At 28.0% G+C, this 60948-nt stretch overlaps 5 protein-coding genes across 5 annotated transcripts; 3 read left to right on the plus strand and 2 right to left on the minus strand.

Moving 5' to 3' along the window:
- The first annotated feature begins 5045 nt into the window (after window positions 1-5045).
- On the plus strand, window positions 5046-9386 carry LOC119662014 (sodium channel protein Nach). The gene is made up of 8 exons (XM_038071552.1): window positions 5046-5343; window positions 5704-5830; window positions 6356-6640; window positions 6713-6800; window positions 7744-7829; window positions 7886-8254; window positions 8325-8431; window positions 9228-9386. The coding sequence occupies exons 1-8, from the start codon at window positions 5178-5180 to the stop codon at window positions 9368-9370; spliced, it is 1371 nt and encodes a 456-aa protein (XP_037927480.1). The 5' UTR covers window positions 5046-5177; the 3' UTR covers window positions 9371-9386.
- A 311-nt stretch (window positions 9387-9697) lies between these two features.
- Window positions 9698-22730, plus strand: LOC119662013. Its single transcript, XM_038071551.1, has 3 exons — window positions 9698-10123; window positions 10203-10332; window positions 21692-22730. The coding sequence occupies exons 1-3, from the start codon at window positions 9911-9913 to the stop codon at window positions 22582-22584; spliced, it is 1236 nt and encodes a 411-aa protein (XP_037927479.1). The 5' UTR covers window positions 9698-9910; the 3' UTR covers window positions 22585-22730.
- Window positions 22731-22813: 83 nt separating this feature from the next.
- Window positions 22814-25582, plus strand: LOC119662012. The gene is made up of 4 exons (XM_038071550.1): window positions 22814-23223; window positions 23291-23417; window positions 24539-24813; window positions 24878-25582. The coding sequence occupies exons 1-4, from the start codon at window positions 23023-23025 to the stop codon at window positions 25523-25525; spliced, it is 1251 nt and encodes a 416-aa protein (XP_037927478.1). The 5' UTR covers window positions 22814-23022; the 3' UTR covers window positions 25526-25582.
- Window positions 25583-25586: 4 nt separating this feature from the next.
- Window positions 25587-32202, minus strand: LOC119688296. Its single transcript, XM_038102975.1, has 5 exons — window positions 32175-32202; window positions 29810-29955; window positions 29582-29732; window positions 26429-26706; window positions 25587-26286 (listed from the first exon to the last, which is right to left on the minus strand). The coding sequence occupies exons 1-5, from the start codon at window positions 32200-32202 to the stop codon at window positions 25627-25629; spliced, it is 1263 nt and encodes a 420-aa protein (XP_037958903.1). The 3' UTR covers window positions 25587-25626.
- Window positions 32203-35609: 3407 nt separating this feature from the next.
- Window positions 35610-59226, minus strand: LOC119662015. The gene is made up of 12 exons (XM_038071553.1): window positions 59058-59226; window positions 41590-41735; window positions 41271-41465; window positions 41070-41161; window positions 40778-40912; window positions 38772-38929; window positions 38454-38698; window positions 38256-38396; window positions 37924-38192; window positions 37767-37865; window positions 36178-36337; window positions 35610-36121 (listed from the first exon to the last, which is right to left on the minus strand). Exons 1-12 carry the CDS (start codon window positions 59084-59086, stop codon window positions 35784-35786), a joined length of 2007 nt encoding a protein of 668 aa, XP_037927481.1. The 5' UTR covers window positions 59087-59226; the 3' UTR covers window positions 35610-35783.
- Window positions 59227-60948: the final 1722 nt, after the last annotated feature.

Raw genomic sequence — 60948 nt, forward strand, 5'->3', positions numbered from 1 at the left:
AAATATATTTTAAATACAAATGACAGTTCTACTGAGTAACAGTATCTATCTGTAAATAAATAGAAGTATTCGATCTTTCATTTCAAAGTTTTCTCCACTTGCAGAACCAATAGTTCATAAGTTTACAGTTTATATCTAATCATTCATCCGGGCTTAGATTGTAAGCACATTAATTTCATTCCAAGCCTCTGGAAGTTACAAACTAATCCGCCGTGTGCACATTAATGTACTAGTATATAGATATTAATTGCTTTCTGATCGGAATAAAGCAAAAGTTGATGGAAACATGTTTTATATAAAATATGCTATTTTATAATTGATAATATAATATTATGAAGCAATTATTTTTAAATTGTTTAATAAATTATTATTTTAATAATGTAATGTATTTACCAGCAAATTTAGAAGTAATCACTGAAGTAATTCTCCAAGTAGTAGTTAAACATATATAAATCAAAAAGTAAAATTAATAATAAAATAATTTTATAGAATATAATCTTTACTTACATTTTCAACTGTTAAGTACTACAGCTTCCGCTCACAAATATTAAATAAATTTTTAGTCCCAAGGAAAGGATCCTAAAAAAGGATTAATTGCTGTGAATTGAAATGTACAATTTGAGAGTGATTGGTAAATTTGAAAATTACTACGTTTTCGGTAGAGGAATTGTTAGTAGAAAAATAATTAATAATTAATTCTTAAAATTTTAATGGAACTAGGAAAATTTAAAAATTAATTTCAATTCGAATTTTACCATGTTTAATATCTTTTCATAGGTATACTACAGCTTTAGACTTGCTTGGTTTTTAGGAAGAGTTTGTGCTTTAAGGTTGCCTTTCTTTTTATTTTTAAATATTTTACAGATCTTTCTATTAGTGATTCCAATGTTGATTTGGGCCCATTGCACACTTACGTAATTTCTAAATTAAGATTTTTTATTGCTCATTAGAGCAATACAAGGCATTCATAAACTTCACATTTTATTGCATATATAATATATAATTCAGAATAAATATTTTCAATAATTTATTTTAAAATCCTGTTCATTCGTGAGGATTTAGTTGATTCGTCTCTTTCTAGAGGATCTTGATCATTTACAAGACCTGACACTAAAGAGCATTTTAAACTTCGCCAAAGATTTTAGGTGGTTTTAAACCCTAAGTTTTTTTATAGTTTTCTATATACGGTAAGACAATGGGCCAATAGGCCTAAGTGGATCCTCACTTAACCTAGCATTTCAGAATAAAGTCCCCTTGTGTATAAACACGATACGTGAGATATGTATATATTTATAAGAAATACATAATATATATACACATGTATTATATATTATATATCATATATTATATAGTATATATTATTTATATATGCTCTCCATATAAATATATATATATATTATATATTATTATTACATAATATATATATATGTGTGTATATATAAATATTTATTGTAACTATAAATTGAGTATTGAAGGAGGGATAAAGGATGATCCGACAAATTTTTATTAAACTAATAAATTGTTCTTCTTTATATTTAAAAATAATTATTTATAAACTATGTTAATATTATACTTTTATTATAAAAACTCTGTACTCTTTTTGTCTATGTTTTTGATCGGTTTGTATATTCTCATTTCAATACCTTTACTTTCATTTGTTAACCTTTAAAAAAATATAAATTGATTATACCCTGAAAGGTATATAATAAAAACTAAGCGTTACAGTTATAAGGTTTAACATAGAAAGTAAAACAGTTAAAATACTTTATTATATAGAAAACCTCTCCCATCTATCATTGAAAGTATTCCTTAAAAGGTTAATACTAAATATATGATTTCAGAGAGCATAAAAATATGTGATCCAATTAATAAACGATTATTTCAGTTTGCTTGCTTTATTATAATTCGTATTAAAAAATAAATTTATTATATTGAAAATACCGACTCTTTCTGAAATAGCTCCACGCATGACGTTTGAGTTTTATTTGCTCTGATAAAGTTTATACGTATTCCCATAATGATAAACTTAAACTTGTGATATGTATCTTCTCTTATTCGTCGTTAAAGTACTTGAACTTGCTAGGTGTTAAAATTTATTATTACAATAAAACTATAAATTTGTAAACTATTTAAAATAAAATAAAGTCAAAAGAATATATATATAAGTGTTAATACAGATGCAAGAATCTACAATTTCATCATGAAGTAAGAGCATAAACTAGAGATAACTGATTTAATATTTAGAATCAAAATTTATAAAATAATGCATTTGATTATTAACATAACTCAACATTTTAAGTCTTAATAGCGATAATAATTTCTTTATTAGTAATAACATACAATTAATTATAATTAATCTATATTAAATGTAATTGAGATAATGAGAAATAACATGATACTATTGTTCAGCATAAATACTCTCAAACTTATCTTTAAAAACTTAATTTTATAGATCTATAACCGATATAGTACAGATAAATATATAATACAGGGTTGTAAGCAGTTTCGGTTCAGAACTGGAGTAACCTTTAGTTGGATTGATATAAATCAAGAATTATTTTAACGGCTTGGCCTTCAAAAAACGACATACTGAACCACTGGTTCACTGATTCTCAAGCTATAAAACTAAATGACTTTATTAATTGATGTGACCCAAAGCCGGGGTGTAAAATGATGAGTTGAATAGTAGGATTTTTGTCGTTAATGTCACAAAAGACGTTTGTATAATCAAAAATATGATTGCATTGGTTAAAAACTATGTAGATTAAAAAAAGGATATATTATTAATTATGGGTAATAATATAAGAGATATAGTTGAATAACGATTATAGCGATCAATAATTTTTGTATAATGTTTTTAGTAAATTTCTAGTATAACTCAAGCATTCACATAATGATAGTGTATGTCGTTATGTGTGTGCCAGTTATTCAATGTTATTCGATGTTCTTATATTTTGATTCCTTAGATGTTTAACAATGTGTTTTTGGTGGTATTATATATAAATTCCATGTCCGTGTCTCAAGTTATCTCTGACTAACTTAACGGGAATTGTGATAACAGTTGATACCAAATCCAGGGCGTGATTTCTTTATCCCACTTTGGGCTTGTTGATTGGAAATAGAATGGCTTGACATGAATTGGCAATTTTTATGATTTATTCGTGATCGCCCATTATACTGTCCAAGTATATGTGTTTATGATTGAGCTAAACAAATGTTTTTAAAAAGTCAGTAAAAATCAAGTACAGCTGTGTTAGTTGTTGATTAAGTCAAGACCGGATCTCTCCGATCGCTTTCTACACTTATTATTATATATAAAAAATGCCAAAAACTTTTTAAATATTTTTTTTACATCGATTATAATTTTGTAGTTAATGTAAAGAAATATTTGGAGAAATCTTTAGGAAATCATTATTGCAAAAGCGTATTAGACGGTTTCGAGTGTTTATTTGCTTTTATTACCCATTTTTTTCCATTATTTACTCAAATTAAAAAAAAAATAGCACAAAAATAATTTATATTAAATAAATCCATAAAGTGATGCTGATCTTAGAGACTATAAATCTTTTTTATATTTGGTAATAGAATTAGTGTGGGAAAGATAAAGTACGAGTATATTTGAAGACTATTGGGAAAGTTTTGTGCATTCATTCATTTCATAATCGAGCGTGCTTCGTTCTGAATTTTTAATACTAAATACAATTTAATTGCAGATCATAAACAGTTCGTTTATAATTATTTACACATATCATATTCAAGTAATTACTCAAGTATATAGGTAAGCGAATGTCACTTCAAATGTGAAAAAAGTATATATAAAAAATGGTTGCTAAATAATATAAAAACAACTAATAGTTAATATAAACAAAATATTTGATATTAAAAATCTATAAAGAAATTAATTTTTTTTGAAAGAATTTTCAATAAATATGCCACAAATATTCTTATATAATATTTTTGATATCGATTAATAATAAAAGTCTACATAAAACCCAAAAATTTCAGGACGTACTTTTAAAAATTTATTTATCCTTCATATCACACCAAACACATACACACGATTTTTCAGTAAAAAAAAAAGGAATATGCCACACAAATTCTTTTTTTATATTTGATTCAATTTAATATATAAATTCTACTTAAAAAATAAATATTTCCACTGTGATATACCCTTCAGAAGTAATTACAAAAAATTTATTAATCAGGTGTCCTTCACGCTACTCATACGCACCGTAGTACCATGAAATTAATGAAAATTTAGGTATGAGTTTTGAGAAAATTATTTTTTTGAAATTTAACGGTTAATATTAGTACTTAAATATAAACAATTTCAATTTTAAAAACAATTTCATAAAAGTTCAATCAATTATCTTTGAAACGCTGTAAATTTCAAGTTTCTACCTTTTATAGAACTTGAGATATAGCCATTTGAAAATGTGTCTACTATGTCAATTCTCAAAATCCCATGGGTTCATATCTCCTTGGAAAAAAATCACAACATTTTTTCCCGAGATACGGGTCTTCTTATTTTATGAAAGGAGCTCATTTCAGTCAAATCGGAGATCATGAGGTCATTTTTTGCCAAAATTCGTTCGGTTTGTAAAAGAATGACACATAGCTTAGGCAGAATTGTGCCCAGTGGTACGGGTAGAGAAAAAGGGTGGTCTAGAAAGAGTAAGAGTTGTCTTATATATTATATTGTCAAAGGGAGGAAGAGAATCAACCACTCATACCCTCTGAAACACAACATTGAGTATATTTGTATTTCTTTTTAATTAATAATAAATTTAAAATTAAATGTTTGGTTTTGTTAAATGTGCCTAAATAATTTTTTTATAAAAAATAAAATAATTAATAATAAATCAATGTCCATGCTTGGAAATTTAGCACAATATATTGAAGGATACTAAACATTATTAAGTCCCCTCAAAATTAAGCGCTTTAAGCACAAATATAATATAATTGTGTGAATACTAGCAGTTGTAGTTTACGCATATTACCTTCATGAACTTAGATTAGAGATTAAAATGATAATTATCCTTACATATGACCTTTCCATAGATTGAAATGACAAATTTTGTCATTTGAGTTCAAGTACTGACAGACTTTAGTTGCTTTCAGTTCTGTTAAAATTTGACTTTACTTAGTATTTATTTGGTATATTTAAATCTAATCGGATGTTGCGCTTAAGAGATGTTGTTGGAGAGTATTTGCAGAACTCAACTTTGCATGGAGCTAAATTTATTGTAGACAAAGATGCTTCGTGGTTGGAACGTCTATTTTGGATATTTTGTCTAGTGGCTTCTTGGTTTGCTTCTTGGCAGTTAATAAAAGCCTCATTGGGTGAGTTGTATTACATGCAATAGTTTATGTGGAAGGTGTTTAAGTACATAATAAAAAAATTTATGTTTAATACTATTACTTAAAATTTATCTTTTGAAAAAAATCTCATTAAAATTGCAAAAATATTATAAAATATTATAATACTGAAATATATTAAAAAAAAGTTTTTTAATATTTATGTTACATAAAATTAATATAAGCTATATAAGACAATATGCTTGCTTCATGGAAGATCTGTTTGTTTTTTTTTCTTTATTTTCTCTAAAAAAAAGTAAACTCTAGCTTATTACTTGCAATATCAAATACATTATTATATTAAAACAATCTGATTCATTATTTATTCTCATCAATTTTCTATAGAGGCTTTCGAAAACAATGCTATCAGTTTCGTGGTTGAGTCATCATATCGTGATTGGGACACTAATTTTCCAGCTATTGTGGTTTGTGAATCAAAAAATATGGATCGTATACAAGAAGTTGCAGAACAGTGAGTTATAAAATTAAACGATGTGATTTAAAATAGCAATAAATAAAATAAGAATACAAATATAAATTTGTATGTACACATATATATATATATATATATATATTAGAGTGGGTCGATATGTTACTAAAGAAAAATTTCAATAAAAATGTGTAATTAGATACGATTCTATGGACCATTGGAAGTAAAACTTACCAACAAACTACATGTCTAAAGTGAATTTTGTGTATACGCATTTTATAAAATAGATTGCATCGACTATGGGTCATTAATTTTAATTTAAAAAACCTAACCCAATTACACCGATAATATATCCTAAATAGTGGTTAAACCATATAGTTTCGTGGTAACTTTTACTCACAATGAAAAATGGAATCGTGTTAAACTATATGGAATCGTGTTAAACTATATACTTTAAAGGAATGAAAATTTGTCCCTTCCCATCCTAATGGTATATATTTGTAAAATTCTAAAAGAAATTAAAATATTTCAATATGAATAAATCACATTAATTATTATATCCAATAGACTTTGGGGTGCCGATCATGATTTTACACTTGAAGAGGTCTTGAGCGAGATAGCATTTTTTCGTGGTGAATCTTATCACACTGTACATGAATGTGGTGGTGAAGAACCAGCAGAGAATTGCTTTTATTCCAATTTTTCCTATTATGCTCAGTTGGTACGCAGCAGTTGTCCAGATTCCATACAAAACTGCCTGTGGAATGGTAAATCTTTTGATTGTTGCAAATATTTTCGACGTATGGAAACGGAATTGGGTATCTGCTATGCAATTAACTCCCTACAGGCTGGGTAAGGTTTTAATACATTTTTTGTTAATCTTAAAAATTATTTTTTAATTACTAAAATTTGTAATAATTTTAGGTTAAATAAGGGTCCGAAACTTAATATGTATTCGAATAGGTATACGGGAGCAGGATCGCTACAAATGGAGTTATTAACTGAAGCAACTGTTAGTATTGAAATTGTTGGAGGATGTTGTTACTTGTTTACATTGATAATAGCTTATTTTATTAATATATTCAACTCAAGCTTCATAGAAACTATTAATCTTAATTTTGAATCTATCCTTAATAGTCGAGAGAATGCTTCATCTTTAAAATTCAAGTTTTCTATAACTTTTTCAAATATTGACGACTCTATTGGCGCACTTGCGATTTTGTTTCCAAAGCCGGAATGATTATTGATTTGTCCATGTAGACCAATGATTTCCAGTAATAGATCACATGATCTAGGAAGCCTCTCCACTGCGAAATTATATAGTTTATAGAAGCATATAGTATATAGTATTTATTATATAGTCAATAAGCACTTGAGTTATTACCTTGTTAATTCATCTGACAATATAACATGGATCCAAATCTCGTTCAATCCTAAATCAACAACCAATGAATTTTTTAGGTCGCATCGGTGGTTGATGGAATGCACTTGGACTTTGTTTACTTCTTATATGAACATTTTTTTAATTGAAGAGATTTTTGCATTAAACTTGAGTCGAATCGTGAAACTTTTTATTCCTGTTGTGTATGTAGTTACTTCAGTTGACTTTAATTAATTGAAATATTCTTAAACGCAACGTAAATTCATCTCCTGAATGCAGAGATGAAGTCATGCTCTGTGCATAATAAAATCCTTCTTAAAAGATAAGATATAAAAAAACTGATTACTTCTTATTTTCGCAAGTGCGATTGAAAAAACATTGCTTTACTTACCAAATTTTTAATATTTATTTCAAATCGACACTAAAGCATTAGCATTATAACTAGTTAAGATATATTGACAGATATTAATAGATCTTGTGACATCATTTTATCGATGTCGTATTTATATATATATATATATTATTAAAGTAAAAAATTTATATATTATTATTATATACTATATATACTTTTAAGGTCTTTATACTTGGTGAAGAAGAAGTGCCAACATTGGTAACACCTAAAACCGATTATTTGATAGTGGGTCCATATGTGTCATTTGTGTAAGTTATTAATAAAATAATCTTTGTACTGAAAAAACTTAACAAAATTCTATTAGGCGTCATATAGCAAAACGTGATATTCAAAACGATGATCAAATTCGTGATACAAGCGTAGCACAACGAAATTGTAGATTCAGTGATGAGAATACATTGGATGTTCATCGTTATTACAGCTATAGCGCCTGCACTGTACAATGCCGTAAAGATCGACAAATGGAGTTGTGCAATTGCTCTAGTCATTTGACACCAAATACACCAGATTGGCAGCTTTGCAATATGGATGGTCTGGAATGTCTTAATCGTAACTATGAAGATCTGTCTGTTATAATAGCAAAATGGTCTCGAGGACGGAAAGGATTGGTGTGTGATTGCTTACCGTCATGCACCGAAGTTGATATATCCACGGTGCATGATAGTAAAGAGAAGTGAGTGTGAACATTTTAGGCTATAGTAGAGTAAAATTAAAGATTTTTACATTCTTTACTACCCTTAAAGTATATACGGTCATCAGAATCCCATATCTAAAATAGAAATTTCACTTATCGAATTACCAACGGAGCGTTATAAACGCAATGTAGTGCGTGGCAAATTGGATTTGGTCGGTAAGTGAAAGAAATAATTTCTTAAGTTAAATGAATTCAATAATTATATTGAAAATAATGCAAAAAAAAAAAACAATATAGTAGCTTCTATTTGATATATTATTTTTAATTTTATTTTATACAAAGTTCCTCATTTTTAAAAATATTAGGACTATATATTCTGAGCAGTATATATTAAAAATATATTTCAGCTACAGTTTTAATTAGTGAAACCATAACATTCATATGCAAAGATAAACTGAATGCAAAGTGGCACTAAAGTGCCTCATTGAACTATTATTATTATTATTCAGTAGTTTATCTGAGGTTTTTTCGCTTATCGAATAAGATTGTGTAGGTAGAGGTTTTGCAATTTCTTGATGCGATCGCTTAGTCGGGTGAGAGATATCGGTACTGAATATCTATTCGGATAAGGTTGCGTGTGTGTGACTGTTTATTTTGATAATAATAGTTAATTTGAACTTTTTAACTTAACGAAAAAGAAGTTTTCGGTAAAGATTTGGCACATTTTTGAGGCGAATTTATTTAAGTAAATGGAATGAAGAAAAAAATTAAAAACAAAAATATTTTTAATATAATTATTAAGTTAATTAATGTTAATTTTTGTTATGAATCTTATCTTTAAGCTTTTGTTAAGTAGTTTAAAAGTTGTGTTAGAAAAATCTATGCTAATAAACGTATAAAAATGTTTCAAAAAATGTTGTTAACGTTAATTAAAATTTGAAATGTACTCTACATATGAATTAATATTTAAAACAATAACAAATTGTATCAAAACTACTTTGATTTTTTGCAGTGTCTATTGGTGGCACAACGGGCCTATTTGTCGGTGCCAGCTTGCTTAGCTTCGTGGAGATTGTGTACTATATCACCATCCGACCATACGGCACAATGCTATTCGAGAAGCATCGATTGCGTCAAGAGCTACAAACGAACTGAACAATACGAAGACACAAATTTTATAAGATACAATTCTGTTCAGATACAATTTAAAATAGCATTCCTTGATCTTTATATAAGTTGGCACTTTCTACATAAGTAAAAAAGTAAAATGAGCTTTAAAATATTTAAATTAAAGTGAATAATTAGAAAACGTAATTTACCGCAAATCCACTGGAAATTTGATATCTCAGAAACACATTGTCATTTTTTTCGCAATTATAAATGCAATTGCACCGTTGCAAGTAAGCTGATAATTAAATTAAATGATTACATAAAAACGAAAAACATCTGAGAATGAAATAAGTAAATAAAGATAAAAATAAGTACAAATATCGGAACAGAATTTTTTTCTGTGACTATAGAAAAGATAAAATACTTTAATTCGCAGCAGTGCAACAAATTTTGTTTGGGGAAACGCATACGTGTAAGGCGGATTTTTCTCAGTCTAGAGAATAGAGAATAAAATAGAGAAGATTATTGGAAAGCAGCCAACAATTGGTATTCTTTGCAAAAATAGAACAACACGGCGTGAAAATTATGTCGGACGATGTACATAAAACGTCTCCCAGTGGATCTCTACTAACGCACGCAGAATGTGAACTTATACTGCTGAAAGCCGTTACCACCAACACTGGTTCATTGCTGAAATTAAAGGGTTTTGAAGTGATCAATGCGACCGAGGCTGTTGGCTTTTTGGGTGAATATAAACGACTCGTACTCAACTATGCTGTGGTAGATAAGCAAGACAATGTATGTTTTGAGAACGAGATGGCATACTTTTAGGCTGAAATGTTGTACTAATAATCTTTTATATTTTTAAATATTATAGTCCAATGATCACCAACTGGTACTGTTTATTAAATCATTGCCACTGGAGAATAATGAACCTGCTAAGGAGGCTATTTTTAAAAAGGAAACAAGACTATACAATTCATTGCTGAAAGAGTTGCAAGCCTTAAGTGAGTACATATTCTGCTATGCTAATTAATTAGTAGCATAGTCAAGAATTAAGAATTAAAGTTGAATATATATATATATAAAATTAACATACTATATATATTAACATGCATAAAATAAACAAAATATATAATGTTCCTAATTGCCATTTTAAAAAGTTATTAATATATATTACTATAAAAACCAAGCTTTGTCAAAAGTTAAAGGTAATTCCTAAACCACTGAGTTTTCCAAACAGTATTATATTGCGCAAGTAGGCCTAAGTAGATTCTTAGAATCGCCGGTATAACTTAATCTAACCTAATATATTATGTTGAGAGTAATTGAGTCAGTGCACTTCAGCACATTCACTTTCTATTAACTGCGAGGTTTCTACATAACCTCTCTCTACGCCTTGACTGGATTATTGTTTAGCACTTCATCAGACCATTCTGAGATTCGATAACGCGGTTTTGGTAAGCCTGTTAGTTTTCGTAAATAATTTCAGGGCTCTATCCTGTATGTATTTTTTGATCGATTCAATCTTGAGGTCCCTGAGGATGTCATTCGTTCTAATATACCAATGTACCTTGAAAAGTCTTCTCAGAGCTTGGTTTTGTGCAATTTTTATCTGTAGTGTTTGCTTCATTAATTCTTTTTCACAACTTATGTAAACATGGTACTAATTAGCAGAGGGGTATACATTTTGTGGTTCCGATAGTGAATGTTCTCGTGCGAATGTTCTCGACCATATATCTTAGAGTACTGAATTCTTTTTGATGTAATTTATTATGATTGTTAAAAGTACGGTAACAATATGATGGATATTGGTCTGAGTTTCAGACTTGTATGCATAATCACAACCATATACGTAGAAATTTTTAATTCGAAGTTCAAATTTCAAATCTTTGGTTGGAAAACATAAAAAATTGATTGCAAAATAATTATTTGGAAATATTCTAAAGATAATAATGCAACGATGTGCAAATACTTAAAAAATAATCCGTACAAAAATCATGAATGTGGGAGTGTTTCTCAATTATTTTTGAATTCTAAATCAACTGAGATATATATATATATGTATATATAATATAGCATTATATTATTATATCACTTTATTATTTTATATTATTTATTTTTTATTATTATTTTAATAATATATAATAATATTATATATTTTTATTATATTATTTTCGCTATGAGTTTAAAGCGATAATTACTTTAATAATAAATGATATATGTATATGAGCTTCATTGGAACCTAGGTTTAGAAACATATAAGGTAAGTTCAAAACGAACTAAAGTACGGTAGGTTAAATGTTTCGTGGCTGGTAGTAGCCTTTATATATACAGTTCTCCGATTCCTTCAATGGCTTCATTTTGAATGTATTATTATACTTGTATTCCATTTGATTTATTCCTTCATAAGAGACTGGTACCGGTTCTTCACTTTAATTCTTAATTTTTTATGCCTAGAAGTGATACTTATAATGTAGTGTATAACAATATACCTATTATAGTTTTATATAAACAAAAGTTATGTAGAGCTTTAATACTCATATTAAGATTTTATATTAATTTAAAATAATATGAAATAATATAATATATATATATAGATAATATATATCTATAAATCATATGTTTAAATAATATGATATAAAATATTTTCCGTCTGTCCGTCCAAGGTTTCAAATTAAATAAGTCCTCTAGGGCATTTCTTAAAGCACGTCTATAAGATTGAAATGTGAATGTTAAAGCAATTGAATTATTGAAAGGATTATCACTGCGAGAAATGTAGGAAGACTTTGATAAAAAATTTAAAAATTTGAAATCGAAAAAAATATAGAATTTTAAAAGTATAAATTATAAACAACAACAATAATAGAAACCTACCTATTTCTGCAAAACGCTCTTCATTACTGTAACGACAACTATAATGAAGTATTAATTTAGAAAATTATAATTAAATGAATGAGCAGTATATTTACCTGTGGTCTTTGTTAATTTAGTTGTAAATTTAAAGAAGTTAAAATTTGTACTTATTTTAAAATATATTTTTATCACAATTTATTATGAAGATCTATAAAGTTGCTATAAGGGTATTTCGATTCTAACGGACTCTTCCATGTGTTGTGCATTTCATTTGATTAAAACATCTATTCAGGATATTTTAAGAATATCCTGTTTTTTAAATTAACACCTGTTTATAGAAATTAAAAATATGGGATCGAATTCGGCAAAAACAATGGATCCGCTAGCATCTCTAATGAAAATCGACCAAATTTGGTGCTGACTAGTACGTTGTTTTTTAAATTTAATAGTAAGTTAAACATTTAGTTACTTTTTTTCACTAATTCGAGGGTTCTGATAAACAGTTTTCTCTCTCTCTTTCTCTTGTTAATCTCGTTATACAATATATATTTAATGGCATTAGTTAGTGAAATATATGAATAGAAAAAAATGTATACTTAGCTGTGTTAAATTATTTATTAAGCTTCACTACATTATTTGAATAAAAATAAAAAATTCTTGAGATTTTATAGTAGTTGATCTTGCTCAGGAGTGGTAACTACTGTCTCTTCCCAACCAATGTCTAACTCTATATATTCGGTTTCTGTTTCCTCCTCTTCGATTGGCTCATTTTTTATTTCAATATAAGGAAGCAAATCTTCCATATCCTGAGGTTCAGGTTCAAATTCAGGTTCAAATTCAGTTTCAGGTTCAGGATCCAGTTCTGGATCAGGTTCAAGAAACAAATCCTCCATAACCTCAGTTTCCTCTTTCAATAAAAATTCAGGTTCCTCCTTAATTATAAACTCTGGTTCCGGATTTAATAGAGATTCCGATTCTTCCTTAATTACAATTTCTTCTTCTTCTTCTTTAACTATAACTGTTGGTAGATTTTCGGTGAAACTAATGTTTTTTCGTTTATTCTTCCTCTTTCTTCGCTTTTTGCACTTTGGCATTGAGTAATCAATTGGTAATACTTGATCCACGGGTTGATCAAACAAATATACTCTTTCGCTTAGTGAAGCAAGTGTCATTGCAGCTTCCATTTCTTCTTCCAAGTATTGACCTACGCTATATTCACAAAAGAAAACCAAAAAAAATTAATTTTATTTTTATATGAAATATGTGTACAGGATTCAATATCAAAGTTGCTTGGTTTCTTAGGTTCTGATTCCTTGGTTCTGATTCCTAAAAAATCGTACGAAAGTTGGCGAGGCGTTTATTTTTAATACAAACTAGGAAATTGGGAGTCAAAGAAAATCCTCTATATCTTATCTAAATACGACTTAAATATATAGGTTTAATCATACATCATTATTTACTTTATTTAATAACTTTAAATTATTTTTCTTTTAAATTGGAAGTTTTTTCAAAAATTACGTTGACGCAAATCGTACTTTTTTAAGAAAATTTTGGATTATTTTCTGAAAACCCCATTGATATTATAGTTTTTAAAATATTTTTTATGGATTTAAAACTATCACATAAATTAAACTTCATAATTTTATTGAGTTATTAAGGTACTATCTTGGGAACATTAGGATTCAGAGTGTTATTAACAAATAATCAAGTTTCTTATGTATATATTCATACATGGTTTTTTTATTTAACATATTATATTAAATTAAAAACTATTACATTTTTTTTATACTTACACATATTTACGTTCCATTTTATTTTGAAAGGCGTATCCCTCTTAACCACTTTACACAAAAGAGCTGCGTCAGTACGAATGCTTATGGAAATCGTTTAAATATTTGTAAATAATTGGAAATAATAGTTCGATGCGTTTAGTAAAAGATTTTTTCTTTTAAATTTATTATATATATATAATGCACAAATACATATTTATTTATGTAAAATATATGTATTAAATAAAATTCACTCATTGCTCAATAAGTTCGCAAAGCGCCATCTAATCTTCAAGAATAGAACTAAAATTTCAAAGCAAGTTTGTTATGCATAATAAAAGAATATTAGTAATATTTCAGTCCATCAAAGCTGACATATCAATGTATTTATATTTAATAATGGAAAAAATTTGACATCAAGCGATGAATAAATTTTTTGTAGAAACTGATTTCTAGAGAATAGAAGTTCATTTTGAAATGGTTAAGATAGTGTGTGAATCTACTCTTCCAAAACTAATAGTTTGTAAGTGGTGTAGTTTCTTTAAAAGTGGTCGTACAAGCCTTGCAGACTATCCATCAATTTTAAAAATGTTCGCAAAATTTATAGGTTTTGGTTTCAGACTTTCCACGAACTCATTGAACAACATATGGTAATCTATTCAGATTTTTTTATAAATTAGAAACTTATAACATATATAACACATGTTCATATAACAGATTTTTATATATAGTTTATTATTAATGTAATAATTTTTAATGTTATATATGTAATATTAAAACATTTTAGTTTATTATAATTTATTTTATTGTTTTAATGTCAGAGGTTGTAGTTTGTTTAGAAGTAATATTTTATTATTCAGATATATAATAAATATTTATAAGAAATCACACAAATCCTAACACAATATATTATAGTAAATTTATTTTTCATATAAAAAGTCGGAGAACTTGAAATTATTATATATAATATATTATTTCATTATCATTTACATTCATCTTTATTCTTTATTACTTTATTATTTATGTTTACATTAATAATAATGTAGTTAATATTAGTTATAATAATATATATAAATTATATTTTTAACATTAATATTTATATCTTTATAGAAGCTCCCGCACTCACTTTAAAACACGTCTTCAAGGCGACGTTTATAAAAAACTATTGACACTCTCATAAAACATTTGTTATTACAAACGAACTCATATAGCCAGCTAATCCTAAACATTTTATTTTCTATCTAGTTTATATCAAATCAAGTAATAAAATATGTTAGCAATTAAAGAAATTATTAGTTCTTCGAAGTCATGTGCAACCTGCGCTTCATATTCCATATGTAAACTTTAAACAAATCATATGTGGCTTACAATATATCCGAGTATTGCTGACTTAGAGCAAATAATAAAAATATATAAACCTATATAAATGAGTAGATCAAGTGTCTTTATTTATTGTACTTACTATATTTCATGACATAATATTATTCACGACTTAAGGACTAAATAATAATAAAGTTGTTGTTATAAATCAATCACGTACTTTTCGGCTATTTTTGTCAATATAATCTTGAATATAATTTATAATATATTTTTACTGAAGTTATAATTCACTACTATTTATATGTATTATAATTTCCATAAATCTATTTAATAACATATTTCCACTTCAGCTAAAACTAATTTTACTTTATTAATGACATTAAGATTTAGACGTTTCCATTGACATAAACTGATTTATGAATGTAAATAGTTTGTTTGCTCACATTTCACATATAAAACATTTGACAAATTTTTCAAATTTTGATAATTTCCTTTGTGGAAAATTTATTATTAAGGGTTGCATTCGACATTTTTCGCCTTAAATTAGTTAATTTATTTATAATGAGGTGATATATATAAAAACTAAATTATCCTCATTATCGGCTTTAATGAACAAAAATACCTCAATGAGATAGCGGATACATGATGTTAGAAATAAGGTTTAACACTTTTCTAATTAGCATATATATAGCATAGAATAATTGTGTTTTGGGATAGAAAGTTGTTACTTACATTATTGGTATAAAAGTTTTAATGTACACCTCTATATTTTATAGTTTCATACATGATTTTAGGACCAATGAGATATATATTATATAAATAATCTATTTATAATGTGATAATGCAGTGTGATAATATGGACCATTCGTGGACGAGTATTTTTTATAAATGCATTAAATATGTATGTACAAAAATCTATAGAAATATAGTTATTTTAATGCCCAAAAAATTATTTTAGACTTGATGTTTTTTTTAAAGTTAATTATTTTTGTCAAAAGTTGTGCTTCTTATGAAGACAAAGAAACTATTCTTTAAATGTTAGAAGGAATCGAATAGCAAAGGAAAAACAACAACAAAAACTTAGTTCATTTATTGAAATCCTGGCTCACCATACAACGCTGTTTCGAGTATTGCCAATTAGTTTATAGTTCCTATATAATTTGTTTGGACTGCAAGTGCCAGGCTTAGAACTCGTGCCTGTCAAATTAAAAGCGATAACTAATCAAGTTTTTCCATAAGTATCCAAAGTAGCTAATGTTTTTTCGTATTTTAATAGGTTAATAATATTTTTTTTTAAAAAAAAAGAAATATTTTATTTAAAATTGTCAACAAGTTCCATATTTTGACTGTTTTCCATTAGGGACTCTTTCTCATAGCTCACAAAAAAAAAACATTACAATTTATAGGAATAAATACTTAGTTTTATTTTTTTATATATATCTTAAGGTTAGTTAATGCTGGCGATCCTAAGGATCCACTGAGACCCATTGATTATATTATGCTAATATACCAAGCTCTTTATAATGTATAAAGTTTGAAAAACTTCTTGAGACTTTAGCAGAACCTGATAGGTTCTTTATAGAAAGGTTTTGAAACTGGCTACAAAAGTTAAAAGTTAATGCTTGTCATGGCAAATTCTCGTTGCGCATACACTGCACGTGCCCAAAAAATTTAGAAAAAAATCATTTAGACCATTATAGTCTTCATATTGCAAACTTAAGATGTCTTGTCTTAACAAATGACACCCCGCACCTTGTAGGAAGTGTACAAAAATAAAAACTGATCGACTTTTTCGTGGTTAGAAATTTAATACTTTGGTCAGTTAATAAAAAGTGTTTTGAGTAGTGAAACAAATAATTCGTTATTGCCAGTAAACAGACTTCGTGCCATAATCCAGTTGCATCGATTTATTTATACAATTGGTTCTGTTTGATACATAAAATCACTACACAATAATAAATAATAAAACTGCTCATTTGATATCTAGTACTTAAAACTGTTTGAATAAACGCATAAAAAAGATAATAGTAAGCATTTGGTTGGAGAGTACAAAGTTTCTAAATCGTACTTCACACTAAGCCTCTCTTATAATGTTGTTGTTATAGATGTGTTTATTATTCTCTTGTTACTCTCTAAAAATTCTCTTTCGCGGGAAGGATAGAAAAACTCTTTCATATTTTAATCCAATCATTTCTATTTTTTCTCTTTTTGTTAACTGCTTTAGTTACCTCTAATTTGCTTTAGTTGGCTCTAATTATTCCTAAATTTTATTCAGTTCTTTGATTGCATCAGCTCTCAGATCAAAAATGTGAGTTGACCATACACTTAAGACTTCTTTCGTAAGAAAGCCTAATTTTGTAGCATGAAGAGCATAAAAGAACGGTCAATTTTAGCAAAGCACTAAAGAAGAAACTTATTAGAAACTGCTTGGTATTTCCACTTTCCTTATCCTCATGTTTACCACATATAAAACAAAAAAAAATTTATATAATATATTTATGGATGCTTTAAAGTTCACTATTTACTTATCTATATTGGTTGAGGCTTATATGAACAATTGAAAAATATATAAAAATGAAAGTAGATTCTTCTTTATATTAATCATATGCATTTATTGCCTCTGCAGTGTATGGTGAATCTAGCAACATTTCTCTTGTTCTTATCATTGTTTTCTTTCTTCCTCTCATTATCTTCGAAATATTGTTCTTTAAATAATATTTTAACTAATATTTTATTAGAGTGCATAACACACCTTCTTTCTTTAGGTTTTTCTTCTAGTATGCGCTTGGATCGTTGCGTTTTTGAGACATCTCAGAATTATTTCATTCTACCTTTTAAATATCTTTCGAAAAACTTTTAACTATCTTTGCTAGAATTGCTCTCTAAGTCTTTGAGTTAATTTTAGAAATTTGACAAGTAATTTAAGTGTTTAGCACTTTGACAGAGGTATTAATTGAATGAGCAATAGTTTAACCTCTACTAGATCGTGAAGTGAGATATTGGACTCTAAATCACTAATAATCTCTAAAGGATCATTTGGAAGAAAATTTTTCAATCCTTAACTAGGGGCTTAAATATTGTTGTTCGCATTTAACTTCACACTTAAGCGTGAATCAATCCTTATAATTATTCACCCAAGTGATTGTAAAAATGGTATGGTATTTCTATGTAATTATTTCAATATTTAGGATAGAAATACTTATGCTTTGCTTAAATACTAAAAACTTGACTAAGCTATATCAAAAGTGGATGCGAGGGCTTCATTCATTATGTTAACGATTCGTTAATCACATCTTAAAAAACCATTCAATAGCTACTCATTTAATTATTTCCCAATACACTGATTCAGTATAAAATAATAATAACTTAAAATAGATCAAAGTGCTTCATGCAATCACTTAAATATGGCTATATGAAGAGGAGTATAAATTTTGAAGCTATTCATCTATTAGATTGATAACATTCTTTTAATATCCTGAAATTAGCATTTTATGGAATAGTATTTCCTTGCATTAAGCCGTCATTATTTTAAAAATATTCGAAGTTGATAAGTTTATAAGTGTTATAGATATTATAAACTTTATAAATTTCATAAATTTTATAAATGTTATAAGAGTCTTATCAGTTATAAAACTTAAACTGAATTTTATTAGAAATAGGGAGATATATGTTTCACTAAAAAATACTTTATATGTATATCTCTGTACTCAAAACTTATATGACGGCTGGTAAGTATTGGTAAAGTGAAAATGTTCTGTAGGTTCAATATTTGAAGAAAGTTCATGAATTAAATTTCTCTCCAAGCTGCAGGCCTGTTATTCTAAGGCTTTTTTTAGTTTATTTGTAATTTTATTCTGCATTTTAATTTACACTAAGTAAATGGGTAAATAAATAAATAAATAAATAACTTTTTCTTACAATCCATTAAAATAAATTTAAGCTTAAACTTTTGATTAATATTTTTCTGAATAAAAAAAATATTATTCTGTCTAGTCCTAAGTGTGGGTATCTTTCTTAGAACAATGATGATTAATATATTCTTATAATATGATTATTATTTTTATAAATTATTCTTAGCTTATATGACCAATATATGTTCAATAAAACAGTTTGAGAATTAACAAGTTATAAATTTATATCGGTATCAATATTCGATGACTTCTGATTTCTCCTTAATATTCGATATGTATATATATTTGCCTTAAGAAACACAGTAGCGAAATTGACTGAATTATATATAATTACATCTGGAATACTTCTTTAATAACTATTTCTTTTCGAATGTTATAAAAATTGAGCAAATTTAGTCATTTATGTTAGATTTTAGGAAAATTTCTTGTTTTCTTGATATTTTTAATGACTAACAACCTTATCATTCCATAAGGTTATCGCTTTTTGTTCTAAAAACTAAGTTAGTTTTTACCGTCCACACAATACTATATATCAAACATATATCTGTTCTTTAAACAATCATCAAATCCTGCACTACAGAAACTTAGCATTTGAAACATAAGTACATTTTTTTGAGAAATTTATTTTACCACGTTTTTCTAAAAACATTGACTTATTGGTCTCGCATATTACTTTCATCCAATACAAAGCCAACTTACCCACTGACAGGATCTAGACTGTTTGTATATATTTATATTATCTTAACTATGATAAAAAGAAGTGAACTAGTTGCATTGAATTATTTGTTATTAAGAGTTTCTGTACGACTTGATACGGAATCAGAACAATATTCATAGTCTAGAACTAATGAAATCAATATTAGATATAATTGAAGTTAAAGTTACTTAACTAGTTAATTTATAAAAAGATTTCTTAGGTTCAATAACTGTTCTAAATTATATTTAACTATAAATAATAGTTATAATATGGCATAATATTGTGGTTTCATCAACTTCTTTTTTCGAGTGCAAGATATTTTTAATTCTCACATACTTTACTTCTGTTGACAAGTGCTCCAGCAAAAAATTTGAAAACATGTTCCAGTAAGTTTAATATGAGAGTGCTATCTTAATTCAAAATTACAAATATATCTTCACTTTTTTATTGTGTATTATTTATTTTATTTTATTGTGTAGGATTATAATATTAATCTTATTAACTGTAATCGCTTATGGATGTTATTTATGTGAAGGCGAAGCCGCTGAATTTTAAAATGTTTAACTATGTTATAATTTCAATAAATTCGATACTGGTTACCTTTGAGTATGGGACCATAAACCTCCCGAATAAATTTTTACCCAAACAATATGATTATGAATTCATTGATTCATTATTGTGGTGATGTTGTCTTACATCACTGGATCAGGAATTTCTGCAGTAGTTATTCTTTTTTAACCGATTGATATGAATAAAAAAGATATCTTATGGTCCTAGTTTTAAACTTTCTTCTCAACACCGAAGTTTCTGTTGTAGTTATTAGATATATATGTTCATAAAGCATGTCGACTGATACGAAAGTGTCCAATGATAATGAACATTACAAGAATCAAGATTATATTGCCTCGCATTGAATGAAGCCTCTATAGTTTTTTAAGGTTTTGTTTTTTTTTTGTCAGATGAGTCATATGTGTGGACAAGATATTTGGCAATTCTACTGTTTATCGTTTAGAAATAAATGTCTGACGTTATATTCTGGCGTTATATCTTTCAGCTGACCAAAGTTAAAAATCTTTCATAAGATGTTTTGATAGATGTTTTGTTTTTCTGTCTTTCAAAAGACGAAATCAAAGTTGTGCTACTGAGCACATTTTTATTTATATTTGCAGTGTGTTATTATTTATTTATTTATTTTTTTTCTTTATGAAGTTACAAAGAACTCTATTATATCGTCAATTTAGTGCTGTTAGGTATCAAATTTACTTTAATATAAGTATCTGAACTAAATATCTGAATGAGAGATCTGAGAGATTTACTTCGTAATTTATTATTGGTAGTGGTAGCATTTGCAACGTCTGGATCAATTAATCCATTTAATGATGTTTAAGGCTTTGTTTTCATACACCCTTTTTATGTTTGCCGATCACAATCATATACTATATATTGGAATAACTATATAATAAGAATATTTAATATACATAAATTTGTATATATGTTTATATTCAGTTATATGTTATGTAGGTAGATCATTAATTTATGTAAAGCCTTGAGTTGAAGACCTCTATGGCTAAAACTCTGATATAAATATTTAGATTTTATATTGTACATCGCATATTTGAGAGAATTGAATATATAATAGTTAACATTAAATTTAACCGGTCTTAAGGTCAGTTATTTGTGAACTTAATTTATGTTTCAATAAATTAAATTCATTTTTTTTTAAATAATTCGAATATAAATTATATCATTAATCACTATACTATATTATACATTATTAAAATCAATGTTAACATCTTATTCAATTTATTTTTAGCGACGAAAATGTGGAAACCCAAAACTTTTTACACACGAAACGATCTATTTGTAATGGAAGATCTTGAAAAACTAGGTTACACTGTACGCAAAAACCCTAGAGAAAGTCTTAGTGATGTAGAAATAAAAAATGTTCTAAATACCTTAGCGATATTGCATGCAACTAGCATTGCCTATGAAGCTAAAAACGATATCAGTATTGGTGAAGTATATAAGGATATTTTGCAGGAGATAACTATTTCGCCCGATATCGCCTGGTACACAACAGGCTTAAAGGCAGTAATGGCAGTAGTACAAAAATATTCTAAAGAAAAATATATACCAGACATATCAAACAAATTGGCTGCAATTTATGGTATGATTGATGTGTCGGAAAAGTATCAAAATGTTATATGCCACCGTGACGCTTGGCTTGGCAATATATTTTTCCATAATTCTGCACTGGAAACAAATGATGTCAATAATTCAGCAGTTTTAGTGGATTTTCAAACTTGTCGTTACTGCGCCGCGAGCATTGATGTAGTATTTGTTTTATATATGAATTTGCAAAAAAAAGAACGACAACTTAAAGAATCAACATACTTGGAATGGTACTATCATAAGTTCTGGGAGCAGTTAGAAAGTTATAACCTTGTTGTTGGAAAGTATATGACATGGCAAGATTTACTAAGATCATATCATGAATTTCGTTTAATGGGAAGTGTCTACAAGGCCATTGCCATGACAATACTACAAGTACCGAAAAATTTCGTAACCAATGAGTACAAACATGTGGAACGAACGCAACCTGTGCTGGACTACATGGCAGAGAATGTCAACTTTCGTACCAGTATGCTGGAGACTGTAGCGGAAATAGTGGAACTACTGTTGATCGATGAGAAGCAACAACAATAAATAATCGCTGTTAATGGGAAGACATTAATACAAAAGCCATACATTCCGTACAGAGAAACATACATACATATATTATTTACTAATGAAAACATATGCCAATTGAGTAACTTGTAACTTAACACAAATTTGTTTGGTTTCTACTTGAGTTCTGCTTTCTTTTTTTTTCTATGAATATTTAATAAAATATTATCTTATCACTTAGAAAAACATATATAGATTTGATTCGTTTGTATTTTGTTCTATTCTGTTTAGATTAAAATTATTATGTGTTCACAAAACTCAATAGTTTGATTCATGGAATATCCGAAGTAATAAGCAACTACCGACAGTAGTACTGTGTGATTTGAGCACAACGTAACTCCAAGAATTTAATTATAATAAATTAATTTTAATTTTTAAATTTTTTTTTGATTTTTTGAAAATAAAATTTATTTAAATATGAGTGAGACGATTTCGGCGCGGCATAATCGGAATGATCTGTTCACACGCGAGGAATGCGAAAAAATTTTAAGTAATTTTCTCGGAGATGATTTAGCAGAAAATGGAAAACTATTACAATTTGAAATTGTGCCGGAATTAGGGAGTGTGGGCTATTTGGGTCAATATTTTCATCTAAATCTGAGTTATCAACTTAAAAATGTAATTGTGATTATAAATTGTATATAAAAATATAAATTTGCAATGTGCTAACAGAGATTTATTTCAGGCTGAAACAATACACAGAACTCGTCTCTTTGTAAAAGTCACGCTTCATGAGAGCGCTGAAATGTCCTCTATTTTTAAAAAGGAAACCATGCTCTATGAGACTTTGTTGAATGAACTCAGAAAATTCAGTAAGTATGCTTGGAAAAGATTTTAGAACTAATTAGAATAATAGAATAATAAAACTAATAGAACTAATAAAATAATAATAAAACTTTCTGTGGTATTATAACGGTTCATTATTTCCGCTTAGGGTACTACATGTGACATCATGAGGCCTATTGTCACGACCTCATTTATTGTCATTAAGTATAAGTTCATAAGAAATTTAATGGAATTACTTACTGGATACCAATTAAAAGCACCAATTGAAATATTAAGCGAAAAGTAGTATATTTAAATCAAAAAGTAATAAACTATTTTCAATATTAAACAAAATATTAGTTGTAAAAATATCTCTATATCTAAAAATCGCTTATTACATGAAACCATCGTTGTGATTATAACCATTAAATAATCTTTTAATTTATAGCCTGATTGGGTTTAAAACCTTTAGAAAACGTCTTCAACCAAAACAATTCACAGACTCACTTATACAGTTTTCGTGGCTTGAACTTACAAGAAGTAATGAGTTGCCAATCTGTTTTTTCCAGTTGGGTCCATTGAATGACTATTTTTATTCCAAAATTAAAGTTGAAATTTTCTTGAAATAAATAGATTATATTATTTGGAAGACTTCCATCTAATGCAACCTTCACAATGTTAATGAATGTGGAGTATAGTTAAGCAAAATATATCAATTAGGTATGACACATTTTCGAAAATAAGCTGAAAGTTTTGAGAACTTCTGACTACCACATCTGGAGTATCTTTTTCCTTTTATTTTCACTTTATGCAGATAGTCTTTGGTTTTCTATAAAAAAAATTACATTATTACATTATTACATATACATATATACATATACATATATGTTAATATTTGCACAAATCACAATCGGAATAAAAAGAAGATATGCTTGAAGTATTATGTTTATAGCTAATAAATTTAAATTTATCAACCAAAAAGATAGTAGAAGCATTTCGTTGCCATGTGCTATATTATCTCAACCTAAAATGCTAGATAGCAACGTAAAGTGATCATAAATTAATTTAAGTAATAAAAATTATAATAGATTTAAAAAAGTTATTAAAAATTTATTTTATTTAAAATAAAATAAATAAATTTTTATTTCTGTCTTCATATATTCCATAGGCAAAACAATTTGGTGTGCTCAATGCTACTACACACGAAAGGACCTCGTTGTTATGCAGAACGTTGTTGATTTGGGTTACGAACCCTTTAAGCAACCCACTAAATTTTTAACCGAACAACAGATAAAACCACTGCTGAAAGGATTAGCTACACTGCATGCATGTAGTATTGGGTATGAACTAAAAAATAAAATCAATATCGGTGAGCAACTAAAAGATGTACTCTATGAAGTAACGGTCAGTCCAACAGTGACATGGTACACCACAGGTATAAAGGTACTTAATCAATACTTATATACTTATTAAAATTATATATTAAACATTATTTTTTTATTTTAAGGCTGTGATAGCAGTAATTAAACAACACCCTGGGTACCAAAAGCCTGAAATGCGCGAATTCCTAGACAATAAATTACCAGCGCTTATAGAATCCGTCTATGCCATGGTTAACCCATCTACAAAGTATCGAAATGTGTTTTGTCATCGTGATCCATGGGGTGGAAATATATGTTACAGCAAAACAGACACATCTGAGACCCCCGCAGTGTTTGTTGACTTTCAATTATGTCGCTATAGCCCAGCGGCGATAGATGTGCTAATGGCGTTGTATCTTAATTTGAAACCGAAAGAACGGCGAGAGTTAATGGCACAAAGCTGCACATTGTATTATGAACATTTTGAAGCTGAGCTTAGCAGCATGGGTATAAGAGCAGATGAACATATGAGTCGAACAGAGTTTGAAAATTCAATGAAAGATTTAGAATTGTATGGTGCGCTCTACAACTGTATGACGGCTACTATATTGAGAGTTCCCGATGGCTATTTAAAGAATATGAAGCTAAATAATCCCGATGCGTTTCATCGATATGCGAATATTGAACGCACGGAGCAGGTGCTAGACCTGCTACATGAACATCAAAGTTTTCGGGAATATATGTTTGAGTGTATTAGAGATTTTATGGATTTGATATTAAGTAGTGAAAATTAAAAATGAAGCTATTATGTATTTAATTTATATTTATATAATTTTTTTTTTATAGTATACCTGTAGGCATATTACCTATTAAGAATTTACATAGAATATGTATATTAACTTAAAAATAAATCATCATTTTTTAATAAATAATTGAGCAATTCTTCCACTGGTTGAAGAATAGTTTTTCTATACGTTGGTTCCATTTCTATGACTCGCAAAAACAGTTCGTCTCTTTTTGTATTCATATAATAATCAAATTTTTCTTGTTCCTCGGCACGCATTTTATTTGAAACTCCTTTTGGCATTTTTATTAGTGGCTCGGAAATGGAGTGCAGTATTAGGACGGGAAAACGTGCGCGTTTGCAGTCTTGCTGAAATTCTTCCATAGTTATTAGGTCTTCGGAAAGATTGAGGTTTCGTAGAGATGCTCTAAGTGATTCGTGATAGTATTCTAAGTAAGTATTGCATGTTTTCTCTCGCTCCTCAAATGTTGTAGTCGCATATATAAAGAATAGAACATCAATAGCAGGTGGACTGTACCGAGTCAGTTGAAAGTCCACTATACGGCAATCGATTGGCTCTTTTTGCTCATTATATGTATAAAATATATTGTGTTCCCATGAATCACGATGGCAGAGTACATTATGGAACTTTTTCGAGGGTTCAGTGAGTAATTCTGCCTTACAAAGTACTTCATAAAGTTCTTCATCAACATATTTCTTCACTCTCGGTTCTTGGTAACTTGGAAGCATTTTGCTTAGGAAAACAATGCTCTAGAGAAGTAAAAAAATATATATATATTAAATAATAGGTTCAAGAGAATAAAAATTGTTTTAGTTTTTAAAACATTATTCTAAACTTTAAAATGAGAAGATATTAAACATTTTTACGGAATGCTTGTTTTTTTGTACTTACTTTAACTCCCGTGATGTACCACTCATTTTCGGTAGATAAAAACATTTCCTTGAGCTGGTGTTGAAATTTTTCACCAATATTGATATTTTCATACGATTCCCAAGCAATGCTGGCTGCATGCAGTTTGGCCAAGTGCTTCAACATGACTTTGTGATGCAATGGCGTATGAGAATGAAAGTTATCAATGTGATGAAAGCCTTTGGGTGAAGCTGAGAGATCTTCTAATACCAATAAATCGGGACGATTATAATAACACTCTGGATATAATTGAGTAGGTGCTGGAATTAAATAAAAAATTTGACATCTAATTAAAGTAAACAATTATTGGCTCAATTTATGATTTTTAATTGCTCACCAATTCAAAAAAAAATTCTAAGAGTATAGGAGTATATGAAGCACCGATGCAGTGATACTTCATGAGACAATGTAGAGTGAACTCTACAACAGTTTAGTACTATAATTCTTACGATCTGTAGGAGATATATGCTTCAATCTTTATAAAAGCAACTCTTTATAACATTGCTTGAAGTTTCGCCCGTAAGCCTATGTTGGTTTATACCAACTTGAGGCATCAAAAATAGCTTCTTCGCTAGATGTGAGGACATCTATGAGTACTGCTTCACCCACTATGTTATATCGTTCTCAAGGGTTTTATTGCAAACAATGGAAGGGTACGGATTGTACGGAAAAAATACATTCGGTTGATTGTTCGGTCGAATTTATTAGGTTCAGTGTGACAATTCACTTCAGATAAGTATAATGAAATTGTATAAATAAACCCATATATATTGTATCTAGATGTATTTATAAATATCAAATAAATATACGGTATGTTGAACCGAAGATTCAAAAAAAAAATGTGGTTGTTGTTGTAACTTGCAGGGATTTGATTATGTAGTCTCCTTTGGATGTCGCGCACTACACTTGGTCGTCGAACTCCGGTACTTAGATTCGGCCGTTCTTGGAATCATCAAAAAACAATACTAATAACTGCTGGCAAAGTACTTGGAAGATGATTATTATATTTTTTGGTTCATTCCAGATAAAATTAACTAATATTTTTGTTTTTTTCTTGCAAAGCACATGCAGTATAAGGGTTGGTGCTAGATAATAGCTATAAGATACGCATGGCTAACGGTGATGCAAGATGTATCATCGTAACATATCCGGGAAACTGGAACATTCTCGTATGTCTTGAATGTGTACTATTTCGTTCAATTAGTTAAACCAAGAAAAAAGGAAATATTTTTTTTTATAGTTTTATTGAAAAGAAATCCTTTTTATTTTTAGGTAAAATGATTATGTTAAACATTATATTAAAATGTTGCATTAGATATGCATAACCCTACTGAATTGTATTATATTGATTTCAAAGTAAACTCTTTCACTCCACTTTCGCAAGCATTCTATGCTCAAGTTAGCATATGCTTATATAGTAAAATAAGCAAAATTAAACATTTCAAATTTCGTCATTTCCCAATATTCTAAGACTCCATAATAATGATTGTAATGAACAAAAGCATAGTTAATGACATAAACTTTTCATAGAAACTGTTTCTGAGATAGTGATGTCGTTTCTAAAAACTTTCTTTAGGTAGTACATATACGACATTCTGTTCCGCAGCTGATTTGTCACAGGGGTTACTTTTTCTATATAGAATTTTCCGCTCTTCGTTTAAAGTAGAGTACTATATTTGTACTGTTATAAGAAAAACCTCTATACAATTTTTTATTATGTAGTTGAAAATATTGGGTTTGTTAAGTTTTTGTTGTGGTCTTGCAATGCATTCAAGGTGGAATCGGTAACTATATAACTTACGTTGTATGTACCTAATGACATATTTTCTGAAAGACAAATGAAAGTCTATTTATTTTTCTGTTTGCCAACAAAATTATTTTTCAAATTTTAAACCCATAAAATGAAATTTTGAATAGGGTCGATCTAACCTCCAACCTCTCTATATAAGGTTCATTATTATATAAAATTGGATGTTTTGTTCAGTCTTCAATTGTTGTATATATAAAACAACAGATTTGGGTATATGTATACATACTTGTAGGATATATACATTGTGACCGAAAAGTTTCCGGAAATAAATAAATAAAACGCAAAATTCTTAATCTTCATCAATATTTATTTTATCTCCTTCAAAATATTGCTCCATTAGAAGCGATACACAAATGCCAACGTTTCTTCCAATCATCAAAACATTTTTTATAGGCGCTTTCCGGTATGGCTTTGAGTTCCCTCTGCGAATTCTGTTTTACGTCTTCTATGGATTCAAAACGCGTTCCTCTGAGTGGTAATTTGAGGTTGGGAAACAGGAAAAAGTCACACGGTGCAAGATCAGGTGAATACGGTGGCTGTTCGATGGTATTTATTGAATGTTTGGCCTTAAAATCGTTGATAATGTTGAACAAATTGAGGTGAATCGGAACAAGCCGGGCGTTGACACGTCGCATACACAAATTGTCCACCAAAATCAAACGAGCCATCTCACGACCGATGCCTAGCTCTCGTGCTATCTCTCTAACACTCACATGAGGATTTTTGAACACGATTTCCTTTGCCTTTTCAATGTTTTCGTCGGTGGTAGAGGTCGAAGGTCGTCCAGAACGCGGCATGTCTTCGACGGTCGTACGACAGTCCTGAAAGGCTTTGTACCACTCATAAACTTGAGTTTTCGATAAAACTGATTCCCCATAAGCCTTTTGTAGCATTCGCAACGATTCTGCACACGAAATTTCGTTCGAAAAACAAAATTTGATGCAAACTCTTTGTTCAATATTTTTTTCCATTGTTTTTTTCGCAACGCACTACTGAGGTGAACTGGTTTCAACAGCTGCCGTAAACGAACTGTCCGACAGATCGCGCTCATTTTTGGCATAGTAATTAAGGACAGTGCTGCCAAACTACATAAACTTAAAATATCGAAAAATATACAGCGCGCGAATTTTAAATGAGAATTTCCGAAAGCTTTTCGGTCACAATGTATATACCATAATGATATGTGTGACACGTAACTGAAATATTTGAACCACCAAATACTTAGCAAAGTATGTTTTCCTTTTTTGATAATTAATATAATTATAAAGGGTTTAGAAAAACCCTTTATAATTTTAAAAAGATATTTGTAATATATATATATTTACCATATCTTTGTATATTTGGTAATATTTCAGTGTAAATGCAGCCTTCTTTTTCAAAAAACCCTTTGCGTTCGCATTCATCTCGATGATATTCATTGGTCAGCGGCACAGTTTTTATAAAATAACGAAACTTTTTCTCGCCATCTACGGAATCCTATTAATTTATAAAAATAATTTTTTTTTATTGCCTATATGTACTTATGGTAATTATATTAAATATAAAAGCTTCACCTCATCAACAATGCAAATATTCAATTTATAATATTCGCCCATAAAACCGACGAGCTCATCCGAGCAGCGATTGACACTGTAACGTAATATCTTAATGTTCTCATCACTTGTTAGTCTTAAAGACTTTTTTAAGATTTTAAAACATTCTGCTTTATCAAATAATTTTATGTCACCAACATCCATGATTTTTATTTTAAGAAAATCTTGAGAAGAAATGTTCGAACTTCCACGTATAAACTATATCTGTACCGAAAGAACGCTTAATGTCAACTAAACATGAACGTAGAATCTATTAGTAATACAAGTGTAGATGTCAAATGTTCGTTTGCTCTTCCAAATAAAATGATAAAATAAAACATAGTTAATTTGAAATTAATTAAAGCAATTGAAATTGCAAATAGAAGTATGAGAATGGAAGAGGTATCTCCACGATGTGTTGAATAGCGCTATATTCATTCATCTTTCCATTTATTATCGCTAATAGCAACTACACTTGGGTTTGCTTTCAATCTATGGAAAACATTTCGGGGGCTTGTGCCTTCCCGCTGTTATCACTCTCATTCATTTCTTTCTTTATTTCACTTTCTGTTTAGCTTGATAAGCTTCAAATAGTGTGTTTATTTTATTTTAATTAATTTACGGTCTTATCACGTTCTACAACTAATTACCCCTAACATTGAGCCATTAGAGATAAGATTAGCATGGGTAAACGTTATTGCAAACTTCGAGAGAACAAATCTCTTTAATAAAAAGTTTGCGGTTAAGCCATTTACTATACTCCCCTCAAGCAAAAGAATAAATTGTTTTGTAACAATTTAATTCTTATTTATTTATTCGTTATTATTGTATTTTAGTATATTTTTTGGCATAAATAGTATTTTTGTGAACATCTGATATAGTGATTTGCATACAGCATGAAATTTGAAAAGTTTGTCATTATAAAACGCTTAGAAGATAAACAAGGTGCTGAAGATTGATTAGAGAAAAAGACGTAAAAATATCGCTATGAATACTAAGATTAATTGAATATTTTATAAAGATTAATTACAAATTGATTACTAATTTCTGATAGGAATATAGTTACAAATTATATTGATCTATTGATACTATGAGCCGGAGTTGATTTTAGCTCATATACGTTCTGTTCAAAAAGTATTTGAATTTTGTTGTTTGTTAACTACTCCTTAAGTAATAGACCTTTTTCAAAAATTTTATGTTATATTGGTACACTCTTTCTTGATATATGGTACAAATTTGAGCGCCATCTGTCAATTAGTTTGTTTACAGCAGCTGTTAATGTGAGACTACCTCAAGTGCATTTAGCGATTTTTACTATGAAAAGTTCTTGTTGTATGTACACCATTTTTTGACTAAACATGGCACCACTGTCATCGCTCAGGCACCATATTCGCCAGATCTGGATCCGTGCGACTTTTTCCTGTTCCCGAAACTCAAATTGCCCCTTCGTTGTAAGCGTTTTGAGACGATTGAATCGGTAAAAGAGAATTCGCTGAAGGAACTAAAAGCCATACCTTCACGGGCCTACGAAAAGTGTATGGAAGATTGGGTTAAGCGTTGTCATATGTGTATCGCTTCAGAAGGAGCATATTTTGAAGGAGATAAAATAAATATTTATTTACAAAATCCGAGTACTTTTTGAGCAGAAGGTATACTTGTATAAAATGAAGCCAGTGGATATAAAGAGTGAAATAAAATCACATTAAACAGCTTGAGTCAGGTTTTGCTTTATTCACCAACATACTCTATCATTACTTTTATACACATCAAAGTATAAGTTATATACCAATCCGAAGTTAGAGGTATTTCCTAACTTAGTTTAATACTATGAATAAGAAATCTACTACGTACACAACTAACCATAAGAGATTGGAAACAAATGAAATAATTCCTATATGATCAGTAAGCTACTCTATAGTGTTAATAATTTTATATAATAAAATAATTCTAATAATAATTCTAATAATAATTCTAATAATTTTTTCAAGTGTAATAATTGAAAATATTAGGAGAAGATTAAATCTGATTAATTCGCTGGACAGGAAAATACAGAAGATATTGTATTACAACACTAAATAAATATAAACTAAAAAAATTTTTTATAATTTTTATTATCCGTTAAATATCTTTCATTAATGACTTTATGATTTGTGGGTATTATATTAATTCAGTCATTCCACAACAACACTTTTTTTATTGATTGTTTATATTTATTGTTTTTGTATCGCAATAATGATTCACAACATAAAAACTTCGCTTAGCTCTTCTTTAGAATACATTTTTGTTTTTTATAATATTACATTATGACATACTGACTATAGATATATCTATAAGAACATAAAATAACTTGCATAGTAAGCCAATGTCATGTCCATGTTATCTCTGTTCAGCCTGAGATCGCAATTTTTATGCCTCTGTATGACCATTTGAAAGAATCTAATTACGTGATGAAAAGACTCATTATAAGCAAATCATATATAAAAACAGTGCCTGGAACTATATCATAAACCATTTTAGGATCCAATTAAAAAATGTGGACTTTTTTCCATACGTTATCCAGCATTTTAGATAAGGTTTAGTTTTATAATTCTTTATTCCCTTGGGTAGCAGTTTATATAGGACATAAACACAGTGCTTGTTAAATAACTCCATTAGAATTTATATCGCTGTATTCATGTAATGCAAAAGAAACTTAATATCTCTTCTTCTGCATATTCAATAGACTGGACTATAGTGTGGTTAAAACATATTTTATATATAATACATAATATATAACATTGTTATGAGAGTTGTAGCACTGCAATTCAAAAATCCAATGGGTTATATATGTGTACTTAGAGCGATTCTGAGGCTCTACTACGAGGATGAATTCTGTGATCTTATATATTCATAAAAGTGCTTTTTCTATCTAGATGTCTAGCATTAGTATAGAGCATATTTCCAATACGAGCTTTTTGGTTTACGTTACTCTTTTTACGAATGTCACTGGTCCCACTAAAAACACTTAAGAAGACAACTCCAATGTCTTTATAAAATTCTTGTTATAATTTTTGTAATGGTTTCGGTTTTAGCTTTCTATCAATGACTAAAAGTATGAAAAGTCCGGTAAAGAGATGTAGTTAAATCTGACCAATTATTTAAACCATAATAGAAATGTCTGACGAATTTTGGGTTTTCATATATAAGTATATCAACACATACTAACATCTTCTGAGAGCAGATTGCCTTATCTTAACATTTAAGCTAATAAACACGGAGCTCATGGAGATCGTTCCCGTTCATTAAGTTGGTGGTAACAAAAGTTACTGCAAAGCCCACGAAATCGCTAAAAGTAGTTCCTGGGTTTGGACTGTGTTTCAATACTCATTTCTGTTGATAATAGGTGACTATAATATTTAGTTCTGATCACTTAAAAATCAGATTTTTAGTTCAAGTTTTGCTGGATTAAATGAATTTTTATTTAATTACTTACCATTACTTAATTATATTATTTATTGCTGGATCTGTTATCATTTATATGAGTTTTCAATAGTCAAAAGTCGTAGAATTTTACTTGTGAAGTCAAATTTTACTGTTCAGTAATAAAAAAGACTAATCCAATTTTGTAACAATATGTCAATATATGTCAATCGAATTGATTATTGAACAATATTATATACAGTTATTATAAAAATATAGTTTTTTAATTCATTATTATCTATTTGAATGTCTTTGGATTTGATTAATTAATTCACAACTCTTTTTGAAACTGACTGAAGATAAGATATCTGAATACCTAAAGCTGTGTCTCGACTTCTTTTCGATTTAAACATATATTATATTTATTTCTTTAACTCATTAAAGTTTTATAAAATGCATTTCCGAATTGAAAGCCTTTTAAATATAAGTTTTATAGATTTTTAAGTTGTATTAACTTGAAGTGTCTTCATTTAATTTTTAAGAGGTTCAGTGATTTTAATTTTTGAGTCTTTAACTCTAAAATAGATATTAAAAATAATTGTAATAAAAATATTAAACTAACTTTGAGTCCAATTATATCACCAAAATTTAATAAGCTGATATAATATATGTAAAAACAAAGTGGAGTACTCGCCTATATAATAGAGATGGTGGTACCCTTCTTATTAAAGTCTGAAGTCTCAAGTCTTAAGCTTTATAGTCTTAAGCTTTAAGTAGAAATTTTTCCTTTGGTATCAAAATTTTTAAAATGATTATAAGAAACATAACCCTTTTTTTCAGTGGTTATAGTCCTGATGACAGATTTGCTTCTTTGGGATTTTACATAAATCAAATCATTTTTTAAAATTAAGAAAAAATTAAATCTTTTGTATTTATATAATAGAAATGAGACATTCTTATTTTTAGAAACTTCCATACTCTGATAAATAGATCAGAATCAACTGACATACGAGAGGACTTGAAAATGTAGGTCATATCAAAGATAGTTTCTTAAAATATTATATACACTAGGTCCGGTATATATACTATAGATGAAGAAATATCTGTTTCTAATAAAACTAAGGTTAATTTCTGAAAGTTATATTTAAATAAATAATAAAATTTTTATAAAGTTTTTTAATCATTTTTATTAAATTTTAATACTTTAATGGTATCTTTGGTTTTTCGTATATAATTTAGCTCAATGTTAACAAAAGCTCTTTTATAAGCTTTAAATTTTAATACATCCTTAAGTTGATTAACAGGGCGATTCCTAACTAAATCACATAAATATTGGAAATGAGTCCATGATTCAAGAAATAAAAAACAAACATTTTGGAGAGAACGCTTTTTTAGTATTAACCGAATATGGGCTATGAGAAGTAAGCCTATTCGGAAAAAAAGTGTTCGTCAATATCTCAAAAATGGTTATATCAAATAGTTCAAACATTTTAGTTTATGAATTATCATTCAATTCGGTAAATGTGTTTGTATCGAAATGAGAGAAAATGGGACCGAAATGAAATACAGCGGTGAGTATCTTATAATGGATAAACAGATTAGACATTATAAAGTTGGTTCAACACTATATTCTGTTGAAAAAATTGGACTTGAAGTAATAGTTTAAATCCATTAAAGGGACACAATAGATCTATAGGTTGATGTAAAAATTGCCCGAATTTAATAGTAATATAAAATGAGTTTGAAAATATATTGTTTCAAAGTCATGTTTTTGAAAAAGTTTCAGTCCAGTCCATAATCTATTTATTTTTTGTAAAAAAAGTTCGTATCTGCCGCATATCGTTTTTCTACAATCGGCCTCTGCAGTTAATACAAATTTTTTCATTAATTTTTATATGTTGTAGAAAAATTGTGATGGTATGCGACTATTCCGAAAAGCTATTCGGATTGTTATTGATCATGTACGTGCTATCATCCTTATCTCAGAGGCGGGCTTGAGATTCAGTATCCCCTCAGATATTTCGAATCATTTTACATAAAAGTTAATGTAATGTTAAGACATCATCACTTGCTTTATGTCATTCAGTTAGGAAATACCCTGTATATTTGTTAGTAATTATTGCATTATATAGGTTTTAGGCATTTTGCTTAAAAAATGTTTTCAAAAAGTTTTATTTTAATAAATAGCCTAGAAATTTTATTCAATTATCTAATAATTCACTTTTCTCAATATAAGTTAACAATATTAAATATATTATAATAATTCATTTGTATAGTAAAAATACTTTGCATTCATTTGAGGCAGCTTTAAGCTAACTACATTTGTTTAAAATTTTAATTAATTATTTTGTTTCATGAGAATGACGCGTCTAAATGAAAAATATATTTTCAAAAACTTTTTCAAAAATTTGTCGGTTTGTTTTTTATTTTTATTTTTATTTATTTTTAATTTTTATTCAGTCCAACAATCCTCATCAGCACCGTCGTCATCTTCGTCGAAATCTCTAACATTAAAATCCTCATTGAACAGGTCCTCGCCTTCGGAGGACTCCGATTGTCATCTGTTTGCATTAATGCGCGTGGGTATTGTAACAATGCTTTTAGGAGGACGTGGCATACGTATCGTCGTGGTCTTGGCTGAGACACTTGGTATGAGCTGATCTTTAATTGTGGTTGTATAATTAAAGCAATTGCAGCACCAATTATCGCAGCGCAATAGCATTATCAAGCCAGCCAATAACCAGAAAAGCAATGCATGCCATGAATAATCCATACATGCCGAGAAGAGTACGACACAGAGCATAATGGCCATACAGCAGAGTACTGGACTGACATCTATAACACTGCCTGTATATTTTGGTATCAGTGTCATCATAATACTTATAATGAAGACACCTAGAAATTTATAAAGGCTTTAATATAAATAAGATTATCATTTGGAATTTTCTTACCAATGATGCCTGTTAATGTAGCAGGAGCCCAAGACATTTTTATGCCAGCCACTGTTAATGAAATGCCAAATCCCACAACAACAATGGCGAATATCATCACACGCCAAGAAGTAACCGAAGGTACACGTATTGTGCGTTCCATGGGTCCAGCTGTGGTAACCTTAAAAAGAGTGTATGTATATATATAAAATTATTGAAATAAAGTTAAAAAGGTTTAAGTAGTTAAACTTCAAGTGAAGTTAAATAAAACCCAAACTGACACAAAATTATACAATATATATAATAAAAACAAAAATAAAATCAATATAATTAAATACAAAATAAAATAAAACCAAATTAAATAATACAAAATATGTTTTAGTTTCTAGTTATTATAAAAAAAAATAAGCTACAATAAAATGAATGTGCATGATATAAAATGAATAAAATGATATATACTATTAGTATATAAAAAACAGTCAACAACAAAAAAAAAAATATAATAAAATAAAATTTGATGTAATAAAATAAAGATTTAATTAAAAAATAATAATTATAAAATACAGTAATATGTAATAAAACAAAATAAAATATAATAAAGCAATATAAGAAGAAACCGAATAAAATGAATGAAAAAATAAGATATAACAAGATAAAAAAGAATATATCATATAATAAAAAAAAGCCAGAATTTTCAAAATAAAATTAAATTTAATAAAATAAAATTCATATAAATAAAATTAATTAATTTTATTGCATTTGATTAACATAAATATAAAATACAATAGAATAAAAAAAGGTAAAATAAAATACAGTAAAATAAAATGAAATCAAATAAAATAAAATAATGAACATAAAATATTAAATAAAATAATACACTACAATAAAATCATATAGAATAAAATAAAATAAAAAAAATAAAATAAAAAAAAGTGAAATAATATGCAATATGTTAATATAAAACAAATTTTTACAAAATAATATATAATATAATATAATATAATGTAATAAAATAAAATAAAATAAAATAAAATAAAATAAAATAAAATAAAATAAAATAAAATAAAATAAAATAAAATAAAATAAAATAAAATAAAATAAAATAAAATAAAATAAAATAAAATAAAATAAAATAAAATAAAATAAAATAAAATAAAATAAAATAAAATAAAATAGGGCATAATACAATAAAAAACAAAATATAATAAAATAAAATAAAATTTAATAAATTAAAATGCAATAAAATAAATCACAATAAAATAATATATAATGAAATAAAATGAAAAAAAATATACAAAATTAAAATAAAATGTAATATCGTTAATAAAATAAAAAAATTAAATAAAGTTAAATAAAATATAACAAAACTGAGTAAGACAAAATAAAAAAAATTGACAAATAAAACTGATTTTAAGAAATATTAAAAATATGAAATATTTATTAATAATTAATATGAATGTAAGTAAATAATATAAAACTCAATACATATGTGTATATACAATATATATTGTATTCATATATATAGCACGTGTAAGATTGAACAATTGAAATATGTAAAGTTTAGCTTGAAAATAATGATTGAGTTCAAGTGGAAAAGAGTAAACTTATACCTTTATTTTTTGTCTGTACTCATCGACTATTGCATCAATATCTGTCGAAGTATCCGAATCTGAATTGTCAAACTTCTCTGGATATTCAAAATCCGATGGCTATAATTAAAGAAAATTTTATTGCGAAAAGTAAGTAATGTAATATATAGTAATGTACCGGTGGTTCACCATCAGATAATATAGTTGATTCTATATCTCTAGTTTCGCGTTGTGGGCATGGCGATGTTGGCTCACCCAACAGTAACCATTCCTTTTCAACTTCTTGTTTATTTTTCGTTTTCGATTTTGGCTTTCTTGGAACTGCAGTCTGCTTGGGTAGGCTTATGTTCCACAAGCTACGTTTCGGTTTATTGTTGACCATTGAACTGCTGCTCTTTACCATTGGCGCTGTTGATAAGCGACTATACGATAAAGATGAATCGGAATCTGTATTGATTTCATTAAATTAGAGAATATTTTTTAAAATAAATTTAATTGTATGTATTGTACTTTGTTGCATAAATTTTGGCCGAAACGGAGTATAAAGCAAGTAAAAGGCACGAAAGAATCCAGCACTTAAATGACCAGCAGCCAACATATAAGTCAGATTTTGTAAGGGACAAGCAAAAGCCAACATAGCACATAGACTGCCTGTGAATCAAATAAAAATAAATAAATAGAAATAAATAAAACAATTTTAAAACTAACCTGCCACAAATACAGCCAAGACAGGATTACCGCTGTCACTGCTCTCATAGCTAATCTGCTTCGATAATACTTTCCATTCGGACGTAGCGAAACGCACGATAATCCCATATAATTCCGGAAATAATTCCAGAAAAGCACCGCAACAAGTCAGCATGAGCAAACACGCAGCAGCGGGTACCAATTTGTGGAAATTGTTTTCATCCAATATTGTGAAAAGTGGGACTGCAATAAACTCAGGCACGATTCTGTGGAAAATGCAGAGGAGTGGGGGAGGTAGATATTTTCAAAATGAAATTTAAAATTAATTTATTTTCTTACTTGTAGTGTACAATTGTGGACAAGCAACCGGAAGCCAACATCAATGAAATGCAAGCAATAAATGTTAGTATGAGTCCAGTAAATCTCTGAAAACCCACTCGCTGCGTTGGGTACTCACTTGGGTAGGAGTAAGTCAATATTGCTGCCGCAGTAAGTACCTACAATTATATATGTTGTAATAAAATTTAAAATCAATCATTAAACTTTGTTTATTCTACAAAGTATCTGAACATCAATTAATGACATTTGCAGTTCAAGTGCACATCTTAAAGTCTTCAAATTAAATAAACATAAAAATAATTTGAGTAAAGGCATTGAATGTTTTTTGTGCAATATATTACTTTCTGACATTAAAGATGAAAAACGTTTAAATTTAAATTTTTCTCAACTTTTTCGAAAAATCAAATCAGTATCGGATGAATGGGGTGCTTGAGATTTGCTTCACATACTGAAATTGTAGCTGATTTGTCCGCATAATCAATTGCTTTAAAATATTTCAAAAATTCCATACCGGCGGAAAATAGAATGATCTATGTCACCCACCACCCCATACATCCATTTTTGAAGAAAATACGAAACTTGCTATAATAACTCGTAGTGGAGATATTAAGAGCGCCTTATATTTGTTTTTTATTTACGATTCATTGAAATCTTCTTTGACTCGTTTATATATAGCCACCTTTATATAAACCACCTTTTGTATTCATTCCGGAAAACGTACAGAATAAATCGTTTTTAACGATCTTAAAACTAAAATGCATTTCTGAAGCAATTAAATAAGTAGTGAAAACGTGTAGGGATGAAATAAGATCGTCAAAATCTACCCTAAAAAGTTAATGGCTTTTTTCAATGTGAAGAAATAAAATCTTAGTCCCACTAGATGTTATCACCGGACACTCTGTTATAAGTTAATAAGGCCATATGACCCATATATGATAAATAAAAATGTAATGACATTCGATTATTATTAGGTGGAATATATCTAAAGCGTTTCCAACATAGTAAGCATAGTTCGCAAAATTGACAAAATAATTTAATGAAAGATATATTACTTTAATGACTTTTTTGCACTGTATTGCATTTAAAGGGACTTTTTTTTAATTTAAGCTATACGAGTTAAGGATGTGGCATCTTCAAAAGATACTAATAGCCCGTGTTACCAGTATGTACGGTTCGAAACCAAGACTTACTCTTTGACTTGGTATTTGAGCTTACGTTCTAAACCTCATCCTAACACCATGCCTCCGGAACCAAATTTAAGCATCACTTCGGAGGGTGCTGATTCAGCGAGTTCTAACTCTCTCTGCTGTTCTTTGTATTTCTATGGTTTTTTTTTGCAAATACACAGACCAGGTTCCAATTTTCTGTTGATTTCAACATCAGGTGGATAATGTTATCAGGTGTGACCTGTCCTCTGGGTACTCCTGCCAAGGAGCTGCGATGCTTCACATATCTCGGACTGAAGTAAAGGGACTGTGTTGGTTTAAGCGTGTTTTGATCAAATGGAAGTGAACAATTATGATTACCTACCCTCAACACCTAATTAAAAAATTTTATAATTTCGAATTTGCATTGATTTTAATATAAAAATACACATAATTTGTTCTTTGTATAATTTATTTTTAGTTTGAGCAGAAAAAGTCTTATAAACAAATTTCCGTTACCCATGATTACTCAAGTTAAATAGCGAATTCTAGTATTTTGCACACGAATGGTTGCGTGCTAATAAGGAAAATCACATAAAAATCATAAACAAGCACCATAGCTCATTAACTTTAATTTATGAAATTTTTATCTGAGAACAAAAGTTAATCGATAATTGTGCTAGAAAAAAAAACAATGTCAATGCACGCTTTACAAGTTTAGTGACCTATAAAATCCACCCATCAAAAGCAAGAACTTAAAGCTTTAGTATTTTAAGTAGAAAATGAATCATTTTAAATTGGATTGAAATAAAACAAATCCAAATTAAATTTTAAGTCTTTAAATACTTAATCGGTACTTACACTTCTTAAGCCATTCGGTTGAAAGAAGCTATGGGTCCACTCCATGAAGTCACCATTCCACCAACCGACAGCACTTAGAACAGCATTCAAGCCCAACATGCCTAGTGACATAATAAGACTAAAAGCTTTTGAATGCTTTTGCATGTATAGAATTCGAAAAATATGGGCCAAAGGAAATATGCAAAAAAAAATATTAAAAATATTAAAAATATTAAAAATATTAAAAATATTTATTTAAATATTTGTTGTAAAAAAAAACAATAAAAAATTTCAACAAAATATTTTCATTCACCTCCAGACCCAGCATGAACATGCCAGTCACAATAAATACAACGGCTACACCCAAAACATCTGGCCATGGCTCGTTCGCTGGTGAGTTTCGCCCTAAAAGTATGCAAAAAATAAAATTGCTTAAGCGTTTTTCAAATTCTTTGGCGATGTGGGATGTGCATTATGCCATCTTATCTGTCTGAGGAAAAACTATTTCACTTACCCAGTATTAAAATACGTGCTAAACCACCAGTCATGGCATCCAAGCAGGTGCTAAGTGTACGTGCCAACGTGCCGCAGGCACATAAAATAGCTAGAACATCCATCCAACTGGCCAGGAAGAGGCATGTGAAGTCGAATTTATTGCTGGCGCGTATGTAAGGCATTTGCAAGGAACGCAAACTTGTTTTGCAACGTGCTGCATAAGTTCACGAAAAGATACATTTTAATAGAAGAAAAAAAAATTGAATGAATACGTATAACGACAACGGACGTGCAACTGATGAATTCGTAGTCTTTCAAAGATTAAAACAAATATTTACCTGCAATGCTGCCATAAATTGTGGCCAAAACTGTGGCGAAGAGAACACTTGGCGCTGACGCTTCATTGTAGATTAGCAAATAGACGAGCACTGACGAACCCAGCACAAGCCGGCCACCACTGCCATTGCAAAGTGAATCAAAAAGACTGAAATTTGTATAAAAGTAGATAAAATGTTAATTAAATAAATTAAAATTAATTAATTAAAATTAATTTAAATTAGTTCAAATAAATTGACGTCAATTTTTTTTTATTAAAGATTCTAGTTTTGCCCAAAATTGCTATCTATAAAGCGTTAAGGACTTTGATATTACGATTTTCGAGTTGATCTATTATTTCTTTTATCGTTTCTAGTGAAATTCAGTTAAAAATTCTTAAAACCATGCAATGTCTAGCAATTAGAAATTTTCCCCAAACTTTAACTTTGTAGCATTTCTATTTTATAACCCTTAACGAACTATTCGTTAAGTTCTATTGTTAAGACCGCAAATAGAATCTAAATAGTTTTTTTATAGACCTGTTTAGAGTCTGGATAAGTTGAAAAAATCTCATTTGTTGTTAGAGCAGCTTGAACATTTTCGAGCAATGAAAACCTCTTCTAGTTGTTCGAATAACTTTGTAAAATGCAAACATCTTCAAATATCTGCAACATTTTAAAACAAATGGACCATCTTCAAGCAGCTTCAACATCTTTCAACAACTTGAACAATTTCAACCAACTCATATATCTTAGAGTAACTCGAATATCTTTGAGTAGTTCTAACATTTTCGAGCAACTGATATATAATAGAGTAACTCGAATATCTTTGAGCAAGTCGACGATCTTCAATAAACTCGATCATTTTCAATTACCTCGAATACTTTGTAGCAGCTAGAGCATTTTCTAGCACCTTGAATATTTTTGAATAATTCTAACATTTTCGAGTAATTTGAATATCTTTGAAGAACTCGAAAATCTTTAATTAACTCTAAAATGTATGAGTAACATTCTTAAAGTTAAAATATCTTGCAAACAGTATGAAGTAGTTCGAGCAAAATCGAGCAGTTCGAACATTTTCGAACAACCTGGAAATTTTTGAGCATCTCTGGCATCTTCAATTAGCAAGAACACTTTCAAATATCTCGAATATTTGGTAGTAACTAGAGCCTCTTCGAACCGCTCCAACATCTTTTATGTTAACAACTTAAAAATTTTTGAATAACTCAAGCATTTTCGAGTATCTCAAAAATCTTTGTGCAACATGAACACCTTCAAGCAACTTGAAAATTTTTTAATAACTCAAATATTTTCGTGCAATTCGAATATTTTCAAGCTACTGGAAGATCTTTGAGTAATTAACACATTCTTGAGTAACTCGAACATCTTAGAGTGACGAAAGTCTCTTCTAGTAACTAAAACGTCTTTGAGCAATTCGTACATCTTCTAATAACTCGAACAATATGAAACAGCTCGAGCAGTTCGAATATCTTCGAACAACTTTAATATTTTTGAGGAACTCGAATATCATTAAGCAACACGCACATCTTCGGGCAACTGATATATCTTCAGCCATTTCGAACATCTTTTAGCAAGTTTAATATCTTTGTGCAATTTGAACGTCATTGACTACTTTCGAGTAACTCTTAGAGCTTCTTCGGACAATTCGGAGACCTAAGAATAGTTTAACATTATAAAGTAGCTCAAAAATCCTATAGCAAGTTGAACATCTTTTAGGCATAGGCATGTACATTTTCAAATATTTGATATCTAAAGGTTTCGATTCAAAGATCGAATTGAAGTATTATTTGTTATTTACATTGGTAGAATCTTATCGAAATTCTTGTATACGTATTATTTCTAAATTTCGTCTACAAATAATACTTTGTATGTATTAGTGAAAAAGTGAGTGCATGTGCAAAAATCTTGCTTATACAGTGTGGTTGGAGGCTTAAAGTGGGGTGCAGACTATCATACTGGTGTGTCATACGAGTTGCGCTCTCTCTTGCTCAAATTTCTTCTAGCGACCGAATTTGAACAGGTATGACACACAAGGGTAGGCAAAATTTTTGAAGAGTGCTTTTGCGGGTAGTGCTGTGAAAATTTGTGTGTTTAAAATAAAATTTTAAAATTGAAAAAATTGATAGTTAACGTATAGGTTGTGCTTTGCTTATAATTGATTATAATTTTGTATATTTTATATATGCCGCGTTTTTTTTTGCGATCTTTATATTCACAGCTTTGGACATCCCACAAACAGCGATTACTTTTATTAACATTCGATGAAAGCATCTAAAAATGCTTTATCTGCATCCATATTCATATTTTTTTTAGGTTTATTGGTCATTAAGCACAGTAGTTAAAATGAAAAGATCAGTAAAGGACCGTAGTTAATTTCATTCACTACCTGTGAAGTTTCTTAAGAAATTTTTCATAAATAGATCATACAAATAATGTATATATATATATACATAAGAATGTATATATCTTCATTGTTTTTGAAGAAATTTGATCATTTCCATATATTTGTTAGTTAAAGGTTATTAACATTTAAAATTCTTTTATTTTAATAACAAGTTTTAACAAAGAAAAGCATATTTAGAATACAAAGTATTATATCTTAAATTTGGGTTATTAATTAATTGTTATTACGACCAATTTTCAATATGTTTTTTTATTACTGGGCTTAGATCATAAATTTAACGATGTTTATATTTAGATGTTTTTTTAAAAAAAATTTTACTTATAATCATCGTTTATAAATTAAAATAAAATAAAATAAAATATTTAATAAATTAAACAAAATATTTAATATATTACATAAAATATTTAATTGTATTTTAATTTTTTATAAGAATTTTATGTAAAAATTTATATTTTTTTTAACTAAGATACAATTAAATATTTAACACAAATTTATAAGTGTAATTTTAATAATAATAAATATAATAATAATAAATACATTAATAATAAAATAATAAAAAACATATTAAATTTATATTATAATTCTACATATTCCACCTGCTTACAATAAATTTGCAAGGCAAAAATGCTCTTGTATGACGTATGAATCGTTAGGGGTGACAGACTGTCATACACAACGCGTATGCGAGAGCTGTTCACCAAAATTTTGGTGAGCACGCCAACACGTTGGTAAAGGTGGCAGACTATCATACCTGTGTGTCATACGACGTTTTTCTCTCTCGTATGACATACCAGTATGATAGTCTGCACCCCACTTAAGGCTGATTTAGCTATACCGTAAACAATAAGGTCATCCCTTCTACTTTTTAAAAGATCATGCATTCGATTAACAGTGTCATAGTACAAATGAAGGGAACGGTAAGAAATAATTAAATTTTAATTTTCGATGTAAATATGAGAGATCATTTTAGGCCAAATGTGCTACAAAATTAGACCTTTTTATATGTAGGTTATTTTATGTTTGGATTGAATATTGTTATTTTTTTTTTTTTACATTGTTTTGCGTTGTAGGTGTAATGGCACAACTAATCACTTTCTGTTCACTTTAGCTCGCACCTCTTCTGCGTTGTCTACATTTATGCAAATATATATAAATTTATACTCTTAATAAAGAATATATATATTATTATTTTATTCTTTTTCAAAGATTTAGTTGAAATCTTCGTCCGTTCAATCAAGAAATTCTGGCTATCGCTTGTCATTCTCACATTTTAAGAGAGAAAGGTTAGTTTTAGTACAAGCCAGATTAATATATATATCCCTTATATATGTCTATAATATATAAATAATGTAACACACAAGTTATTATCTCAACTAACTGTTGTTTCTTTAATAAAAATTATCATATTTTTAGTACTAATGATTTCATTTGGGTTACTACATACGCTTTTCATTAAGGTTACAAAATTTCCTGAAACTTTACTAATGTGTAAATATTTCACTTAAAGAAATGTGGTTTGAATGCTGCAGTGGCATTCATAGCCGAGGCTATGTTTTCCATTCTTTCTATGAGTCACTCCAAGCAATATGTGCGAAAGTTTTTGCTAAAACAAACAACAGAGTCCTTACACACGCAAGGACTTAGACATTTAAGATAATATCTGCCGACTATTCGTATATGTAAAGTCAAACTTTTTGTTTCAAAGCTTGACGCCATTTGTTTACATTTAAATTAATTTTTTGCCACATTATTTTTGCACAAGGATGAGTATCCTGAATTAGCTAGCTTTTACGAAGTTAAAGACACGTTTGCATAATTTTCTGTATTTATTTAGTGATTTTTCCTTCCATTAAATTTGTGTATTTTAAATACAAAAAGTTAAATACTACTGTTAGGCAGTGTACATCTCATGTATCTTGAATGATACTTAAGTGGGCGTTAAGTGAATTTTTTTCTTCCGTTGAATAATTGTTCACTAAAGCACAGGACTAGCAAAACGACGATAAATCGCTAATTGAGGTACATGGGAGATATATAATGGCCTGCCACTACAACCAAGGCACAGGACACTTTATTTAATTAACGCTTTCAACGTTGTACTAATTGAGGATTTGCGTAGGTTTTGCTTAGTTTTATTAATTTTCTGTTAAGATTTTGCAAGCAATTTTCAGTCAATTTAGTAAATCTTATGGTATATGTATTTGAAATAGCAAAATAGAGCAAATGAACACATTAAAGCTACAATATTATCTGACAAATGACAACTAACCTCGGTAAATGACAAGTGGGTCGCGAACCACTCAATATTTTATAACTATATTAATATTAAAGTTCATCTAATCTATTTCATACGAGCCTTTATATATAGTAGTCATTTCATTAGACCTACTAAGAAACTCTGAAATCTAAATGCAAGATTTTGCATACATAAGTAGCGTTTAAGTTGATATATTCATATAATAATATAGTAAAATTAATATGAACATGTATTGAGATTAATAGTGAATTGGCAAAATTATTTGAAGCAAATACATGAACCATTTTTACTAAAACAACTCCAAGCTACTATAGATCAAAGTAAAGAACATAGAAGTTGCAGTGTTTGTTCCATAAGCTTTGTAGTATTTGTTCCATAATCTTTGTAGTATTTATTCCATAATCTTGGGATAACAGATATCTTTAATGCATATCCATAATTTTTACGTATTTTTCTGAAGCCCTTAATTCGCTAAAAACTTGTTCGACCTGATCTTATTAAATAAAACTGTTTGATTTTGTGTCTTTAAGAAAACACATTATTTGATAACTCGTGCTTTCAAATTAAAACATTATTTATTAATTGATAAAAGATGATTAAAGTTCTGAAAGTTCTGAATGATTAAAATGAAAAATCAAACTCTGGGCAACCATTACAGCGTAAATTTTCTAAGTAGGATCAAAGTTTCAAACTTAAAAGCGGGTAACCATAGATTCCGAACGTGGTAACAAGTAAAGCACGATTCCGCTAAACAATTAAAAACATGAAGACAAATAAAAATATATAGCAATTCTTTTTGTATTTTTTTTTTCAGTCCTTTTCCATATTATAATAGCTCCAGTATATATATCTCCAATGTTGATTCTACAAGTATTTAAGCTGATCAGCTGATTATTATCTTTTACTATCTTTAATACCATTTAATACCACACCCAGTATTTAAAAAAACCTTGAAAAAAAACACGCTTTAAAATGAAAATTATTTGACAATACTGAAGACTTCGTTATAGTTCTAGGTGTTAAAGTATGGAACTACTTCAAACACCTAACAACTTCGTTTTGTTAAAATATGAAAAAATTATCTTAAAAAGTTCTTAACTAAAAGTTTGTATTATATTATATTATATTATTATATATATTATATATATTATTATATATATTAGGTGGTAATGTAATATTTATTACATGGATATATATAAAATATTTTGAAGCTATACAAAAAAACAAAGTGTTCTATTTAAGATATAACGAAGAGCTAGAACAACTAGTTGAACATGATACAATTAGCAAGTTCATTAAAAAACTCGGTGTTAAAGATGGCTCGGTCACGTTATAAGAATGCCAGAAACAATAGTCTAATACAACATATTCGATAAAGAAATAAGAAGCAATAGATAAAGATGAAAGTCAAAAAAACGATGGATGACCAGTGTCCAGAATGATCAAGAGGAGATTAAAATAAGAAACAGAAAAGAAAAATGCTATTGTATATATATACTTACACTACCTATATAATATACTCCTACTACCTATCTACTTATTACATTGGGAATAATGGAGAGCAGCAGTCACATTTCCCGCTGGTTAGCTATGTTTGTAGCTATATATATATATATAGATATATATATATATATTTATGTATATATATTTATAATATACTCCTACTATCCATTACATTTGGAATAATGGGGAGCAGCAGTCATATTTCCCGCTGGTTAGCTATGTTTGTAGCTATATATATATATATAGATATATATATATATATTTATGTATATGTATATATTTATAATATACTCCTACTATCCATTACATTTGGAATAATGGGGAGCAGCAGTCATATTTCCCGCTGGGTAGCTATATGTATACTCATTATGGAGGCCACATATGTTCACCGACGTTTGATAGCGTACGAGTGTTTGCTTTTCACTTTACGTAATGTATCTTTGACATTGTGCGGGTGTTCATAGTTTACGTTAAGTTTTTTTCATTACTGCTTCAATCAAAAAGTCATTTAGTGTGGGAAATTATAAAGCGAAGGCATTTTACACATTCTGAACAGATACTATGCATAGCGAACATTTTCTATTTCAATGCTTCACGTCATTTGTTTGTATTTAACTTAATATTTTGTCACATTATCCTTAAACAAGGATATGCACTCTGCATTAGCCGTTAGGAAGTCAAAGCTGCCTTTTGTATTTGCTAAGTGATTTTCCTTTCCCTTTAATTTATACATTTTAGTGCAAAAAGTACTCGCAAATGTTATTGTCAGGTTGGGTACATCTCATGTATCTTCAACGACACTTAAGTGGGTGTTAAGTGAATTATTTTTCCGTAGGATAATTGTTCACTAGGGCACGGGACACTTTATTTAATTAACGCTTTCAACGTTGCACTAATTGAGGATTTACGTAGGTTTTGCTTTTTACGATTTTTTTTTTTGTATAATTTATGTAAGGATTTATTAGTGTTTTCTAGCTACTGCAGTAAATCTTTTTATGTACTTTGAAATGGCAAATGTTAGCAGATTGAGAGGTTGAAAGATTTGCATATGATATATAGACTACTGTTAGCTTAGTAATGTTACGTTATCCAGGTTTGAAAAATTTTTTTATTTTATTTTATTTTTACATTAAATTATTTAATCGAATTTTTCCATTATGTTAGAAGCTCACAATAATTTATCGAACGTTAAAGCTAGTACATTTTATTTTTTTCCTAGTACCAAGTAATAAAAAATTAAACATTATCCTTAATTAATTAAAGCGATTTAAGTAGTTTCTAAATATATTTTTGGTAGAAAATTTTAAATACTCATAATATTAGTGAATAATATTTTTATATAGAAAAAAAAACATTGATAATATTAATATTAACAAGTAGTTAGAGAGGATTATTTCTAATTAAATTTATTAACTTAAATTGCTTTCTGTTTAATATCCTGGAATAGTGTTCGACTAAAAGTTTTTAGCGGAGGTTTTAGGATTTTAATTTACCTCTTGATCATATTGACCCTTAGGTCCGTGTAACTATTAACATTTTTTAGATACCAGCGAGATATCCATAGATACTTCTTACTAATTTTGATTGCAATTTCTGGACTCTGTATAGGTCCACAAAAGTTTGGTTATCTTTAAGTAATAGTTTCTCGAAAATATTTGAAAATATTTATAAAAGACTTATGTTATGAGCCCATATATGAAGACTACTGATATATTTTTAACTGGTCAACACCATTAATGGCACAACGATTCTAGTTGAATCTTAGCCACCTTTATCTTTTCGCTTATCTAATATCGGAATTATAATAACTTATGAAAGTTTCCATGAGCTTTATAAATGTAACTACAAGTTAAGGTGGTTCTTTAATAATTGCACCGGTAATTTTAATTACTTAACTACTAACTACTTACTTAAGTCAAATTCTATACAAATATGGTAAAACTATTTAAGCCAGAATAGTGTATCACCCAATTTGAAGCGAAAATTCTATTAGGCTGTATATCAGACGCTTTGCACATGGTGGGTGGGTACAGTGTTTATCGATTTAGTTGGTGTAAAAAATATTTAGGCTTGCTCTTATAACGCTTTAATATGAGCACTTATCGGAAATCAACACAGATCATAACAGCTTATAATCTCTTATCTACAGTTGAGGTATAGAAATCTATAAGATCTTGTTCTTATATAATAAGCATTGATTGTCAAATTTTCTACCAAAATAAATATTCCCAAAATAATATATTTTGGACAAAATAATCACAACAAAACTTGTAGAAATGATACTGCAAATGCGGAATACGAATTTCTACTAAATTAATAAATTAATAAATTTCTACTTAATTAAAGCAAAGAAAAGATAATGAAAATGGAGAAAAAATTAGAATTTTATAAATTTTTATGAAAGATTCAAAAAAAAAAAAACATTAAATATTACTTTGTATCTTTATCTTTCTTTTGTCATTGACTTTATTTTCCGAGTTTTTGAGGTATTTAAGGTATTTCTTCACATGGCGTATGAGTGTCATTACTACGAACTCACCAATAAAAACTTTTATAGAAGAAAAAAAATCTGTTCTTAGTTTCAATTGTTAATCGTTTTAATTGATTTTATTAATTTTAATTAAAATATTACTATAGAAATTACTATATTAGTTATATTAGTTTAAAGTATTTGAATTTCTTATGTATTTTAGGTGGTTACTATATATATTAACCTAATAGAAATTTGTTTTGTGTACTGTTTTTCAAATATTTTTTAATTTCTAAATCAAGCTATTTAAGTTGTATATATAATTATAAAAAAAAAGACGTAATGTCTTATCTCATTTCAGACCAAAAAAAATTTATCTGTTTACTGTCTCTGACATCATGAAAATATTTTTTTTAGTAACAGAATATTTGTTTTTAAATTAGATTGTCATTTAAAATAAAAAAAAAACGTAAGTAAAAATGCAGCATTTTTTTTGTTGAATATCATTTTGAAATTAATTTAAATTAAAAAAAAAATTAATAACAATTATATTGATATTAGAATAAAAGTTTAAGAAAATTTACATAGTTTTTCTCTTTGAAAAATATTGTATTTAAGCAATTATTTATTTATTTATTTTAATTTAAATCCAATTTAGTTTTTACTATATATGTACTAGTACATATGTTTTATTACATATAAAAAATAAAATCAGTATTGTATATAATTAAATAATCTACATAGTTTATCATATTTTAAGCAAATAATAACAATGGAGAAGACAATTACTAGAGAACGAGTGACATGGAAGAAACTATGCACATTTTTCCATACTTATATATAAACACTATGAGGTATAACTCCTATTACACTATATAATATCATATATGTATACTACACATAGTGTATATATATGTGTAGTATAGTTTTTGTTTAGAGTAATATAAGTTGACATAGACTTAAATATTTTATAAAGACATGATTTATTGATAATGATTGATATATATCGTCCATATATTATAATGATGATTATGATTTTAACTATTATTATGATAATGATAATACTTATTGTTATTAAAAAATTCTAATTGAATTCTATTTTCATTTCTATTACAATTAAACCTACTTAGTAGATTCTTAATAAAAGTAGGTCTCAAATGAGTTGCTCAAATGTTATAAGAAAATATATTTTGCTGTTTAAGCAACATTTTTGGCATCACTAATAATTTTTAATTTAATTAATTTATTATACTTACAAAATAAGAAAAAACAAATTTTCGAATTAATACGATCCCATTTATTTACCAAAATATTTTGGAATATTAGCGATCGAGTGCGATAATTAAAATCCAAAAAAAAGTAACTGGTTTATTTTTTCGAAGCTTTAATATATATTACACATATATATTAATATCATAAATCATTTACATCAAGACATCAATTTTATCACATTGAATCTGAATTATGATAAAAAATTTACACGAAAAAGGAAAAATTAAAAATGAGAGAATATTGCAATCGGCTACATATTTGGAAAACACCCACTTGAACAAGTTCTTATGATGTATATATGGTTGGATGAATCGTATGCATCGTTATGTGTAATTAAATCATTTCTAAAAAGATTAAGATAATTTACCAAATACTAAATTACTGATGCCATATCATTGTAAGTTATACAAACTAATAACTGAGATTCTTATAACTTGGTTAAATTTGTTTTATATATACTTAGATCCAAAATTTATAGGTTCAAGGTTTTTACGAGTTAGTCTATGGAAAAAAGACATTAACATACTAGTAATAATTCTGTTTTTGAAGATTTTCTGTATAAGCTATTATTTGGTAAATTCACATCCATTAGTTATATATATAACGAAATACTATTTTCTATTAAACAATGTGTTATTAAAAGGATACTAAGGACCATGTCAGTGAAATATACAAACTAAATTTTTAACCTTTATACAAGACTTTTTATTCATACAGTTATTATTAGCAGTTAACTGTTGCGGTTGGTTGCAGTCCATCCGATCAGCACATATCGGTCAATTTCCTAAAAAACTAAAAAGATAATAATTACATTTATTACCTTGAAATTAAGGATATTAATAGATCTTCATCCTTTCAGATGAACACACCGACAAACTGTTGTAAAAGTGCTTCCTAAAAAACTTTTTGGTTCTGGAAGTTAATTCTATGCAAACTATCGAAACTATCATGTACAGAATCTCTAAAGAAAACGTTTTTTTTAAAACTATACTTTAAAAAAGTAAACAAGTTAACAGCAGTAAGTTATAGAGCCAGCGTCTCCAGTATTTTCACTTTGTCCAATATATTGAGCTTTCTTGAGACTTGCAGCATACTTTTTAATACATTTATATATATCATGGAGCCTTGATATTTTTTCTTCAGATTAAATATTTTTTGTTTGGTCAATTTAATTTTATATTGCTGATACTTTCCATTTTATTAAAGATTTTAAGTGATTAATTTCAACCGTCAGCAGTTATTACTTTACTTACGTTTTTCTATAACCTTATATTTCTAGTGAAAAACAATGGTTCTTAATTACTTAGCGTTTGGAAGTCATTTATATATATATATCTAGTCATTTAACTCTTAGTTGAAGCATAGAGCGATAAGTCTCTTTCCTATCAAGTTTTGGGAAACATTAACTTAGATGTCAAACAAGTGCGTACGTTTGAATATGATAAATTGGTCTTCTGTATAACACTGTTCTCGATAATATAACTAAAAACTTTGGATATAATAACTATGATCATTCCCAATCGTTTTTGTAGATGGATCATTCTTTTATAAGCTGAACCATTAAGTGCATTTGTTTTTAAATAAAAACATCCATATTTCGGGAAAAAAATATAAAGTTTAAAAATTGGATATTCGAATTTATTGGGTTTTGAAAATTTAATTTTAGATCAATTTATAAATCGTCATATCTAAGACTCTGGAAATAATATAGACCTAAACTTTTTTGCATTGTAACTAATATATTGAATTTGTATAATATAAATAAATAAAATTGTTTATATTTGGTTACTAATATCATGTTGTGTACGTGTTGTGAATTTGCTTTTTTGGAACAATTTTTAACTGGCCATATCTATAGCTCTGTAAATGATAGAGACCTGAAATTTTTTGCATTGTGAAGATAATAAAGATAATTTTCTTGTAAAAAGTAGAAACATTAATATTTTTTTTATTAAGTTATGAAAAATATTTGTGAAATATATATCGAACATTTTTATTTTTTATTTTTGTTATTAAATTCTTACTAAATTTTATAAAAAATCTTGAGATTTTGCTGGTGACATTATTTTTTAATAAGTTAAAGTTAAAGTTTTTTTAAAATTTTTTTTTGCTGATCTCTCCATTTTCTCCTAAAATGTATACTTAGTTTAATGCAATTTTCATAAAAATATTCTGTTTTTATTATTGATTCCAATTTTTCGCTAAATTTATTTATAAAGTTTTAGAATGATATTAGACTAAGAAGCATTTTAAAAAAATAATTTAAGCCGTGTGCGACTTCAAGTAAATTGAGGTGAAGTCAAATGATATTTCCTAAGGTTTTCTTGCACTCCATTTATGTAAATATTTATTTATTTATTTATTGCACTTATTTATTATTTTGGGTTATTAATTTTACTTATTTATTTATTAAATATCTTATAAATTTTTCACATTGGTAACACCTAATTTACCTAATTTTTATCTAATTGACCCTACTCGATTTTCTGGTAAATACCAACATTCGTTGTCATACCGATATAATTTAATATTTATCTCAATTTACCATCAAATTATTCGAACTCGCACACGACCTTAATATGCATTTCTTACTAAAATTACTAAAAATACTAAAATACTAAAAAAAAATTTATCACCAAATATATTAATTATTTCTTATTTCTAATTATAATTATTTTTAATTAAGCAATCATTTAGTTCTACTTAAAGTAAATTTTTTTTAGAACTATATTATTTGTAAATTTTTTTGAATAAATTAATAAATAATTTAACATATGTTCAGGTGGAAGAATATTAATAATAAACAAATAACCTTATAACAATAATAATAATTTAAAAAATTAGTGACAAATTAGTTAAAAAACTTTAATTTTAATTTTCATTAAAAAAAATATATATAAACTTATTTTAACTTAAAAAAACATTTTTCCCTGCCTTATTTTTCAACGAATCGTGGTTACAAAGTAAAAACGTAATGAAAAAATAAAGTCAAGAAAAAATTATTAAAAGGAAATTAAGTGGATATACTGTCATTTGAGATAAACAAATGTCACTGAAGAGCATCGCAATGTGCCCCTGAAAAATAAATGAATATTCGAAGTACACGTAAAGCAACCAAAAGTTCATACAAACCCTAAGGCATTTAACAAAAAAAAAAAAGAAATTTTTTTCTATTTCCTTTGCCAAATTTATAATTAAAAAACAAAAATCAAAGGAAATAAAAGACAAAGGAAAATTGCAGCAAATTTAAAATTAAAACAAAAGATGCACTCGAACTTGGTTGGCATGTAAAGGCAAATTATGCATTGAGCAAATACCAAAAAACAAAAACCAAAACAACAACAAAACATTAACAATAGCAAAAACAGATTAAACGGACAGACAGACAGACACATATAGCTCGTTATATTTTTGTGTACTTATGTGTGTGTGTGTTAGTAGTTTGGCAGAAAATTTGCCGCTGACGTGGTTTCACTAAAAATTATGATTGACGGTTGGGAGTGCAGTGGAGCAGGTTGCAGTAAAGCAGAACCAAAACGAATGTTCAATTATGAAATGCTTGTCTTTCGGTATAGGCAGATAGGCAACAATAGCAGCACTAACAACAACAATAACAACAATATTAGTAAGCATATAACAAATACAATAAAATCAAAAATCAATTTATTGATTTAATGAAATAAATGGAAATGAGAAAACCCAACAAAAACAAATTAACGAGACCCTTAAAATGAAGTATTTCATTGAATTGGTGAATGCATGTCTTGCTAAGCGTTTGGGAGAATGGGGAGAATTTGTGATAGTGTTTACGACTGTCATAGAGCAATGCCGGTAGGAATTACTTGTGGTTATAAATTCCGAATTTTTTTTTTTTCTAAAGGGGAAGGAGTTGAGTTTAGGGAAAATGTTTGTGGAAATGTCCATTTTTGTTTAATGTTGTTTGCATGCTGAGCTCTAATATAAACACGGGGGCAATTTAAGTTATAGTACCCAAGTATCAAGTAATTTAAGCTAAAATTATTGGTTATTAAAGAAATGGTAAAAAAACAAAAAATACCTTCGAGAGCACGCCAGCAACTATAGAATAATGTTGAGGGTTATGTATGAAGAGGGTAATCGAATTGAATTCTCTTTATGTAGAATATATATTTTAAAATGTCTATTGCAAAAGGTTATTCATTTTCTAGTTCTAGTGTGGTAGCACTGTTTCAGTGATTTATTTAGAAACAAAACTCCTTGCCAGGGCTTTATATGTTTACTATAAAAGTTACCATTAAAGAACGAAATTAGTTTAACAACCGCTGAACGTGTTTATATTGTTAAAACTTACTATAGAAATTGTTATGTTGAAGTAGATATATTTCATATCACTTCCTTTTCAATAATAAAGCTTATTTTTAGCTTGATGGATATACCATCGCTTTGATAAAAATCCACAAGTAACTAATAAAAGATCATTATAGTCACAAAAAGTCAGTGCATGGTGTGAGAAATTTTTTTCAATAATGAAGCTTATTTTTCGCTTGATGGATATATCATTGCTTCGATAATAATCCACAAGTAACTAATGAAAGATTATTATAGTCACAAAAAGTCAGTTCATGGTGTGAGATGCGGTTTGTTAGTCTAGAGATATTTTAAGTCCATACATTATTCAAAATAATTCAAACACAAACTATCAATTGTGGTCGTTATATGGCAGTCACTTTCGAGAATTGCAATTGAAGATATTGATGTGGAAGATATAATTACAAGGTATAAGTTGCTACACATTACACTACATTCAGAGAATTACTTAGTTTCTTAAACGCTTGGAATCAATAAAAAACTAGTAAATCCAAAAATAATTGTTACTTATTAATATATAACAAATGCTTAATCGTACAGAAGGAAACATAAAACTGAAAGGAGTATTAATATTCGTTTAAGGTTCATTGTTCGAAAATGTGTTCTTAATTTCTGTTTTAAGTTCTCTAAGTTCTTTTCATAAAATTTTTTGGAAATGTATACTATGTTTTGAAGATATGAATTGATCAGAAAGAGCAAGCGATTTATAACCATTAAATTCTTTTCTCAAATCAGGCAAAAGACCGTGTTAATGTAAACAATCTTCAAACTCACAAGCTATAGCCGAGCTATCGTCAGGTCTGTGCGGACAAGTCATCGAAGTCAACTCAGCAGAAACTAGTACTGTTAGATATTTATAAAATAATATTATTTCCTTTTTTATGTTAAGGTCTAAACAATATACAATAATAAAAACTTGGTCAAAATCTGAATCACTAGTTTATTTTATATGCATTTACCACAATATAGTTGACCTTCTAATAGAGCTTCCTTTAATACAACCTCAACTTTCAATTGTACTGTATTTTTAATTTTTTTCGTTGAACAAAAAAAATAATTTTTGAAAATAAATACATGATTTTAATTTATTATGAATTTTCGGAAAGGTTGTCTTAAGCACAAATTACAGCTCTTTGTAGATCGATAAAGAAGTTGTATAAAGGGAAAAGTCTTAATTCATTCATGAATATGCACTGTCTAACAGCATTTTGATGACTTCTTGATGATTTATCGCGAAATCAAACAAATATTACCTCGATAAAGACAGTAGTGGTTAATTTAAACCTTTATTGTGTTTAAGGGCTGTAAAAATATCCACATTAGCCGTACTGTTTAAATATAGGTCTTACATCGTATAACCCAATATAAAACATTGATTTTTATTTTTTATTAAAAAAAATACATAAAAAAGGAAAACCAAATAAAACTGCAATTTACAATCTCTATCTACGCATAAATTAGTTTTAGTGGTTTCACGTAGCACATTAATACATTAATTTAGCATTCTAATATATTTGAATTTTATAGTCTATATATATATCGAGAATGTATTAGCTCTGTTGTTTTAATATATTGTTCTGCTAATAATAATCTATAATGGAGCGGTGTAGTTATATCCTATCAGAGAATGGACTCCGCAGTTATGTTGAGAGTGAAAAAATTGCTCTATATACTCTATAAATTATTTTGTATTAAATTATGTGTTAAATATGAACGTTAAGCATCGGTGGTCGTATTGTCTTGTCAGAATAAATGTGAATATCTGCGTTTAAAAAGTATCCGGAAGTTTCTCTGAAAAAGTGAGCTGTCAAACATTTCAATGGAAGAGGGTTCACAAAGCATATATCAATAAAAAATTGGTAAAAGGCAATATTGCGAATTCAATGTTAATCTTATTACAGTTTTCATAGTTACAAATGTTTAAACTTCTCAATAAATGGTATTTTGAAAAAACTAAAGTAACAATTTCTTTTCTATTTTTCGATCGTCAAAGAATTAGAGTTTATACTAAAGATATCCATTTCAGAATTTCAATATAAATTGAAAAATTTATTTAATATGCTTCTACTGGTTCCATGAAATGTAAATTCAATAAAAAACTAAAATGCGATATTCTTAGAAATCTTATTATTTACAGGATTATAATAATATAGGATTAACTTGTTGTGGTAAATAAACTTGTGATTTAAATTTTGATCTAAATTTTTTGTAGGACATTGTTTAGATCTTATAATAAGAAGTGATTTAAGACATTTTTCTATGGACATCTTATAGTGCTAGTTTCTTTTGAGTTAACTTTCAATACGTTGTCTGCATATACCTGCGGATAGTTCAGGTATAGCTTTAGAGCTTGTTTACATAGAGATTGTTTACATAAACACAGTCTTTTGCATAGTCTAACAATAATATTCAATGGTGACAAATTGATTGCTGTTTACGACCAATTAATATCTATGAAACCAATGAAACATAATCTAAACAATTTTGGCCAAAACAAAATTTAGAAAATTTTTTTGTTGGAGAAAAACGAAGAAGCCCACCAAATCACGTATGGCTTGGTCGCCTCTTTAACGCCTCTTTATCCTCTTTGATATTTAACACTACTAGCAAAAAAATATATAACAATTCTTTAACTCTGCAGAACTAGAGAAGAGCTTTCCTCTACAACTCCGCTATTTTGTGAACATATTTATTTAACATCTAAGCCTATGTGGTCGATACTTTATAGGAAAAAATCAAGACATCTACTCAGTTTTACAAGAGGAACAAAAAAAGTGTTTAATTTGATCCAAGATTATCTTGGTTAATACCTGAGAATTCCATCTTGTTAGTGTGGTTATAAGTTCTAGAGAAATAAAGAAAGTAAAAATGTTGTGATACCTTTGAGGTAAACATAACTTTCACTCTCACCCGTGGGTGTCGAGATCTAAGATTAAAGATATCCTGCGCTTTATTAAAGTTCCGTCTTAGCTGCTATAATGAATCAGTAAGTAATTCACCAGTAAGTGATTTACCTAAGTGAATTGATCAACTAGATCGACTTCCATTTTACCCAAATCCAACCTATCTTTTCATAATATTTGTTGTTTCCGTTTAACCGAATATCATTTTTTCAAATTTTTTTCATTAAATAGCTATTAAATAATTTAATTTCGCATCGTTATATTATTACTAAAACAATATATCACTGTAACATTTTCGGTCAAACCCATATATACCTTACAGTTGCCATTGGTTGCCGTGGCATTGAATTTTTGGGTAATGCACAAAAATTTTACAGTTCTTCTCTAGAGCAGATATGGCACGTTTCCAATTATGGATTTACACCAACAAATAATATTATAAACACATTAAAATTATTTATTGAACTTGGAAAGTTTGATTCGAAATTTATTTATCATATTGTTTTTATTTAAATATTTAATATTTTATAATTCAAATGATTATAGTAAATCCAATATAACACAATTATATTATTTTAATTAAACTTCAGTTTAATATTTTGTTTTAAAAAAATAGTTTATGAGATGACTAAAGTTTTATTTATTTATTTGAATTATTTTTTTGCAAATTTTATTAAATTAAACATTTCAATATACAAGTAAATATATATACATATATATTTAAAAAAAAAGTTTTTTGTTTTTAATTTTTGTTTGAAGTTTTTTTTTATTTTTTTGTATTAATTGCTGTTCTTTCAATAACAACAATTAAGCTTTATAATTAATATTATTATTTTTAATTTCTTTAAAATTATATTTTTACATTTTTTTTTTAAATTCCTTAAGAACTTTAAACCCGTCACTGAGTTTTGCCTGCAACCTTCCAAATTTGGTATTTTTATTACTTATTTGTATATTATGTTAATTTATAACTTTTTTAATATATTTTTTATATTTTTTTATACCAAAATCGTGCATCGTTTTATGGCTAATAAATGCCTTTTGATTTCAGTGGTTCTCTGTGTGAAATTTTATTCAATTCTACACAGTATTTTTTTTTTTTTGTTTATTATTTTTGTGTTTATATTATTCATGCCTCCAAGCGACGTTTTGTCTGCCACCCTAAGCATTATTTTTAATGCAGTCAACCATGTGGTATGATAAACAACAAAAACAATAATAACAACGGCATTAGCGCGCTTTGCGGTGCCACAACACAAACACCATCCACTTGCAATTGCTCAACATTACTAAACAAATTGAAGCAGCTTTCATTTCACCTGTTTGAACTTTTTTTGTGCTTTTGTGCTTTTGTGTTGATGACACTATCATAAAACTGACAATAGTGAAAGCTTCTTTAACGCAGAAGAACAGCTGTCTTCACTGTTGAATCATGCGCAGTTAAAAATATTTGTTTTTCTTTTTTTTTTTTCTCACATAGCGTAGTAGTTGAATTTTGTTGTTGTTACTTTTTCACTGCTTGTTGTTGCTGTAAAAAGCTTAAAGCGGCAAAAGTCTTTACGTTCTTATTTATTTTTGCAAATCAAAAAAACAGTAAATAAAGTGGCAACGCTATTTGTCAATTTGCGTTGAAAATATCTTCTTCTTTGTTTATGATGACACTCAATTTTAATTTAAGTATTTTCACAACAACAACAACAACAACAACAACAACAGCAACAGCAGCAGAAGCAGCAACAGAAGCACCAATAGGACTAGTGAGCAATAGAAGTGATAAAGCAGTGCGTTTTCTTTTTTTTATAGAAGTCTCAGCAGTAAAATGCGAATATTTGCGAAGCTCTAAAAGTGCAACAATGAAAATTTATGAATTATTAATGAAAAATTTATTTTGCATTTGTTTGTGCGCTTAACGTATGAAGAAGCCCTTTTTGTGTAAAAGCATCAGTAGGAATAATTTATTGCATATTTACTTTTGATGTTTAAATTGGACATATGTCACTTAGAATAAATTAATAATAAAAGAAATGAAATTAAATGAAAATTATTATTGAAATATTTAAAAGTAACAACTGCAGGTTTCTAGGCAGTGTTGCCAGATTACCTGTTGCAGCAGACATATAATTTTTTTTATGTGTATTTACTAACAATCCTTTTATTATCTACTCCAAAAATTATTGCTACATTGCTATAAGCTATATGGTATAGA

Source organism: Teleopsis dalmanni, chromosome X, assembly GCF_002237135.1.
Source record: "Teleopsis dalmanni isolate 2A chromosome X, ASM223713v2, whole genome shotgun sequence".
NCBI lineage: Eukaryota > Metazoa > Arthropoda > Insecta > Diptera > Diopsidae > Teleopsis > Teleopsis dalmanni.

Excerpts from the sequence above, each read along its gene's own strand:
- LOC119662013 (XM_038071551.1), top strand. The coding sequence starts at position 9,911 with ATGTCGGACGATGTACATAAAACGTCTCCCAGTGGATCTCTACTAACG. Across the intron at positions 10,124-10,202 it reads TGGTAGATAAGCAAGACAAT|TCCAATGATCACCAACTGGT; the intron begins GTATGTTTTGAG and ends TAAATATTATAG. Across the intron at positions 10,333-21,691 it reads GAAAGAGTTGCAAGCCTTAA|CGACGAAAATGTGGAAACCC; the intron begins GTGAGTACATAT and ends ATTTATTTTTAG.
- LOC119662015 (XM_038071553.1), bottom strand. The coding sequence starts at position 59,086 with ATGCCACGGCAACCAATGGCAACTGTAAG. Across the intron at positions 38,699-38,771 it reads TCCACAATTGTACACTACAA|AATCGTGCCTGAGTTTATTG; the intron begins GTAAGAAAATAA and ends CATTTTCCACAG. Across the intron at positions 38,193-38,255 it reads GCCAAAATTTATGCAACAAA|ATTCCGATTCATCTTTATCG; the intron begins GTACAATACATA and ends AAATCAATACAG.
- LOC119688296 (XM_038102975.1), bottom strand. The coding sequence starts at position 32,202 with ATGGACATGACATTGGCTTACTATGCAA. Across the intron at positions 29,956-32,174 it reads GACATTGGCTTACTATGCAA|AATGTTTTAAAATCTTAAAA; the intron begins GTTATTTTATGT and ends TTGATAAAGCAG. Across the intron at positions 26,287-26,428 it reads GGTACATCACGGGAGTTAAA|AGCATTGTTTTCCTAAGCAA; the intron begins GTAAGTACAAAA and ends TTACTTCTCTAG.
- LOC119662014 (XM_038071552.1), top strand. The coding sequence starts at position 5,178 with ATGTTGCGCTTAAGAGATGTTGTTGGAGAGTATTTGCAGAACTCAACT. Across the intron at positions 6,641-6,712 it reads ATTAACTCCCTACAGGCTGG|GTTAAATAAGGGTCCGAAAC; the intron begins GTAAGGTTTTAA and ends TAATAATTTTAG. Across the intron at positions 7,830-7,885 it reads GGTCCATATGTGTCATTTGT|GCGTCATATAGCAAAACGTG; the intron begins GTAAGTTATTAA and ends AAATTCTATTAG.
- LOC119662012 (XM_038071550.1), top strand. The coding sequence starts at position 23,023 with ATGAGTGAGACGATTTCGGCGCGGCATAATCGGAATGATCTGTTCACA. Across the intron at positions 23,418-24,538 it reads GAATGAACTCAGAAAATTCA|GCAAAACAATTTGGTGTGCT; the intron begins GTAAGTATGCTT and ends TATATTCCATAG. Across the intron at positions 24,814-24,877 it reads GGTACACCACAGGTATAAAG|GCTGTGATAGCAGTAATTAA; the intron begins GTACTTAATCAA and ends TTTTATTTTAAG.